This window comes from Hyposmocoma kahamanoa, unplaced genomic scaffold (assembly GCF_003589595.1).
Source record: "Hyposmocoma kahamanoa isolate Upper Pololo Valley unplaced genomic scaffold, ASM358959v1 63, whole genome shotgun sequence".
Lineage (NCBI taxonomy): Eukaryota > Metazoa > Arthropoda > Insecta > Lepidoptera > Cosmopterigidae > Hyposmocoma > Hyposmocoma kahamanoa.
In genome coordinates this window covers 4,381,584-4,451,441 of record NW_020653851.1, presented here as the reverse complement: position 1 = coordinate 4,451,441, position 69,858 = coordinate 4,381,584, and the positions used below count along the sequence as shown (strand labels likewise).

The 69,858-nt window shown below is 35.5% G+C and overlaps 2 protein-coding genes across 11 annotated transcripts in view; both read right to left on the bottom strand.

The window, feature by feature from the left end:
- Positions 1 to 13,706: 13,706 nt before the first annotated feature.
- Positions 13,707 to 44,436, bottom strand: LOC113229915 (dynein beta chain, ciliary). The gene is made up of 64 exons (XM_026463607.1): positions 44,124 to 44,436; positions 43,727 to 43,884; positions 43,426 to 43,648; positions 42,819 to 42,971; positions 42,149 to 42,360; positions 41,404 to 41,919; positions 41,225 to 41,335; positions 40,939 to 41,093; positions 40,499 to 40,688; positions 40,123 to 40,384; positions 39,890 to 40,038; positions 39,111 to 39,322; positions 38,465 to 39,035; positions 38,260 to 38,395; positions 37,995 to 38,176; positions 37,748 to 37,906; positions 37,495 to 37,668; positions 37,267 to 37,412; positions 37,064 to 37,190; positions 36,718 to 36,747; positions 35,915 to 36,160; positions 35,487 to 35,711; positions 35,024 to 35,250; positions 34,809 to 34,950; positions 34,289 to 34,701; positions 33,924 to 34,059; positions 33,528 to 33,662; positions 33,316 to 33,446; positions 32,902 to 33,235; positions 32,104 to 32,816; positions 31,711 to 32,012; positions 31,486 to 31,640; positions 31,265 to 31,401; positions 30,721 to 31,187; positions 30,513 to 30,628; positions 30,273 to 30,434; positions 29,937 to 30,136; positions 29,658 to 29,814; positions 29,171 to 29,359; positions 28,362 to 28,601; positions 27,276 to 27,466; positions 25,693 to 25,862; positions 24,450 to 24,712; positions 24,246 to 24,366; positions 23,918 to 24,093; positions 23,598 to 23,767; positions 21,820 to 21,958; positions 21,566 to 21,730; positions 21,286 to 21,479; positions 20,815 to 21,184; positions 20,496 to 20,636; positions 20,253 to 20,423; positions 19,522 to 19,758; positions 19,365 to 19,444; positions 19,014 to 19,290; positions 18,552 to 18,743; positions 18,142 to 18,313; positions 17,818 to 17,993; positions 17,490 to 17,732; positions 17,178 to 17,360; positions 16,829 to 17,002; positions 16,462 to 16,610; positions 15,735 to 15,867; positions 13,707 to 13,868 (listed from the first exon to the last, which is right to left on the bottom strand). Exons 1-64 carry the CDS (start codon positions 44,434 to 44,436, stop codon positions 13,707 to 13,709), a joined length of 13,455 nt encoding a protein of 4,484 aa, XP_026319392.1.
- Positions 44,437 to 53,085: 8,649 nt separating this feature from the next.
- Positions 53,086 to 69,858, bottom strand: part of LOC113230554 (kinesin-like protein KIF13B) — a 269,534-nt gene continuing 252,761 nt past the window's right edge. For 3 of the 10 annotated variants that reach the window (XM_026464553.1, XM_026464550.1, XM_026464555.1), the window contains 13 exons: positions 69,300 to 69,451; positions 66,013 to 66,054; positions 63,514 to 63,688; positions 62,537 to 62,551; positions 61,187 to 61,252; positions 60,582 to 60,715; positions 58,639 to 58,768; positions 57,566 to 58,000; positions 57,346 to 57,491; positions 56,563 to 56,722; positions 55,737 to 55,901; positions 54,709 to 54,861; positions 53,087 to 53,780 (listed from right to left, as the gene is read on the bottom strand). In XM_026464553.1, the coding sequence (XP_026320338.1) occupies positions 53,701 to 53,780; positions 54,709 to 54,861; positions 55,737 to 55,901; positions 56,563 to 56,722; positions 57,346 to 57,491; positions 57,566 to 58,000; positions 58,639 to 58,768; positions 60,582 to 60,715; positions 61,187 to 61,252; positions 62,537 to 62,551; positions 63,514 to 63,688; positions 66,013 to 66,054; positions 69,300 to 69,451 (1,853 nt within the window). In that variant the 3' untranslated portion in view covers positions 53,087 to 53,700. Of the gene's footprint in view, positions 53,781 to 54,708; positions 54,862 to 55,736; positions 55,902 to 56,562; positions 56,723 to 57,345; positions 57,492 to 57,565; positions 58,001 to 58,638; positions 58,769 to 60,581; positions 60,716 to 61,186; positions 61,253 to 62,536; positions 62,552 to 63,513; positions 63,689 to 66,012; positions 66,055 to 69,299; positions 69,452 to 69,858 lie in introns of all 10 variants that reach the window. The other 7 variants (XM_026464552.1, XM_026464558.1, XM_026464548.1 and 4 more) reach the window with 6 other exon arrangements.

The following is a 69,858-nucleotide window of genomic DNA, read 5'->3' as shown; positions in this document are numbered from 1 at the left end:
GTTATTTCTACACGGTGTAAACTTCTTTGCCACTTATACTCGTATAAATGATTAAATAACAGATATTTATAAGAAGCTTACAATCTAATCGCGTACAATGAATCTCCCAAACATCAGGTTACTCATCTCATAGCTAAGCTCTCTTCAATAAAGCCCACACGAGTTTGAACAATCGCACTGGGTCAAGGTTTTAGGAGGCTTTTCTACGTTCAGTTATTGTTTAGTTTTAAAGTAAAATACTCGTTATTTAATTAGATAGAATACAATCGAATAATTTATTTCCTATTAACAATGTAATTTTAGTAGAAGTAGAGCTCCTTGTAAAAGAGTTCGTCCAGGGAAGTACTGCCACCGTACCTTTTTCTGCCGTCAAGCAGTAATGTGAGTATTACTGGGTTCCAGTTTGGAAGAGCAAGGGTGTGGTGAAATTACAGGCACATGGGACTTGTCAACTTACGTCTCAGGGTGACAGGCGCAGTGGCAGTACCCCTCAGATCTTTGCGATTTAATACTCTGAGTGAAACTGCAACTGTAATGGATAGGCGTGTAGTTTACCATCAGGCGCACGACTTGTTCGTCCCGTCACATAATATTATAAAAAAAGTCACAATATAACATCAAGTAATAACATGATCGTCACTTCTTCTAATCGTATCGATGGCATACACTATACTATTATAGCCTATACCCGCGCACTAGTAGCAGCCGCCATGCTGAAGTGTGTTTGCCATCAGTGTAACGTAATCGGCCTAATTGCTAAGAGGCTCTTTTCGTTAGGAATATACACAATAATAAATATAATTAAACAAAATAATGCACATCAAAATATAAGTAATCCCTAACATAATTGTCGTAATACAACGACGTCAAATGAAATGTCTTCAATGTCTTCGAAAGAAGTTCACATCGTATACGTATTTCATTACCTAGTAAAAGAAGTTTCAGTCGAGTATAAAACATTTCGTTGTTTTTAACGTTTTTAAATTTGCGAGTTTCTTGTTGCGATTTAAGTTTTACCGCGTTTCGGAAAGCTTGACCTCAAATTTATTATAAATTTATGGTAATTTTTTTTATTTATGATAATTATTATAATACATATCATAACAAGACTTCAAACTCTGCTTTCATTTATATTTTTTTGGCAGCATAAGTACACTGGCATTATAGTAAGAAGTGGATATACATGCTTAACGCAATCGAAGATATTATAGTATTTTAGTAACAGAAGAGCTCCTTATAAAAGTTCGTTCAGGGAAAAACTGCTACCTAACCTAATTCTGCCGCCAAGCAGTAATGTGAGTATTATTGCATTTCGGTTCTGAAGGGTAAAGGTGCCAGTGAAATTACAGGCACTTGGAACTAATCAACTTATGTACCAGGGTGACTGACGCAGTGGCACATTAACTGTAATGAATAGGCGTGTCGTTTGCCACCCCGACCTTGCTATACCTCTCGTCACTAGGTATAATAAAAAAACACCGTTTTGGTGATAAAATGAAACTGTAATCCACATGATTCACATCATGTCCAGGATTTATATATCGCACTGTTCACATAATAGTGTATTAACGCTAAAAGCGTATTTTTTCAGAATCGATCACAAATTAATTACAAGTGGGTAATGAAAGTGAAAGATTCTTAAAATTTGTATTAAACTTTAAAAATATAGGTTAAACTTTATAACAGACATCTAAACAATGTCCTAGTTACCAAATATATTTAAAAATAAAAGGGAAAAAATAATTTAATCTTTTGAATAAGGACTGTTTTCTACAGAATTAGCTCAGAAAAAGTTTCTCTCATTTTGAGTTAAGTAGATCTTTGAATTGTTTCTCATAATATTCTAATGACGGTTGTAATGACGTGTAGAGTATCAAATTTTACGTTCAACAATAGTATAATCTCGAATTTCACATATATTGAGTTACAACACTATTGTAATATCTAGTAGTGCGATATATAGACAACAAATAGAGACCAAGATCTATTGTTTTGTGCAAAATAAACAGAAGGTGCACAGCATATTTCATTTATTCATTCTATGAATGAATGAAATATTCTTTATTGCACATATATTACAATTAAAATACAATCCAATAGCTTAAGTATAATAGTAGTAGTAAGTTAATGTGCAACAGGCGGCCTTATTGCTATATATCAATTTCTTCCAGGCATATCCGTAGATAGATATACATATATATAAACATATACGTAGATAGATATACATAAACATACTAATAATATTAATAGTAAATACATACATAACAATAAATACACAATAATATTAAATGCTTATATACTTTTAAAGGAAAAAGAAAAAATAAGTATAAATGCAGGAAATAAATGAAAGGATAGTAGAGGACAGACGAAAATTAAGAGTTGAGGAAGTGATCCTTGACAAGTTGTTTGAAGGAATCAAGAGAAGGGGATCGTCGAATCGATTCAGGGAGAGAATTCCACAATCTGATCGCAGAAGTGATAAAAGAGTTGGAATAAAAGTTAGAGGTATGAGAGGGCAAGTTTAGTATAAGAGTATCAGAGGAACGAAGGGGACGGCAGAGTGTAGAAGAGTGGAAAGTAAAGCCATCTTTAAAATAAGAAGGCGTAAAGGGATAGAATAGAATTGAGTAGAGAAATGAAATGATATGAAGATCTCTACGCCGATGGATGGGCAGTCATTTAAGTTGTGCGCGAAATTGGGAGACATGGTCAAATTTACGAAGTCCGAAGATGAACCTAACACACATATTTTGGAGCCGTTCCACTTTATTGAGCAGAGTGACTGACAAATCCGGGTAGCAAACATCTGCATAGTCAAGTATCGGGTGGAGAATACTCTGGGCCAGAGTAACTTTAGTTTCAGTCGGCAAAAAGTTTTTAAGCCTTCTCAGAGAGAAATGCCCACCAGGCACCTTCCTGCTAACCTCAGCAACATGCAGTTTCCAAGTCAGACAAATATCAAAAATTACCCCCAAATTCCTGACTGTATCCAAATAAGTAACACAGACACCATCGAAAACCACAGGGGTAAGGAGTCTGGATTTAAACGAGAATTGAACCAAATGCTACCAATAATAATCGATTGCGTTTTGGATGGGTTAACTTTAAGGCCAAAGGATTTCTACATTATTTACAATAAAAATAAAATAATAAATCTACTTTTCTCCTTGCACTAATTGACTAATTTTATTCCATACAGCGCTACACGCCCACCCGCGTTCTAACAAGGCCTAACAGCCTACTTACTTGCATGCTAATATTCAAACACCCACGAACTTTGGGAGCCTGTACCTTAACAGTGTAGAATAAACGCAGTAACCTTATAATACCAAAACAACTTTAATGGCATCCTATTATTCTTATCTGAACTGAGCTCCACTTTCTTGAAGTTAAGTTGGGTTTGAGAACAGCCGTATTTTTGCAACTAGTTAATATTTTTTTAAGCGGCTCGGAGATGTCAAACTTACAATACACTATTGTGTGTTGTGACTTTTTGATATTGGTTTCGTGTGTACCTATGGCAGATCGGTTAACTGACTGACGCGACTGGCAGATGGTGAGGTCATGGTCTTTTGTTGAGCTGATGTTACTTATTGTGTACGGCGATTTAAATGGTCTAATAAAGAAAAGCCTCAATCTAAACCCTTTGTTTTTCGTTTTACTGTTGAATGCTGTAACGTATTGCAGATTCTTTTGTTCCTCTTTAAATGATATTGGGCCTTAAAAGCATATATGTACTTAGCATCCATGAGACTGTATTTGCACCTGTTGTTAATAAGAACCTAAATCGTGGATTGAAACGTACAACTCGTAAAGTCCCGTTTTGCTTAAAAAGGCGTTTTTTCTTTTTTTTATTTCATTGGGAAAAACATCTACGACAAGGAAAAACTAGTAATTACTTAGCGTCATTATAAAACTGCATTTCGGAAGAAGTCTGTAGATACCATAATATTATAATCCCTTTGCAGGTAAAAAACAAAATCTTAATTATCTCTATTAGTCGATTTAGCTTACAAGTATACTTTAACTTTAAACCGACGCTATATTGTACAAAGAACAATGGCGAACTAAAGAATCGGACTGATATCTGCAACTGAGCGCAAAAAGAGATTTTCAATATCTACGTACCGATAGGTCCATTTTAATATGTTCACATAGTATGAAATGTAAATATTTACCTAAAAATTAATGTAATTCCTTCTCCAAATATGTCACGTGAGAAAGTGTCAAAAAAGTTCCCGATATCAAGGAGAGACGGCACATTTCACAAAAAAATAATTTATGTTCGAGCTACAGGCATGGTATGTGGTATTTAACAAATTTATTTTGTTACGGTTTAACTTCATGCCTTTTGACAAAAAACCTTTTAAAAATTATTTTCCTCCAAACTTTCGTCACGTCACAAACCCATGGAACTATTTAGCTTGTATTAATTCTGTTTAAGACTTCACCGAATATATTTTATTCGAAAACATTTTTAATTAATATATATCTTTAATTCCAGACTTCTCAGAAAAGTAAACCCAAAACCAATTTTTTTCAGTAATGCAAACAAATATTTTTACATATTTTTTATAAACAAAAGTATACAAAGGAAATGAAACTATTTTTCCGGGTTTAAGTCGCGTATATTTGTTTTTTCAAACAAACCAACCCAAGAACTCGATAAAAAGCCTACAAATTATGTCAACAAACCATATAAATTGATGGTTCGCCATGATTCTTTCTTCAAAATTGACTTACTGACGTTTATGTACTTTGTACAATGCAATTTAGTAACATAGAATTAATTTGTGCTTGTACTGTCGACGCACAAGGCATCTTTATTCTCATTAGAAATACAATGCGAATATACTACGAAAACAGGAATTCTACGTCGAACTCCATGTTTACTTAATGGATTTATAATGTTGCAAAATTAAATAAAATCAATCATGATTTTTTTTTTCTCTCTTATAAATCAATAGTGTTTTAGGAAATGAAACTATTTTTCCGGATTTAAATCGCGTATATTTGTTTTTTCAAACAAACCGACGTTTCGGGCCCTTTACAGGTCCCATGGTCACGGTTGACTGAGGTGGTAGTTTTCAACTAGTTATGTCTAATATTGATGCAAACCACCCTATTTTTTCACTATAGTTACAATAGTAATAAATTAATACCTTATTTTTAATTTTACAAACAAAACATTCCAATTTACGCTAAATTAAGTTTTACAAATTATTTTATTGAATGAATTTTTATTAACTTTGATTTATTATTATATAATAAAAGAAATTAGAACAAATTAAAACATAATAATTAGTACTGCAGTCTTATGTCTGTTTGGGATTTTTCATTAGAGGGTACTGGATCCCAAAGTGGTGGTACGGAGAAACCACCTTCCCTGTTTGACCGTGCAGCGAGAAACGCCCAAGGAGATGACCACAGATGCATAGGTCCGACGATATCAAAAGACTGCGGGAACAAAGTGGTTAGAAACTACTAAAGACTGGGAAAGATAGCATAAACCCTATACCTTAAAGGTTGCCACGGCTAAAGAAGAAGCACAAGAACATTCGTCAAAACCATATTTAGAACTTAAAGCAGAGATCTGCAAGAAGGAGATAGAGATATTCGTAAGGTCCGCTGCACAGTTCCGTAGCTCAGTTAGGAGAGCGTTAGCCCCGGTATTGACGAGGTCGCTCTGGTTAGAATTCAACCGAATCGAAATAATTTTTCTTTGTATTTGTTTTGACGGCCGCTATGGTCGAATGGCTTATACACTAGTTTTCATAGTGTCGTCATCTCCGAAGTCCCAGTCGGGTCAATGTAGAAACTAAGGGTCGTATTCTAGAACTCTACTTAATGCTCAAGTCAGGATTGCAATGGAAACACAAGCACTGGAAATACGACCCTAATAGCAGGTACTTGAGTTTGATTTCGCGTGCTTTAAACCATACTCAAATCCTGACTTGAGCATTGAGTAGAGTTCTAGAATACGACCCTAAGATTAGTATATTTCTCGGGTCTGAGTGTTTGTGGTACCGTCGTTGTTTTTTGTTCCGATTTGCATACCACAAGTACTTGAGTTACTTACTTTGGGATCAGAGCAACGTATGCGATATTGACTAATATTTATTTACATTTATTATTTATTTGTTCAATGTTTGTTTGACACAAACAACAAATTAGTGGAGCATTTTTCACAAAAATAATGATATTTAATAAAAAAATATTGTCACAATTACATACCTACACCAAAAGATCATTGACCTACTCAAAAATAACTCGTGTTCGTGTAAAGATCATTCAACCAATATTCGTGTTAATATTAGCAAATAGATACCTAATATATGATGACATTATTTCGTAGAATTTTTAATAAATTGTTCTATGTTGACATAAAATACGTACCGATCTTCTAAGCAAACGGAAGACATATTCATTATCATTTTCCATCAGGTAAGATTATGGACACACGTCAATCTATTGTAAATACAGAATAGGCATTTTATAAGACAAACGCGTTCCATCGTCGGTCACATGAGGACGCTTAATATCACATCATCACAAGTCGTGCGCCTGGTCGTAAGCGACACGCGTACCCATTACCGTCGTAGTGCTACTCAGCATCCCATTGCTCCCGTCACATTGAGAAATAAAGTTGGTAACTCCCATGTGTCTATAATAATAATAACGTACACACTCAACAGTACCCTAAGAGTGGTTTCAATAACACCCTAAGGGTGTGTACAGATCTGACAAATGCGCCGCAAATGCGCCTGTTTAACATAGTTATAGTTATAATAATAATAATAATAATAATAATAACGCACACACTCAACATAGCCCCCGCACTAGGGAAACCCTGTGTCGCGGGTGCCATGGACACACACATAGACAACCAGAAATTACACCCAAACTCACGAGAGAAATAAATGTAAGCCATACAAACATTTCTCCCGGCCCGGGAATCGAACCTGGGACCTCTGCGTGGCAGTCCGGCGTGGTAACCGTTCGGCCACGGAGGCAGTTTATATATGTTTGCGAAAGGCTCGCGAGCTGCACACGTGCATTACGTAGTGCGATCTGTCCGCGTGCCGTTCGCGCGCCACATAATTCGACTCATACGTCTAAGATCTATGTACAAGGCTACTTGTTCTCAGGACATTTCGTTCGTTCGTTCGTTCTTCTTCGCTGTGGATGTCACATCGACCGTTGTTCGATTTTATATTTCCGATACGAGATGAGATATATAAATTCTCAAAACACCTTTACATAGGCCTTAGTTTGAATAACGAAATAATTCTCGTAACGTACCTATTCTCTTTTCGCTATATAATCACATCGGACTGTGTTCTTCGGAGGAGTTTCGACTCCTGTTAATATGTATTTAATTGCAGGCATGCAGCACGCGTGCAGCGCACACGCAGCGCGTTTGTGGCGCATTCGCCAGATTTGTACGCACCCTTACCCGTCGAAACCGGAATGCATTCTACTTAGCGACAGTATCTATAAGTATAGTGGAATCACTTCCCTGGACGATCTATTTCACAATGACTCTACTGGTACTAAATACATAAAACAAAAGTTAAAGTCGAATAACCTTTATTTCATATGTAAGCAAATTACACTTGAATTTGTCGTATAGATTAACTCTCCTACTCATTCGTGAGGCAAATTCCTTTGAGAAGATTGAGCAAGAAACTTTAGGGTTTGCTCTTTACATATAGACATTTGTACACATTTATTATTTATCAAACATCATAGATCCAGACTATCTGCAAGAGCTAAACGGGTCACTACCATTTTATCATCCAAGTACGCAGTAGGTAGCTGTAATAACCTTTAGTGTAAAGATTTTGTTTGCTCTATAGTTTTAAACCTCGTAAAAGGCAAATTTTGTTTATATCAACCAGAATTACGGAAGCGTATATTGCCCTAAATGAAATTGTGACATTTTCTGAAGACGAATGGTGTTATAAAGATTTTTTTTAACAACTCCACTAGTTTGTTACGATTATGATTAGCGGTGAGATTTTCTAAAATCTCTCACTAGATGTCACTAACGGCGCCGAAAGCCAACACCAGTACAAAGAGCTATAACAAAAACACAAGAGAATTTCATCAACTAAATAACTTGACCTTTAGCTCAGTTGGTTAGAGCAGCGCTACGGTACAGCGCGGTCATAGGTTCAAGGTTCATCGGGTCGAAGAATTTTTTCTATGAGTTCAATCTTTTTCTTAGTAAACATAAATTACATATTCATAAATGTGATCTGACGCTAGTGCAAGAATGTTAATTTTTTTTAAACTTATCTATCAAAAATACTTTGTAAATTAACCGCTTGTTTCAGGCTTCAAAACTTTATGCCCACTAAAACTAAAATTACTTTGGCCCAGAGCATTCTCCATCCGTTACTAGCCTGCAGACGCAGATGTTTGCTACCCGGTTTTGTCGACTGACAAAACCGGGTGACTACCCTGCTCAATAAACTGGAACGGCTCCAAAATATGTGTGTGAGGTTCATTTTCGGACTTCGTAAATTGGACCATGTCTCCAAATTTCGTGCACTACTTAAATGGCTACCAGCGTAGAGATCTTCATATTCTTTCCCTTCTTTACTCAATTCTATTCTATCCCTTTACGCCTTCTTATCTCAAAGATCGCTTTACTTTACACTCTTCTACACTCTGCCGTCCCCTTCGCTCCTCTGATACTCTCTTACTAAACATGCCCATCCCATACCTCTTAATTTTATTCCAACTCTTTTACCGTTTCTGCGATCAGACTGTGAAATTCTCTCCATGAATCGATTGACGAACCTTCTCTTGATTCTTTCAAACGACATGTCAAGGATCACTTCCACAACTCCTAAGTTTCGTCTTTTTCTCCACTACCCTTTCATTTATTTCCTATACTTATTCTTTCATTTTTCTTTTTCCTTTTAAAGTATATAAGCATTTATTATTATTATTTATGTATTGTTCTGTATTTTGGATGGATATTTCTATCTACGTTTATGAGTTTATTAAGAATAATTATATAGTGTACTTATAATGATATTCTATCCTAAGGTTGCCTGGAACAAATTGCTACATAGCAATAAGGTCGCCTGTTGCACATTATCTTACTATCTTTATACCTAAGTTACTTTATTGTATTTTAACTGTAATTCTAATTGCAATAAAGAATATTTCATTCATTCATTCATACATAGCAACTTATAGCATTAAAAAATATATATTCAGAAGTTTGACCATCAATCTTATTGAAGTTTGATCATCAACAAAATTAGTTTTTTTGTCATCAGTCATCACTAATTAATATACAATATCCGTTAGTAAAACGATCTATTTGTCCTTTTAAAATGAATTAATTATGCATAATAATATTTTAATGAAAATGAAGGTTGTCAGTCTCAAAATTATGTTCGTGTTTTTAAATACCTTACTATGGAATCTCGAAATTTAATCAATTTGAACCTCAAATTTGACGTCCCGTATGAATTTGGGTATAGGTCTCTTCTAAGAAGCGGTCCCAGTCAGCCTAAAACTTGGTTTGTTTGAAAAAACAAACAAACGCGATTTAGATCTGAAAAAATAAATTCAGTCGACCGACGGTAGGCCATAGCCCGCCACGCCCAGGCGCAATGCGGTTTGAGGATTTCACGCGTTTTCCGAAGGTTGTGACCCTTCTTCAGCGTTCAGGTTTCATTACGATGTATTCCTTCACCAAACAGCTCATGGTAAATTTTAAATTAACTTTCTCACATAAATTCCGAGAAACTCATAGGTGCGTGTCCGTTCTCGAGCCTACGGCCTCTGCTTCGGAGGCGATAGGTCAAACCATTAGGTTACCACGGCTTCTTTCCTAAGTCTAATAATCGCAAAAACCTGAGATCTCGAAACATATTATATCCTCATAACTTCCGCAATCAATGAAATCAATTTTCTCATAAAATTCCCCTTCACTGTGAGAAAACTGAGACTTCAGAATCGGTAGTAGGTAATAATAATTTGATGACATTCAAAACACACCTTATATGACTCATACATCTCTAACGACGGGTGACCTTTATATATTTGATGAAGTCGATTCAATAATTAGTTAGGCCTGGATGGCCTTTTTTAAATTTTCTAAGTATCTATCATACTTCCAATTTTTATTATTCAAATATGTATGTGTTTAATAGGTGGATATCGTTCGGCTGAAGATTGTTGATGTTCTGTGATTTTATCATGTAATAGGACTCGTGCAGCGTGCCGGCGATATATCGCAAGTGCAGTCGCATCGACTCGCAACGACTTCTAACGACGAAATATAGTGCAGCATGCGGGCGACTAGCAACGTAACATTACCGGCGACCGACCGATAGCTTTGTAAAATTTCGAATATTTTTTTCGAATAATTATCGAACCTACAGTAAAAATGGATCTATATCCATACTATTATCAAAATTTTTTTAGTTGGAAAATTCCATTTTACGGTTCCGTGCCATAAGAAGAATAAGAAGGAGATTTAATATTCATCCAATTCATATTCTGCGGCGATTACGAACTGCATCAATTAACTTAACTGGGTTCATTATTATAATTTTAAATACTTAGATGATAATATAATAATAATAGGAACATTCATTGATCATCTAGTAGTAGTCGCAAGCGACTTGCGACAGCTGATCGCTGCAAGTCTCACGACAAATGGTCGCCGGTCGCGGGCACGCTGCACTAAGCCATTTAATTTTCCATGTTAAAACAAGTCGCAGCGAGTCGGTGCGACCGCAGTCGCGAAATATTACCGGTTCGCTGCACGAGCCCTTATCATTTCTTCTGGTTGTAAGTAGGTCTGTTCGCATAGAAACCTTTTAGAACCACCGCTCAATTCAGAGAAACAGTGTCCTTTTATGTCCATAAGACAATGGTACTGTATCTCTAGTTTAGTTATTATATACCTTTTAATGATTAGGCGTTTGAATGTCCGTCTTTTCGTAGTAATAGAGCTCCTTGTGAAAAAGTTCGTCCAGGAAAATACTGCCACCTTACCATTTCTGCCACCAAGCAATAACTTGAGTCTTAATGCTTTCCAGTTTTGAATGGTAAGGATGATGGTGAAATTACAGGCACATGGGGCTTGTCAACTTATGTCTCAATGTGACGGGCGCAGTGACTATCCCCTACTGTCAGATCTTTATGATTTAAAGCTCTGAGTGGCACTGCGAATACTGTGGGTAGGCGTGTCGCTTACCACAGGGCGTACGAATTGTATTTATTTCTTTTTAAATTTTACAATGAAAATTCCAGTTTACACTACACATGTTTTACAAATTACTTTTATTAAATTAAACTTTTACTATTAATATATAATAAAAAATTAGAATAGATTAAAACATGTTTCACTTCCTATAACTAACGCTAATGTGTAATAGACAAGCGCCATGTGATAAAAAACTCATCGATGCCTCTATCCCGTTTCTCGACCTTTACCTATTAACCTTTCTAAAACCGTATTGTACCATCATTGACAATGCTATAACGTTTTGAAGAGATTAAATTATGAAAGCTGCTTTCTATGTCTCTACGCAACGATGCAAGGTGTCAATTTCACTTGTGATTGTGAATGATTAACATAGTTGTTGTTAAGATGACACATCGCAGTTTAGATAAAATGTAACGTCAAAATAAACTTTCATTCGACACATGACGACCCCGGTGGCCTTAGTGTATACATACTGGAGTTTCTTGCTCATTTTTCTCAAGGGAATCTGCCTTACGAATGAGCGGTAGAGATTATCAATATGACGTCTTCATACGAAATAAAGATGATTTTTGAATTTGAAGTTGAACTTTGTGGGCGCTGGATGCGAAGGTCCAGGGTTCGATTCCCGGGAGGACAAATTTGGGATTTTAACTTTTCTAAATTGATTCTGGTCTTGGTGTTCTTGGAAGTGCCCCAGAGCGAATTCCATTGTTCAGGTACTTATAGTACAGGGAATTCCCTAGTTTGAGACCAGGCAATCAGTGCGATTGTCTGGCACATTTGTGAAAGTGAAGGATTCTGAATATCAGATAAGTAAATAAAACTAAGAGTTAACAATCATAAGCTCAATTTATGCGAATTTTTGTAATCATAATATATAATATATAATCATAATATATGCAAACAAGATACGAGAGATAATTCTAGTTTGTACGTTCACAATTAATATAAAATTCATTATGCTATGTACAATTTTGCTGCAAAAATTCGCCTCCATTCCCTTCCACGGCATCATAAATCGAGCCTTAGGCGAGACTATATTTTATTAAAAAAAAATAGGTGCGCATTTGACCTCCATTTCGTCTTTTTTACAAATAAAAAATAAGTCCTCTATCTCACCTGATGGAAAGCGACAATGTGGTTGACGACGGACCATGTACACCTACATAATGTCTATTCACTCCCAAATATTAATTATACTCGTACCACATGTAATTAGAACACGTTTTAACTTAAATTGAAAAAATTTATGTGGGATTTAATTTCGTTAATTGAGTTACTTACGTACATTATTTATGCAAGGTACCTACATTATTTGTCCATATAAAGATCATTTAATTGGAGGATAAAAACCGATACAGCGGAAGTTTTTTTTTCAAACTAAATTACTTAATAATATTTTATTCAATTTGGCCAAGTTGTCCCGATTTTTTCTTTCGATACAATTAAGTTATCCATGTAAGAAACTGAGGGTCGTATTCCAGAACTCTACTCAGTGCTGAAGTCAGGACTCGAGTACAATTTCAAGCATTGGAAATACGACCCTAATGTGGATGATTTATATTGCTTTAAATCATACTAAAGTCCTGACTTGAGCATTGAGTAGAGTTCTGGAATACGACCCGGAATATTTTGCATTTTGTTTGTCGCAGCATTGAAAAAAATTGTCAATTTTATTCATTTTATATGAAAAAATATTTTATTAAATTTGACCAACTTCTGCTGCTCTATTTGTTTTTTCCAATACAATGAAATGATCTTCATATGAAACTAAGTCAATGAATACTAAAAAAATAATCATTTTATTAATTTTTATGGATGAATCACGCTTAACCTAAATTGTTTTCACATAAAAAGACTTAATGGGTTCTAAGACAGGTTTCCTGTAACACCTATGGTTACGGATTTCCACATACCGTTCCAATTTAAAAAAACACACTGCATATTATGTATATTTACGATTTTTTTTCTTTCACCAAGGTATACTGTATTTGAAACATTGAAAGTTTTCGTGTAACTGTTTTTGACCACTGAAATGTCCTATAAAGATTAAGGCAATCAAACCCAAATTAAAAGATGAATTTATTATATTGAATGGTAACGAATTCACATTAAATTAAATAAATAATTTTAGCAATTTATAAGTCTAGTTTCTGCTAACAATTACAATAATAACAATTACCAACATAAGACATTTGTAACTAAACAAATGCTATAAATATTACAAAAAACACAACCAAAACTGAACATCAGATGGAGTAGAAATTAAATTAAGTTGTTTGCAATAATCATCAAATATATTATTACATAATTAAAACTACCACTCTAGAAACCAATACAGATTAAGACTAAACAATACAAAATACATAATTATAACAAGGTATCCTAAGAAACAATAACAAAGACAAACAATAATATAGCATAACTATTTATACGTACTTACATCAAAACTAAAACAAAATATCTAGACTTGCAGAAGCAAAGCGACGCCTGCTAAAGTCCACTTGGAAGGCTTATCCTTGGTCTTCAAATTGAAAGTCCACACGTAAGTAGGACCTCTGGTTCTCGTTTTGTACACTGGACACTCGTACATGTTGCGGAGATCTTGCTTATCTTGAGTTATTGCCTGAAGAATGTCGAAAAGTTGTAGAAATATACAATCAATCAATAAGTAGCAGTAGAGGTCCTTGTGAAAGAGTAAATTCAGGGAAGTTCTGCCGACAAGTAGTAAGTGAGTACTGCATTCCAAATATGAAGGGTAAAGGTGGCTTCCAACGGCCCGCGACACGTTTTGACGACTTTTTTGCTTTTGAAAACGCGCCGTGGAAAGAGGGCCGCCCGAGCGAGCTAAAAAAGTTGCTGTTGATAGGATAGGATAGGAGTACAAGTACATAGGATTTTCCAATTAATGTCTTAAGGTGACAGGCGCAGTGGCAATGCCATTCAGATTGTTGTGATTTAAAGCTCTGAGTGGCACTGCAATATATGAACAGGCGTGTCGTTTATCACCAGACGCACGACTTGTGTCCTGTCACTTGGTATCATAAACAAAATCTTTGTAATATAGACAGTGGTGAAAATAATGCTGGTGAAACAACAAGCACATATTCCCCCGTAATATGGCTACGCATGATAGTCGCGACACGCGCGATAAAATTGAAATAAGCGCGCGCTATTGGCTATCTAAATTAGATCTGATTGAGACAGCCAATAGCGCGCGCTTATTCTAATTTTATCGCGCGCATCGCGACTAACATACGTAGCCATACTACGGGGGCTGGACTTGTCAACTTAGCGATTAAAACCTCTTGAGTGGCACTGTAACTATTATGGGTAGGTAGGTTGTCGTTTACCACCAGGCGCACGACTTATTAGTCCTGTTACTAAACTTATTATCATAAAAAAATATAATTTTATAAAACAATGTAGGATTTTAGGGTATGCTAGAAGAGGTCGGTTCGAATCCGGCCGGATCGAAGGAATTATTTCTAAGAGTTCGATCTTTGTATTAATAATTATTAATCATCAAATCAACAAACTAGTGGAGTAATTTCACAAAAAATAAAAAGTATCGTGGTGGTGAAATATCTTGACATTCAATAAAACACTTAATTATAGTGAATAGCGACATCTTTAGCCAAGGCTGGTAACTGTAAAGGTGCCTAACTGGGTGACGAAATACTTTCATAGATTTCTGATAGATGGCACTACAGCTAAAAAGTCGTTAAAACAGAAAAAGATAGAAAGATCCGACAAGAAGCACGTAGAAAGATTAGTGAGTTCCGCTGGTTCATTCCGTGGCTTAGTTGGCATGACGTCTGGCACGGTTTGCTAGAGGAGTCGGTTCAAATCCGGCCGGATCAAAGGGTTGTTTTCTAAGGTTTCGATCTTTCTATTAATAATTATAACAAAACATTGGAATAATTTCACAAAAAATAATTGATTATCATGACAGTGGAACATCCTGACTTTCAATAAAACAATTAATGTAGGATTTTTATGATGAAGAAATGTTTCAAATAAATATTATAGCGGTGGTAGCCCGGTGGAAAATGATTCCCTGTAATGTACTTATAACTTTCATTTTTAAGTCATACACACATTTATAAATGTTTTGCAGCAATACCTCTCGTTAAATGTGAAAGAAATTTTCATGATGAAACCTTTTTTTATGATACCAAGTCAGAAATAGTTAAGGTGGCAGTATTTCCCTCGACGAACTCTTTCACAAGGAGCTCTACAGCTACAAAAACCTGCATGTCGACGAAGGTTCACAACCCTTCAAAAACGTGTGTAGTCCCAACCTGCATTTGGCCAGAGTGGCAGAGTATTGCCTATCCCGCTTCTTAAAGGAGATCCGTGCCCAGCAGTGGGACGTATTATGTGGGTTGATCTTAATATGTCTACATAAAAGTATTCCACTGATCATGGAAATTGAATTTTTTTAATCGGAATATGAATATGAAATAAATTCAAAGAGATTTATCCTCACCCTGACATAAATAACAGGCATAGGCGGGAAAAGCTCTTTCAACCTGGAGTCCATAATAATCCCAGCCTGGACATCCCATCTCGCCCCTTCCATTAACAACCCATGCACATATGCGCCATCACGAGGAGACGACCTGGAATCAGCTATCCTGTAGGACATATTGAAGACATCGTGTTTACATGCAGTGCAGAGAAGCCAAGTGCTCTTTATGAAAAAATCTAAGATTATTTAGGTTATGTATAGTGGAAACGTCCACATGCACAAAGCTAGAAAATGTAGTCCAGATGAAAATACTTACAGAGAGATCTTTAATGTTGTGGAACCTAAAACCTTAATAATAAGGTATATTATAAAAATAAGAAGATGTATAAAAAAACATAATGTGTACGAGACGCAATGACATCACACAATGGTTTGCATCATTGGCCGTATGAAGAGCTATGTACAGAGCATTTTTATTGTCATGTATGTGAAAGTGACACATGCTCACAAACGAAATGCAGTCAGATTCAGCTCGCTGTCGTATTCACATTTTCTGTCTGAGAATCAAGGCATTGTTATACAATGTTGTTAGATTTTTCAGTTAGTTTGCATGCTGAGCTTGGCATTAGTAAATCATTTTAAGGTATTTAGTTATATTCACACATAACATCTTTAAAACACATGCTGGTTTCACATATGCAATACAAATACATAAATTGACAGTCTCCTCCTTTCTAATACATACGTGAATTCCTCTTTCATTTTTTTCGTCACGTCACACTGAAGACACATCTTGTCAAGTGGCAATTCATATCGGCGAGCTGTGCTTTGCATAATTGCAGTCAATAGGCTTTGAGGATTGAAAAATCCTGCTAGCCATACCGATGCTGGTAGCTGAAATCAGACATTTTTAATGGGACATCTTGAAAATGTATACCATAATGGAAATATCTACCCAAAAGATCCTACTTCTTCATCAACAACATCTTGAAGTTATCGCTTCCCATAGCCATGAGTAAATCTTCCCCGGGACCGTCATGTGTATGACTGAATAGTCTCAAATAGAAGTGAAGCTAAACCATCTTCTGAAGACATAAAATCAAGACACTTACAACAAAATCAGTAGCCCATGTCTCCAACTCCCGAAGACGTAGTAGTAAATCAACAAACCAGGCTGACAAACCCAGCAATGATGGATATGCCCTACTACTCCAGATCTGTGGAACTTGGTCTAAGAACAAAGCGTTCTCCAACTCTTCCATATCCGATGTGATTGTTAGTTCACCCTAGAAATCAACAAATACTTGACACTGAATAAAATTACAAGTGAAGCTTGTATAATATTAATAAATGTTATAATTCTGAATATACACATAAATATGCTTCACAGTCCTCATTCCCCACATTACTATATTTTAGTCTAATTTATGTAGACTAAAAACTTCAAAAAATGGTTCATACCTTGAGCCCTAAATCAAGTTCTCTCAGTGATCTTTTCATCTCTCCCGTCAAATAGTTCATTCTTTCACATTCTTGAAAAGCCACAATAACGTATGGCGTCCTTTCCTCAACTTTACCCATTATCTCTACCATATTGAACTCTTCTGGTAACTTTTCCACTATTTCGTCAAGCATTTGTTTCACCTACAAGAAACATTTATATTATTTTGTATAGTATAGTCGGTATCTAATAAGACAAGTGTTGTTCGTTACTTTAAAATGCAACTGCCTCAAAACGCGACAACTCTATGCGTATCAAGTACGTTAGCTTACCTTATCCTCCCGTGTTACAGTAGCAGCACCTGAAGACTGAGCATCTCTCGGCTGCATCTCAAAAATGGTTCTGAAAAGATTCTCAGAAGTTGTCGTCAAGAAACCGATCTCAGCGTTTGGGTGCAGCCCGTAAAGGTACGGAGATTCTGCAGGCATAGCGTCTTCTATGTATTGATGATAACCAGCGTAGTCTGTGTTTGGAGGAGCAGAGAACCCTGGAGCAAGCTGAAGTTCACCGTCAACCTATCGAAATAAAAATTGTTATCTCTAACACCGGTGGAATTAAATATTTCGGATAGATGCCAAAGAAATTATCGAATATATTTACAAGATCAGGTTGCATCAATTCTTCCAAATAAGCATTACAAAGTCTCCGGTCCCAGTCATCAGTGATATGTCCTCCATACATGATCTCTCCAAAGAGATAACGTAGATCCTCCCAAGGAACTCTAGAATTTGCTTCAAGGTAGTTGTACAGAACAAAAACGCTAATTGTTAAATCGCCTGCAACAGACAACACACAAATTCCATCAAACTTTTAATAATAATAATGTTGACTCCTTAAAAGAAATATTAGAGGTTTGGCCGAATGACAACGAATGAATCCCATTATACAAATTAAAACAGTACCTTCAAAGTAATTGATACTAACCAACATTGAAAGGATAAATCTTGTTCCACCCTTGAGGTCCAAATTTTCTTCTTTCAGCTACCACAGCGTGGAAGTAACACAAAGCAAATAATATGGCCTTGAACTCAGCTTCTTTTCCACACATCTCTAAAGTTTCTTGATTGAAATTGTCGAGTGCTTTGTGTATATTTGCCTACACGTTAATAAATTATGTTTTACTAAAACATCAACAAAACCTCTATGCATCTAAAATTATGCACGTCAATTAATTTTTAAACCTTAACATAAATATGTTAACTCAAGATAAACATATTCTACGTATCGTCTGTATAATTCTATAGTACCTCTAGACCATAATTTTGTCGTAAAACGTTTATAAAATTTTAATTTGAAGTAAATATTTTGAAAGTTTTAAAATACTTTTTGTCTACCTGCATCCCAGTAGGTGGCTCATTAGTAATCTTGATACTAGATTCTAAAATACCCTGAGGAATAATATGGGCAGCAGCCGTTGCAGCCGGTTCAGCTGACATGAAGAATCGAAAATCTTCATGGCAGCCAAGAGCAAAACTTTCCATTTTCTTTTCTAGGCTAGGAAGCCATTTTTTTACTAAGTGGATGTTCTGCAAAACAGAATTATATAAGGTGGTAAAATATCGAGTTCTTAGGTTTTCGCGATTGTTACACATAGGAAATAAAACTATTTTTCCGGATTTTTTTAAACAAATCAACGTTTCGGGCCCTTTAGAGGTCCCATGGTCACCGTTGACTGACACAGTCAACCGTGAAAAATAGTTACATTTCCTAAGTTGGTAAAACTTTAGTTTTTCTCTCCAACTACAATTCAAAGTATACCTACATATAAAACATCACTACTTGAGGTGACTACTTACCTGTAATACTACCCAATGTCCCTTCTGCAAAGATTCGTCCATAGCCTGTTCAGCAACCACCTCCTGACCTTGACCTAGCGACACGTTATGGAAGTTTCCATTATCCGCCGTGAAACCCATGATCTTTCCTAGAGCCTCAACGTCTTTCAATGGATTTACACCGGGAGACAAAATGAAGAATATTGGAGTTGTGGGACTGGTCTCTTCGAAGGATTTACTGAATTCTACGGTCCGGTTTTCTACGTATTTCACGCCCATTTTCTCTTCAATGTATGCTCTGTAATAAAGATTTAAATAAGTAGGAGGTATTTTATCTTCCTGTTCATATACAGATTTTGAAATGTAACTTACGCGACAGCATACGTCATTCTGTCTGGTCTCAATGCTCTTAACATGCAAAGTCTTTGAAGAGCTGTTTTGTTTTTCCACTCCTAGAACAGGAAACGGAAATTAAATTATTTCCATACTTGTCACACAACATATTCAAACAGTGACTTAATATACATACTTGTGGAAACTTTTCTCTCTCTGGACAATCCATTTCCACTATTTTTTTCCACCTCTTTTGAGAAGTTTCAATGTCTCTGTCCAAATTCCTGAATTCCTCTTTGCCAGCCAATGAACAAATGCCACCCCAACTTTGGTTTGAAAGAAAGTCCACAGGACTTGTGACGTGAGGTTTGATGGGAAAACGAAGGAAGAAATCAAGTTCAGCAGAGGTAATTTCTTCACTCATGAGAAGTACCTGAAATGTATTACCGAAACATTTTTACTACAATTTGGTGGTAAATGACGACATTACATAGTTAGACAGACACCCTGCACCGATGATGTCAGCGAAACTACAGAAGACTAAAGAACCGATAATCAATATAGTTCAATAAGTGTCATAACATTTTTACAACTGTCGCACGATAAAAATACATTTATGAATCATAATTACATATGCCATGATGTAACAGCTTCCTCATACAGAAACAAACTAATAAGAATAAAATTCCAATAGACGAAATATAAGCATCATACGAATTGTCGTTTACACTTTGACCTTTGACTACGAAAGTTATTTCGTAATATTGACCTGTGTAAATTCATAATTTAAGTAAACATGAATAGATTGAAAATTCCAGCACAAGTAAAACATATAATGGACGTAGTCGAAGTATTATGTATACATATAATAAATCGTTTTTATAATTCAAAATCAAAGGTCAGTCAAACACAGCAATAACATCGTACCTGAAATGTCATCTGAGACGCAAAAATAAGTTTGTCACATTCAAACAATCCTCTCGACGTGTATTGAAAAACGGAGTAGGTAATACAGTCAATCAAATTTTTAATTCTTTGGCTAACTTCTTCCGCTGGCTCCGCTTTAGAAATTGCTTTTTGAAATACCACACTAAAAGCCTGAAGGTAGAAATCACCAATTTAAGTATTTTAATGAAATAGATGTGATAAGGATAAGATATAAAACCGTACCTTAAGTGAGAACTGGTAAATTGGATTAATAGTATTCAACTCATTTAAAATAAAATACAAAAGAGACGCTCTCGCTGCAGCAGGACGATAAAATTCTCGTGCTTGGTCTATTTGAAGAGATGTTACTTTGGCTTCTGTTACCTGAAATCGTTGTAATAAGAACTGTTATACACTACGTCTACCTCTTTAGTCTATATTACAATGTGAATTGTTTTTGATTATGAAATGAAAGTCAGGCGACTATAAGGAAATTTACATTCAAGAAACGCTCTTTTTGAGACTGTATATTGATATCAAGTATCACCGTAAACGTTCTCACCTTCTTTTCAATGTCGGCTGCAGTTTTCTTCGTAGTTTCCAAATTCTCAACTAAAGCTGTATCACCAAGGATATTCTCCCCAGCTGAAGATAATCTATGGAGTAGATCATCTTCAAGACCCTTTAATTGGATTTTAAACTGATTCTGCTGTCTTGTCAAATCGGCTTTTAATTCTTCAAGATCTGGTCTTTCAGCTTTTACTACTTCAGCTAATAATTGATCCTCTAGCCCATCTCTTGTTACTGTGAAGTTGATTAGGGTAGTTTGCGCTTGCATTTCTGGTTTATAGTGAGGATTGGCTAATTTTGTATGTAGGATCAGTCTAAAATTTGGACTGTATTCAATTTCTTTATCGCCTATCTTGATTGCTCTGAAATTAATTATGACAACAAATCACTATTGGTATGAGTGACAATATGAGTGACAGTACACCTGGAAGACTATTTCGAAGGTATTTTACAATTTACTTACCTCCCTTTTTTAATCAAATTACGCCCAAGTAAAGGATCTAACACAGGGTCAACAGTTTCGTCAATATTTTCCAGTAAAACTGTTTCTCCTTTAATAATTGCCCTTTCTATTGTGTCCAAATATCCTTTTTGACCAAGACGAATAACCCGAAGTATCTCTCCATACTTCTGTTTTATCCATTTGACACCTTGCAACTAATGCGGAAATAACGATTTTAGTTTACGAATTTTGCTCGACATCATAAATAACTACAAAATAACTGGTTCTTTTGCAACTATACCTGCGGATCGATCATAAGTGGCCACCGATCTGAATTGGATAATATTGTAGCATTTTCAGTACTCATACGATCTGAGGGTAGTCCTTCATTTTGCCACATTGCAATTTGCGTGTCATCTGTTAACATCGTTAAAGGATCTAGTTCTTCAGTTATCGGTACTGGAGGCTGGAAAACAAAAACTAATTGTACAGGTAACTGTTGCATAGGATTATTATGCTATTAATGACTAAATTTCTATAAGATTAAAATCTTACCTCCAAAGTCTTCATAAACACCAGCCAATTTTTATGAAGCAAATCCAGTCGATACTGTTTAGTAAAGCAACCAACGTAAGATATGAACGCACAAACAAGAAGTATGTCTCCCGGTAAGGTTGTATTCTGTTGCATTAAACTGCAAACAATGAACGATCCATTCAAATGTAAGCTTAGCAATGAGGTAACGCAAATAAACATGTATTTCAACTAATATTAAGAATAATAATACACGCGATATAGATTCATCAATAACCAAGTCCCAAACTATAGAATTCCCTGTTCACGCAGACCACAACCAATTTAGAAAGGTTCATTTCTTAAATTGTTCCTATCAGGAATCTAAACTCCAATAACCGAAGACGACTAATGAAGTTAATATTTCTGTATACATTTAATGCTATGCTCGCTTCTCTGTCAATAAGCCAAAACCACGATTCTCTGTTTGCCATCATGAAGTCCTACTGGTAACCTATCACAAACTCGAATTTCTTTTTTCCGTATTTCATTACTCCGAAAACGGTTCGACTTTTTTTCATTAGTGCGTTGACAATTTTGGTATAAATTTGTAACACAGAAATGTCTTACAGCAGAAGTATCGTTTGTCCGAAAACTTATTATTAGAATAATTATTCCACATACGTATTCTTTGGGCAGAAATTTGTTTGGTCTAATCATTTGTTATACTGTCTGTTTTCCGTATAATTTAGATTGCTGAAAATTCGTTTCGACAAAATTATAATTCTTAGATAAAATTGTACCGTCATACAATTTTACCGTACTGCTCCAAAATTCTAGATTGTACTTTGCTGGTGCACAGCAAGCCCAGTTACGTAATTTTCGTCATACCATTGTGCTATGTTTTTGCTATCATCTCAAATGTAATTTAAAAACAATGGTCTTGAGTATTCAATAAATAACTTATATCTGAATCGAGGAGAGTAGCCGAACCGAATTTGTTTGCATTTCCTAGCTAGGTCGACCACCTCATGTGGGTTTAGGTTAGGTTAGTGTATGAAATCTATGAAAAAATGTATGAAAAAGCCGCACGAGCCGAGCGAGCGAAGCGAGCGTGCCGCGGTAGCGGCCGGCGAGTGCCACATCCGAATTTGTTTGCATTAAATAGGCGGTACGACCCCTTCCTGTAGGTTTAGGTTAGGTTAGTCTATGAAAAAGCCGCACGAGCCGAGAAGGCGAAGCGAGTGTATCGTGGCAGTAGCCAGCGAGTGTCAGAGTCTAATTTGTTTGCATTACCTAGACGGTACGATTCCTCCCGTAGGTTTAGGTTAGGTTAGTATATGAAAAAGCAGCACGGTCCGAACGAGTGAAGCGAGCGACTACAACTCGATCAAATTAACTTGCATCTCGTTTACCATATTTTCTAAATATGCGAGGTGCTTTAATTTGACGAGTTCTTATTTTGCGACACGTTCTAATACTTTTAATATCTGTACTAAGAAATAATATAACAAAATTGTATCATGGATATCGTTTTTTTACTAAATAAAAATTTTCAATTAGATACGTTGGTCAACGGGAAAATAATAACTTGTCCATCAAAATAGTGTCCATCAAAATAATAACTTGTCCATTAAATGGTGTAATGAAAAAAAACTGTCACTGTGTTTTCGGAGAAATGAAACAAAGTCTGTTTAATGAAAATTTAAAGGTGTTCGGACAAACAAAATTCTGTAAATCATGTTTCTAGCTTGCGATAGGTAACCAGTCCTACTCTAGGTGGATTTAAAAAAGAGACCTGACTATTATAAGCAACGTACTTGGACACAGCTTCTGCCCATCTAACGTTTTCACTAGCGAGGCCATTCACAAGTCTATTAGCGAGTTGAATAGTTCTATTAGTTGCATCGGCCTCTTGTTGACATTTCATTTTCTCTGATGTTGCTTTCTCAAAGTCTGCTGTTAAATTTGCTAGTTTATCTTCTAGAGCCTGAAAAGATTATATTTTAATTTGAAAAGAAAATAGTAAAAAATATTCAAATTGTACTTCATGAATTGACACTTTCTCTAGGTCTGGTAATGTGTAATTCTGGTTTCGTTCCAATTTAAGTAATTGCTGTAGTTCTGAAATATAACTTACTGCAACTTGTGACTTGATGGATTTTAATTTCTCGGAAGCAGCGGCTAGCTCAGCATTAGCAGCAGCTAAGGCCTTTCTTTTAGGCTCAACATCACAAAATACTTCATAGAATTTTATTATATTTATTACCCATGCGCATAAACCTGCAGCGGCAGCAGATTTTGACCTTACAAACTCTGAAAATGCGGCACAAATATAAATACATGATTTAAACATTTTTTACATTAAAAAGGATTTCAACTTGAGCATGTACATCTCCAATCTTTTGCTCGGGATCCGTTTCCTAAAAGTAAATTTAACATCTTCGGTCCATATGCACACCACTTACCAGGCTCAAACTCTGGGTCCTTGAGATATGGTTGAATAGCTTTTATAACATCGGGATGGATGTTTTCCTTATCATAATTAATCAGTGATTCTAAGAACATGTCCACTTTTGCCATCACCACCTGTTAAAATGGAATCCAGGAAAGAACGTGTGAATGAGTGCTTTGCTCAAATTTATTTCGTACATACAAAACACTAAACTTACTTTCGCTGCCTTCCAACTTCTGTCCTTTGGTATCTTTCCACCAGGAGCTAATAACACCATTACAGCTGCAGTAACATTTGTCACGACCCCAGGAGGCGATCCAAAAGATTTCAGTTCTGTAAGATTAGCCTTGTTCAATGTGTTTAAAGCTTCCTGAGCAGCAACGAGAGCTGGTTCTGCCTTAATCAGATCTTCTTCACACTCTTTTTGCTTTTTGGATACTTCTTCTGCTATTACAGCAACCTTTTCTTCTTCTTCATCAGCTGTTGAAATATGTATAAGTTGGTAAGATAAGAGTTAGTAGCAGTAGAGCTCTTTGTGAAAGAGTTGGGAAGTACTACCACGTTATCTATTTTTGCCACCCAGTAAGGTGAACATTACTGCGTTTCGGTTTCGGGTGCTAGTGAAATTACAGGCCCATGAGACGTTTCAACTTATGTCTTAGGGTTCTTTCATGATACTAAGTGACAGGACTAACAAGTCGTGCGCCTGATATTAAGCGACACGCCTGTCCATAGCAGTTGCAGCACAATTCAGAACTTTAAATCGCAACGAAGCATATTGCCACTACGCCTGTCACCCTGACAAGTCCCATATGCCAGTAATTTCACCAGCAACCTTACCCTTCAAAACCGAAACACAGGGTGACTGGCGCAGTAGCATTGCTCCTCAGATCTTTGCGATTTAAAGCTCTCAGTGGCACTGTAACTACTAAGGACAGGCGTATCGCTTACAGGCGTATAAATTGTACGTCCCATTACTTATATTACTTCATATCATAAAAAAATGTATTACAATACGAAACAAAACGAGATAAAATTATTATCTCGAATCATCTATTAATTGTCAACTGTATGTAAGTACGATTTAATTCTTCTTCTTCTTCCTGTTCTTATCACACGCTAAATGGGGTCGGCACAACATATATTTTTCTGCCACTCTCCCCTATCAGCTATCATTTCCATATTCACACCTTTCTTATCCATCATTCACATACTCCATCCATCTTTTCTTTGGCCTTCCGATAGTACGTACGATTTAATTATCAGCCGGTTTTAATAAATACTGAAGTTCTCGTTTCAATGCGTCTTTATTATTTCAATATCAGGTTAAGAATCCTTTTATAGTTTGGAAGATAAGGTGATAATGTATAAGTACTTGCTCTTGTATCAATAAATATTTCATATGACCAACTTTAACATTGTAACAATAATTTCTTAATGTATCATCTATTCACACTTACCAAGCGCTTTTTCGCTCTGAACTTTGACAGTCTCCACACCCACCATTTCAATAAGCTTATCTGCTGCTTCATTCTTTTGCTGTAGTTCTATTTCTTGGACGGCCAACGTTTTTTTCAGATCATCGACTTGACACGCTGTGCTACGGAGCTTTTCTAACCCATTTTCTAACCTAAAATAAACAGAATGTAAAGAGGTAACATTATACCTAAATAACTTATGAACAATTTAACCAGTCATATCTAAATAACTATATTTTTATATTATTAAGTATTGCAAGCTACAAAAATGCAAATAAAAAATATGCCGCAGCAAGGTACCCAAGACCAGATAGCGTTCCCCCTTTGTATAGCTATGCTTATACGTTGGGCAAGGTAGCTGCCAGCACTTGGATTTCTCAGGCAGTCTATTTTTTTTAATACAGTTTTGTAAAGAACTCTATTTCATTGAATTCAAATGCAAATATAAAAAACTAAGCAGTGTAATTAAACGAATACGAATAAAAGTATTAAGACATTCATTAGTATAATTGAATGCAAATTCTTGCCAAGGTAAAAAGCAACTTGATTTGCCTAATAATTTATTTATAATTATCGCATGACAATCATACAAATTTGGAAATTTAAATATGTAAATAAACGTATGAGTCAATCAACTTCTTTAACTACTGTACACGGCCTCCGTGGTCGAGTGGCTTGGACACCGCTGTTCATGATGTCACCATCTGAGAGGTCTCAGGTTCGATCCCCGGCCGGGTCAGCGTAGAAAAATATTTTTTCTATATTGTCTCAGGTCTGGGTGTTTATGGTAGCATCGTTGTTTCCGATTTCCAAAACACAAGTGCTTTAGCTACTTACTTTGGGATCAGAGCAACGTATGTGTTGTTGTCTAATATTTATTTCATACTTAAATAAAAAGAGTATCTACAACAATACGTTTTGCAGACTTGCGTGTGCCTAAGACATATAAGCAAATTCAAATTAGAATTATCAAATGCATTTTTTTTACATTCACCACAGTTTTAGTAAAAAAGTTGATAGGTCCTTAATCACACTCAGAAAAAACACTCAGAAAAAATTCCTTCGATCCGGTCGGATTCGAATCGACGTCTTCTTGCATACCGTGCCAGACGCTATACCAACTAAGCCACGGAACGAACCAACGGACCTCACGAATTTTTCTATGTGCTTGCGTCGTGTCTTTGTACTTGGTCTTTCAACGACTTTTTAGTCGTAGCGCCATCTATGAGAAATCTATTCCAGATTTATCACCCAGTTAGTACCTTTACAGCTACCAGTCCTGGCGAGAGATGTCGCTATTCACTGTATTAATTAAATTTTTATTGAATTGATATTCAATTATTTTTTGTGAAATTACTCCACTAGTTTGTTATAATTATTAATACAAAGATCGAACACTCAGAAAAAACACTCAGAAAAAATTCCTTCGATCCGGTCGGATTCAAACCGACGTCTTCTTGCATAGCTTCTTGCATAACATTGCTAGGTCCTTGTTTATTTTTTCTACAAATACTTAAAAAATTTCGTTGTACCTACTGTCAAATTACTAGCGCAATATCACTTACCGTACTATCTTAGCTTGAAGCTCCTTGGTTTTTGCATTGACCAGTTTTGCGTACAAACTGATTTGCTCCAAGTAGCTTTTAGGCGTCGTGTAGTTGTATCGTCTTTCATTCGACAAATAGGCCTTTGATATCGTGTTCACTGAAGTATGGACGTAGGCCATGAACCTTGATATAGAATCTTTTAAAGCTACCTGAAATGTAATTTATCGGACGGTTTATGTATTGAATAGCTCGGTGGAATGTGGATTCCCTACCAAAGAGCAGCTGTCTTTCTTTATACTTTTTATTTTTCACAAGCCGAAACTCGAAGTTTGGGGTTCGTCATGAACAGTAAATTGTATTCTTCATTCTACTTTCAAATTTCGAAATTAGATTGAGGAATAACCGAAACATTCAGTTCGGATATTTGTCAATTTGAATGGATGCTAAAAAGCTTCGTTCGCGTACACGATAATTTTATTTAATAATAACACTATTTTTACGATAAATCGGGGTAAATATTTACTGAATGACGTAGAAATTCACAAGACTACCAGAAACTCAACAAGAAACATTATGAATATCCGAATGAGGAGTATATAGTTCAATGTCAAAATAATGGATATAGTAAACGTTCTCGTTTTGAAAGAAAAGAAAGAAACATTTATTTATTTTATTACAATAATAATTTAAATATAACAATAATGTAACACAATTAATAAAAAAATAAAAAAATAAAAAAGGACACAATAATAGCCGAAAAGTGTAGTTCACTCAGCTTATACAAGGCAGAGCCTCAATTGAGCTTAAAAAGAGGTCGCTAACAAAATCGCTTTGCATACTTAACGCTTCAAACGAAAATTACAATAGCACTAAACTGTGCAATGTGCTCTTAAATAAAACAATGCAACTTTACAAAAAAAATCCTCAAAATTATGTCTAAGTAAAAATAATAAAATGGTACAACAATTTCACGTGAGATGGAAGCTATAGCCGTTTATATGTCGCATAAACATTTATTTTTTTCCAAAAATCAGATAAAGAAATATTGCTGCGGACAGCAAATATAATTTATATAAAAGACATAATTTAAGGAGCACTGCTTACCGGTAAAACCTGTAACTCCTCCAAAAACCTCATAGCCACAGATACCAACGCCTCCTGCGGCCACTCATGGAACCAATTTATTGATGTACAGTTGATAAGGGCTGGGAACTTCCTCGATCTGACTCTCAGTGTGGAGCCCACAGGAGAGAAACATAATACAACTTTCAGTTGTTTTCTGACACGGTCAATGAAAAATTTCCAGCAAACTTCTCGAGTATCCGGTAGACCGGCGCCTTTTACCTATAAATGTAAAAGCGTAGCAGATTAACTCAACTCCATAAATAAATAATGATCAAGAAATGTTGGACAGAGGTTTTACTATGATAAACAACCAACAAAAGCTGCACTTTTTTATTTATAACATATATATCTTTTACTAAGTTAAAAATACATAAAACGGTGTCGCATAAATCTATTAAAGATTTTTCTGCACACCGCTGCATATCATGTTGCCAATAATAAACACAAAAATGGGGTAGGTAAGAAGAGATTTCACTCCCACCTACCCGACTATTCTCTCGCATTCATCGCTAGCATGATTCATTTTTTGTGGAAGTGTGTGTGATGAAACCATTCTTTGTGTCGTCAATGTTATACGGTATGTTTCATTTTCAAAATAGTAAATTAGTCTGTTTACAAGTTAGTTAGTTAGCTGGTGCAAAAAAGTTAGGATTAGAATACTTATTCTCAAACGTTAGTCTTTATAGTAATGTAATAAAATTAGTATACAATAATAAAATTACAATTTTTTTTTTTAATTTTTCGTTTACTGAACCAAATTGGAATAAACTAGAATAAACTTCCCATACCTCATTCCTAACTCCACCAATAATATTCTCAATCTCATCATCAGGGAATAGATCAGCCACTTCACCGGAAGACAAGAAATCGTTGATCAATACAAGAAACTGTTCATTAGCGACCTGTGCATCGGTCATCAGGAACATTATGCCAACGTTTTTCAGACCTGTTTTAATATAGAGACCCGAAAGTTCTTTCTGAAAATAAATATTACAATTACATTAATGAAAAGTTTATACTGGAGCGAAATAGTTGAATAAAAGTGATATAATGCTAGTACATTAATACTAGATTATTTTTATTGATTTGAAACAACAATAGTGTACAAGAGCATTAAGTTGTAATCTTTTAATTTGTATACATATGTATACCTACGACAGGAGTGACGTTTTAACGCCGTATTTCGGGCAAATGATTAAAATAACTCAGAATAAGAAAAAAGTAACGGCATCTAAATTTAAATTAGCAAGCGGCTTCCAGAAACTCAATTCGTACCTTCAAATCAGTAACACCATAGCCTTTCTTTAATTGGATTTGCAAGACTTCTAAGCTGGCAATGAAAGCTGCTAATCGAGATAATGACTGTTTGCCTGACCCTCCGACCCCAACTAGTAAAGCACTACCTCTCGGACTTTCTAAAATGCGACTTATCCTGAAATAAATTCAAGTTTATAAATTCCTCAAAAATAATAAGCAAACCAAAGTTGAAAAGTAAATTTAACGTAAACAATGAAACTGTTTTTTTTAAATAGAACCAAGTAATTTCCGAAGTACCTGCAAATGTGCATCATAGCATCTTCAAACAGCACTAGATTCATAGCAGCGATGAGATCGTTGTAACTGGCCATGGCTTCTGTCAATAACTTGTTAAGCTGCTCCCAAGTCTCTATTGGCATATATTTGGGCTCGCCAATACCGCCAGCGAAGTGGCAGTATATGTTAGGACGTTCGAACACTATACCTTCATCAATATCCTTCAAGGACATAATATGAATTTAAAAAGTTAAATTACAAATTATTTATTAAACAATCCTATGTTCAACAAATGTTTACCAAACTTGGAATATTTTGTAGTCAATACAAATTATTTATCTTTATCTTTATACATACCTCAAAGTTCTTCTTGCAAAGATCAACTTGCATTTTCAGAAAAGCATCAATATCTTTATCTTCAGTCAGCTTATCGCCGTAAACGCGATGAGTTTCATGAAGCCACAACCTAATTAGATCCGACGGATTTACTAAACATTCATTTGTACTGAAAAGTAGACCCTGAAAGTACAAATCATTAGCCTCTGATTTGAGTAGTAAGTATTTATTTCATAAACAATTTGACAGATACAAATATACCTGGAACATATTCGATAAATCTCTCAAATTGAAAATATAATGGAATTTAATGGCAGTTGGCAAGAAAACTTGAGATACTTTATTATGTAGAGCTATTGATGCCGCCACTACGCATGCTGAAATAAACGAATATATATTAGTAACACAAAAAAAACATTACTGAAGAGAGCAACAATGAATTAGAAGTAGTCATTGCAAAAGTACTTACATGACAATTTAGCAATCTGTGGATTAATCCTTAACTCGGGATTCGCTAAATGCTGACTCAGGATTGAATAATATATACTATTAAGTGCGTCATTGTTCGGAAAACTAATAGCAAACACACAGAAATGCCTCTGCAACCTGGGGTTGATAGTAAAACTACCCGAAGTTGGGTTCATACAAGAAACGTATTGAGTATTGTGAATGTCCTTGAGAGTTAACTTGGTACGATCATACCAATGATTGTAATCCAAATGTTGTCTTATTATTGTATGGGGCTGCACAGTCCCATAACCATCCACCTCAGGCATGTTCATATCATCTATGAAATATATGAGTGTTTTATTGCCAGGTGGGCCATAATTTCTACCAGCCTTCTTTTCTAGAGGTTTTTCAAGAATTTTTTGTAACATCTCTGAGCTTGTATAGAAATTGAATGGTATAGCTTGTACAGCGTAGTTTTCTGGAAGGCTAAAAAGTAACATTAACATTACAATTGATAATAGCAGACACTACATCACATGAAGTAAATACATCTGGCGGCCTACCTCTGCAGCTTCTCATTGACAAGGACAGTTTTGCCACATCCAGCACTTCCGACTAACATTACTGGATGTTTATTTTTCATCAGCAAGTCCAAAAAATATCTGATTCTTATAGTCTCTGCTGTAGGCACTAGAACTGCCTAGAATATATGACCACAATATTAAGTTCTTGATACGATTTTGTACACAAAAATATGTCTTTCCAATAATATAGAATCCTTTACCTGCAAAGGTATGTCTGAGTCTAATTCGAATTTTGGTATCTTTTCTGTCCAAGGAGTAAATTGTTTTGTTTCAGTATCAATATAAAAATCAAAGACAGTACCACCAGGTGGAAACTTAATATGCTTGAACTCATTCACCCACCATTTTGTAAATTCTGAAAATTAGTAAGTATTATAAGGATGTTTATAGAGCACGATAAACAATAAGAATGTTGAAAAACGTACCAACTCTATAATCAATAGCACTGTCTTGAAACATGGCAGAACCAAAAGCCCAAACGCAAGCAAAAACGAAATAAATATCATGCCACTCTTTGGGACATTCCGCTGGCGTATTCTCTGGCACAAACAAACAATTTAATAAATGGCATAACATTTGTATATGAGCCATTTCAGCTATTGGTGTGATCTTTTTGAATCTATTTCTGACGGTTTCTAGGCACGATGGTATGTATTTATCGAAAAGCATTACAAGATTGGATTTTTCAGCTGGAATTTTTCTTGTTTCTACCCAACTAGTAACATATCTGGAATAACAAAAAATACAACGGTAAGGCGAAATTCTTAAACGACTTGGCAACGTAGGAGCATCATAAGTATCAAAGTAAAATAACTTACGGATTCCATCCTAAATCTTGTGGATTTATATACAAAATACCAGCTCTAGATACCGTCGCTGGTGTAGCGGTCCTTAAATTAGAAATCTCAAACATAAGTCTCATAGTAGGTGTTAAAGCAATTCTTTCATTGCTGGCTAAAGTCAAAATTTTATTATCATCCATCACTGTATTCAAAGACTCAATCCACATTGGGTCTATGTCTCCATCAAGGATTATCCATTTCGGATTTTCTCCGGAAAGATTAGCTTGATCTCTCATTATTACTGAAAATAGTCCATCCTTCCATTCCCTCGTAGCAGGGTTTATTATACCAAACAATTCATCATTAGTTACAGCTTTGGGATTCAAATCGTTAAAAATAGGCTTCTTTTTAAGGTTTTGATAGGTTTTAAACAGAGACTTCCATACTTGCGTCTTGCCTGTGCCAGCGTTGCCAACAATGAAAACTGAATGACGAACTTCTAATAGCTCTTCAAGTTGAACCACTTTTAATATAAAATTATCTTCAGGTTGAAGTGATAAATCCATAGCCGCTTGTTTGACAGTCCTTTCAAATTCCAAATCCCGCTTTCTAGGTACTTCTAGAGCAGGAAACAAGTCTCCGATCAAACCCATAAATACAGGCATATCGTCGGTCACTATCTTTGGTATATTAAAATCGCGCAAAGTCCTCATTAAAACTTCTTCTTCAGGTCTGCCCGGATCTCCTCTCTGAAGTATCATAAACGTCCTTACTAAATTATCTTATTTTGGATTTACATTAGCGTGAATATGTTATCTATAATTCTATACATACCTTTAACGAACCAGCCACAACAAGTACAGATTTTATAGCTCTCAGACCCCAGTCGTAATGATCTTGTTTAGACAACAACTCTTTACACAAAGTATACAATGTAATAAACTTCCTTGCTAGAATTTTGGCTTCTTGGAATCCTTCAGCAACCAACATTATTTCACAAATCAATTCAAAGTCAGGAACTACCATTGCACACGGTCTAAAGAGGGCTTTAAGATTTTCAGGCAGTTCTGTTCTGCCGGCATAACCTGGATTCATGGTGATGAATATTCCAACCGTCGGAACGAGTACTATCATCTCACCCATAAAATTGAACATTTCTTTTTTGTCTCTGCGAATGCAAAACATAAAGTTAAGCTTCCAAACGTATTATTTAGTTTTTTGTTAAACACATTCTATAAAATACTTTACCTTATTGCATCTTGTACCGATTTTACTTGGACAGCAACTACAGAAAGTACTTCAACAGATATTCTATTAAATTCATCAAAGCATCCCCAAGCTCCAGTTTGAGCCAATCCTTTGTATATGTTACCACAAGACTGTAATAGACGGCATCATTGACATAAACTTTATATTCTCATATTTTATTTCACTATGTATTAAAAAATAATATATCCAACCTGATAATCCATTTGCTCTGAACAATTGAACACGTAAACCATTATACCTAGAGCTCTGCCTAAGTCTTTTGTTGTTTCTGTTTTGCCTGTACCAGCAGGACCTGCTGGACCTCCACCCATGATTAAATGCAATGACTGGAAGCAAAAATAAGTAACAAAGAGTATGAAATATGTTCATGATTTATGGAACCTTTTAATTTGTGACTTAAAACTTATCATGTTACTTCCCACATGTTTTATTACACCCATAAAACGCCCTTTTTTAGTAGTAAGACAAACAATACTATAAAATTTTTGATGCGTATTATCTGCTGTGTATACATCGCAAAAATTAGTTGTTTAATGTACTAAAGCTAATTCTCCAAACAGCTCTTCGAGGAAAGGAACATTCAATACCTGTGTTAATGTGATATAACATCTATCCGTCAATGGTGTAATAACAAGACGAGGAGTGTTGCCAAGATATTCGTAGCTGTAGAGAAATTGAGCGTCGCAAATGTTAGCGAAACAATGATGTTCTTTGTCACCCCATCTAAAAACAATCATTCTGTTTCAAACTACGAAATTTAAATAACACGTACCATTTTTAGGCATAAAATATTGCAAGTAGCTTGTACAAAATGTTATAGACCAAAATTAAGGATGCAAATGAGAGATAGCGAAGATACAACTAATACAGTTTTGGCTAAGTAAAGTGTAAATGAAGATGAAAATAACCTGTGAACTACAAGTGCAGATGATCTACTATGAGATCTCAAAACCTGTGTCTTAGCTGAGACTGCCATTGAAACGCTGATCCCGCCTCCACCTTTTGTTGTATCATCTTACTAACGACATCTCTTGAATGCACGTCTATTGTACAAATTGTCATAATTTTCTGGCGGTCCTGTTTACTTAACTCTCCTATCAATAATGTAATTAATGTACTAAGTTGAGCTAACTGCTTCTTATAGTAATCCTTCAAAGCATTATCATATCCTTCTTCTAATCTGGCAAAGGCCATATTAACTTCAGTTGTCCACCAAATTTGGGTTCCGCAAAGTGAGACTTGTGCCATGAAGTCGAAGAGCCATTGCTCTCGTGGTTTTTCCTCATAGGAGACCATAGCTTCTCCAAAATAGTGGCGGATTGATAATCTCATCATATCTTGCAATCTATTCAACCATATTTCCACCTGTGAGCATAATTTTAAGAATAGTTTGACTTATTTAGTGCATCAATTACATCAATTGACATATACATGAAATCTACTTTCTTAAAAAACTATTATTTATTACTTACTGGACCAGTACAATCACAGGTTCCATGAAATGGTACATATTCGCCATCTTTAGCTATCATACCCGACGAGACCTTTTCACCTGGTTTATCACTTTCAATAAATTTTAACTTGGCTATTGAATCAAAGAGCTTTGTCAAATGCCTGTAACGATTTACAAAGATAAAGTATTTTTAACTACATTTTCCCAATAGTTAAGTTTAGGTGTACTACATACCTAATTACCAATTCAGCTTGATTTCCATTAGATAAAATATCTAACAAATCAGCGGAAGAAACAAAATAAAACCTAGGAAATGCTAATCTTTTAGTTTCCAAATACTCAGCTAATGCTTTTTCACAAAGCACTAAATCTTTCTGAAGCATATCCAGTTTTTCTACCAAGCCTTCTTTGTTTGTTCCTTGCACTACATTGGGAGTTTTCGACATCTCTTTAGAAATACTCTAGAAAAATATAAAAAGAGAATATTGTTACTTAAAATGCAGTTTATTATATTACAATGACATGGTTTACGTGTATGGATAGTGTAATCAAACTAATGACTCGTTGTCCAAAGTTGATGAAGTTTTAGAAAAGCGTTCAGTACACCCAGATTTCAAACTCTGACAAATGATTGAAAAACAAAATTTTGTCGTCATGATTATCGAGAAATATTATAATAATAAAGACAACAACTTACTTTAAACTCTTCATCTATTCTATCAAATCTAGCAGAATCATCAGGCAATTGTTTTCGAATATCTTCAGAACTCATGAAAATACTCTCAAGATGCGTCCATGTCCGCTGTACCTCAAACCAAACAGAGATCACTTGATCTGCTATAGACAACTTCTGCTGCCAGCCTGATACTTCTTCCAGAAAATAGGCGATGAATTTTGATGTTATTAAGTTTTGTAGTTGTACCTAGTTAAAATAAATCAACAAAGTTTTTAGTTAACTTAATTTTATTATGTCAGTCAACGACGCACGAGTATGGGGCTACGCATTCAAATAGAACGAATAGATGAAATATTCACGATCTAATCTAAAGATGTAAAGAAAAGATTACTTGAACGTCATTGACAATATGATTTATAACATCACTTTATTCCTACTTTTCGCCTCACCTGGTTCTCTTCTAAAGTTTCAATAAGCTCCTCACTAGCTCTCAGCAGTATACAACCAGTTCTTGAATGTATCTCTTGTTCAAACTCCATTCGACTCCAGGTAGTGTTTAAATCTCTTAAAGTTTTCTCCATTGACATTTCTTTTACTGCTTTATCTACAATATTTTTCACTTCTTCCTCACATTCGTGCAAATTCAGAGCCAAAAGATCTGCTAGCGTTGTGTTTTCATCCATTACTATCCTCACCTAGTAACAGTAAAGGAACGCAATAATGTTTTTGTCAAATCAAATAGTTAAGAATCACTATATTTCTTTTTCTATTTCATCTATTATATCTACTGGTATATGTACTAAATTTAATGTACACCTAATATACACTCAATATACATAATATATCTGCTGTACAGATACAGTAACGGCTGGTCTCGATTTAAAGATTTATGAAATATCTAAGTGCAACATTTAGCCGTGTTGAACTTTATGTAACATTTATCGATGATACTTACAAGTGATATCCCAATGTTACTCAACTGTTTACCTATGTTAATAAATAATAATAATATATAAGTAACGATAACTATGCAAGTGTAATTTTTATTATTAAGTACGCCCTTGAAGCAAAGATTTTCTATAGTAAAAGATAGATAAAGAAAAGAAGAAACAAAAATATAATAACAGAAAACATAGTTAATATAGTTTCTATTACATTATTATACAAGCAGTTTGTACGCTCAAAAAATAAAATAAATAAATAAAAAATTATACCATGCATGCATGCAAACCCCATGTCACCTTTTACTTACAGTGAGCTCAGGTGGCAATGCTGCTAAGCTCTGTGGACCATAAACATTATTTACATTCACAAACGTATATATTTACATAAACACAAACATACACCACACGACATAGATTGTATTATACATTCCCCAGCCAATCAAAGTGACCGATTGAAGGTTCACAACAGTGAAAGCATTGTACATGCTATTGATGCAGAACATGCAAAAATTATTACAGAATTTCAAACCCATAACAACAATCCATAGACTCTCAATGTGCGAACCATATAAAAAACGAATGATAATATTTACATTTGAATTTATATACAATTTCGAAGTTGTACACAAATTGGGTTTAAACCAAATATGTCACCTTTGTACTGCGCATTAGTTGGTCCCAGTGCCGTTCTCTAATAGCCGGATTTTGAAGTTCACCTACAGCCCTTAGGGATGTTAGCATATTTTTTACTGTTGCCTCCAAATTTATATAAGTATCCCAACTAAAATAACAAGATGAAACAATTCAATTCAGTAGAAATTTTCTTATCAAAAACTCAAAGCATAAAAATAGCTTGCCTTCTCATCTCTTTATCAAGTAATCTGATTTCTTTAGCAAATTTCTTGCACTCGATGTCCATGTTTTCAACATCAATCTTTCGCCACGGCGTCGTCTTCCAATCTTCTATACTTGTTTTTACAATGAACGCGTAATCCCAAAGTTGCTAAAACATTAAAATAATAAATGGAAATTTTGCCTTTAAATAGTTATCCTTAAAGTATCATCAGCTATTTCATTGCCTTTACCTTTAACATCCTTAATTCTTTTCTACATTGCTTTAATAACTTAAATTCCGGTACGTTGACTTCAAACAATGACCCTGACTCTTGAATGTTCTTCATTTCTTCTTCAAGTTGAAGGATTTCGTAATCCACTCTTGACATCAAAGCGTAAGGATCTTCACAATCGTATCTAAAGAACTACAACAAAGAAAATAAAAATTACAATGGATGACATAAAATGTAAATTAGATGCTAATAAATTACAAATTGTACTTACATCATATCTCTTGAAAACTTCTCTATAATAACTGACGTGTGATTCAAAAGTGGCTATTTTCTTTCTAATGCCAGATACTTCAGCTGCCTGCAGTGGTGCCACTTGCTGCTTTACAGTTAGTGCTAATTTTTTCGTCGCTTGCCATTGTTCTGGCAATTCCTTAACAAAATTTAATAATTTAAAATTTAGATTCAAGAAGCTTCTAATAGTGATATAGTATTTTATTATTAATTAATTCGTCACTCACTTGTAAAAGAACATTAACTTCTTCAGGAATATCCATGTCATAAAATTTCAATAACTCTATGGTTTCAGTAAGAGGCTGGAACATGTCATCCGTGGTTGCTGTACGATCCTTCACATTCATAAGATATCCCATTACTGCAACTAGGGCATCATAATCACCTTCTGGTACAGGTTGGAGTAGACCTACGAGTATATTATTAGTAATTTTATTACTTACATTCAAATGATTTATGAATAAAACTATTTCCATTGCTATTCTACCGTACCTTCGTCAGCCTCGCGAATGAAATTACCCAAATCGGTAAGGCTCGATGTTACGTTGTTAACTAAATGTTCTTTGTACATATTACCCCACTTTCTTACTGTGTTCAATAAAGCTTGTCGAAACGGCCTTACATCAACCTTAAAACAGACTAATATATTGACGTTTGTCATAGATTAAAACTGTAATTCTATTTTCCTAATAAATACCTGGAACCAACAGTTAAAGATTTTATACGAATCAATTTCTTCTATGTCCATAAAAAGATTTTCAAAATGATCAATTTGTTCTCGAAAGGCATCCATTTTTGGTGGACAAGGTTTGGGCGCCGTTGCACTAATTTCCTTGTCTTCAGATCCAATCCTATCCACTTCTTCTGGTGTTAAAATTCTGCCATACGTAAGGAAGACTTCCATGACTGCATCTCTTTCCTCCAACCAAAGGTAAGAATAGTTCTCAAATGTCTTGCAGAATTCATTAGCATCTTCTATTACTTTCTCTATACCGCTTAGAATTTCTTCTTTCATTTCAACTATATCCACATGATTTTTAATATACTCTTCATAAGACTTGTCTTTTTTAGGATCAATTCTATCTATCAAGGCAGACATTTTTAAGATATCGTCAATGAGACCTTTTATAAGAGCTGTGAAACCTTTCTCGTTGTTGGGATCGAGTGTTGGTGCAAACACCATATCTGGATCTAATAATTCTAATTGAGCCTCGAATAAAGGAGCTAATTTATTTTTCGGATTCATATGCTCAGTTATGTAGCCCAAACTGCATAAATAAAATAAGATATAATATTTGTTAAATTTTAAGCACTTGTCCAGCTAAGGAAAGTTATGCACTTACCTAACAGCTATAGTTTTGAACAATGCATCTTCGATCAAAGTATCAATAAACGCAACGTAATTTAGCCAAATTTCACTATCTTGATTGTCTTGCATGTTAAACAATTTCATGTTTTCATTTAATAATTCCTTGATACGGTTTGCTGTTGCTTCTATATCACTGTATCTCTTACTGGTCTTTTCTTGCCGCTCTTCGAGATTAAGTAAGGTATCCTAAGGGACAATAATCACAAAGGGATAATATTTTAATAATAATAATATTTCAGGTGTAACCAAATGTGTATCCATGGGTACAAGTTTGGATATATTTTCTAAGCTAATCAGATCGCCAGAGAAACTAGTTTAACAATAAACAGTCAACTGTATTTTTGCAGTTTAAAGTAAATAAAATTTTATAAGCTGCACATCAAGTACCTACTAGGAAGAGGAACCATGTCGTTTAGGTCGAAGAACAATGAGAAATTACGGGTAGTAGTACAGCCTGAGCATAACTCATAATAGAAAATAAATGCGCACAGTTATGTGCCATAATTTTAGACGACAGTCTTTTCGAAGTTGAAGAGTTTATCGGTTGGCAATAAATAAGCCAGTGACAAAAGGCAGCTTCAACAAATGTGCGCTTTTTTGAAGAAGATAGAAAATGTAAAGAATTTTGGCAAGTGCTCAAATAACCTCAACCTATTTATTTAAATATATACACAAATACGAGATCCAACTATCTCTTCAACGATATTTAATAACAACATTCATTTGATCAATGTTGATTCGCAACAAACATACCTTCTTGCCTTCTTTTCTTTCAAAAAGTGGGAGTGATGACCACACTTTCAATACCGACTTGATTTCTCTTAAATTTTCTTGAATTTTGGACATGCGCTGATACAAGTTACCAACTAAAGTATGTAATTCTTGCAGACAATTCCATAAATCTAAAATGTTATCATTAGGCATGTAATCATTATTTAAATGAAAATTGAACAATTGAATAGTGGTTCTCACAAATTAAGATTTACCTGGCGAATTCCAGTTTAATTTGTTTCTAGCCATCTCAATTCTTTGATCGATGGCTTTGATTTCATCTTCAACTAGATCAAACTCTTCTTTCTGACTGTTTTTCCTAATCTGATTGTACCAATCTATAGTAATGCTTAAATTTATTCTGTACTGCCTGTAGGTTTCGTGCTTCTCGAAGAGTTCCAAGGTTTCTTTTGGTAGTGCGCTCATAAAATCTGGGTTTGTTCGTAAATGGTGGACTTCTTTTATGATTTCTTGAAGCTAAACCAAACATACAAATATTACTCACGAAAGAAATATCTCAGCACTAAACACACCATATTACATCTAGTTTCGTCAAGTTGTTCAAAAAGAAGAAAACCTTTTGTAACTCACCATTGGGTCAAAGTTAAGAACAAGATCCTGCCCCTGCCGAGTAAGAATAGTCTTATTGCTTTTCTTTTCGATAATGACCGCAATATTGACTGTCCAGTCGTTGAAATACTTCTTCTTAAACTCTGTGATGTTCTCAATAAGTCTCTCGTATCTGTCGAAAATTTTCTTCGCCTCATCCGTACCCTTTATCCTAAGTGCAAGAAAAAGATCATCTATAGTCTAAACTACTAAGTGCTTGATTAAAAACTTCAAGAGTATCTTCGGTGGAAATGTCACTATCTACTTAGTATGTCGTTACTACATCTACTGTATGGAAGACTACGTTAACGTGAGAAGGGGAAGTAGAAAGTCCTCACAGTTTTGACTTGAAATTTTTAGGTCTAAGGTAGGTAGCAAGTCAGTAATCAGCTTTCGCAATTTGCCCCACCCAGCTGACTTACGGGTGCGGCAAATTGCGAAAGCTGACTACAGGCTTGGTGATCCTGCTAGCCAGCGTGGTCATATAGAGAAGGCCGCCAGCCACTGGAGGTAGATAAGCATCTATTTCCATATGGCCGTATTTCTCTAAACGGTGTGATTGCTCGTTGAAAAGTTCCTGAAAAAAAGTTATTGCAGTAGACATAAAATAAAATTTGGCACTTTATTAAATTGTGCAATGTTGACTGAACCATTCTAGATATCAATTCTTATTAAAAAACAACAATTTAATGAATAGAATTCTCTTACTTCGCAAGCTTCAATTTCATGTGTTAACATGACTATAATTTCTACGTATTTTGCGGTAAATTCATTTCTAATGAGTGGTCTCTCTAAGACGGAGCCGACGATATCGATTAGCTGAAAGAAAATTAATATTTAATTTCTCGGTAAGAACGTAAATATTTTCCAGGTCTAAATTCTAATACCTTAAAGATGGATTCCAAAGTAGAACAATTATCGAACGATTCTACTAGAACAGTCGACAACTTCAAATCCAAATCAACAATATTATCTTGGAAGTCTTTAAAATCTACATTGAATTTATCATCATCCGGGTCAAGGACATCATACGATTTCGATGCAAAACCGTGGAAATATCCTTCAAATTCAGCTGATATTTCCCTTATCTGTCCGCTTAAAACTTTGCCTTTCATTCCACCAATTTCTATCTTCTCTAATTTCTGGAACTCCAGCACAGTTTTGAAAAACCATTGTATCGTATCTAGCCTGTCTAGAAATTTATTCATTCTTTCAAAAACTACATTAGGATGAAAGGTCCATGGTATTACAGTTCTATCGCCGAAATATTTGCCAATGTTTTCTTTAAAATATTCGAAAGTAGATCGGAATTTTTTTAGAATGTCTATTGTCTGTTGAATTCGCTGTGTTGCCTCATCTATGTCGCTGTGGAAAAGTGTGCTTGGGTCTAAGCACTTTTTTGCCTACAACGGACACATATTATGATTATAATACCAATAATTTTGATCCCGATAAAGCCTCTTGATAAACATAAGTAAACTTCAGCGCATCGCAAGAAGCTTTGTACAAAAAAAAGACAAAAGATAAAGAACAGATTATGCGGCTACGTAATATAAAAAAAAAACACTAAAATCTGTAAGATCTTGTGACCAGTTTATCTTTATAAGCAATTTATGTGAGATCAAAACCAACCTGATAGATAAGCAAGTTACAAATCTGTTTCATCAAAACAATGAGTTTGGAAGAACTGCAGTAGTATTTAGAATCTCTCCATATCATAGAAATGACATGAAACAAGGGTCTAAATAACGGTTGGCATTCTGTAAAGTCCGTGTCTTCGAGAGCTTGAAAATGTTTCTCTAAGGTTCTGAGGTAGAGATCTATTTCTTGAGTTTCTGCAAGAGCTGAAAATAATTACAGTTTCATTAAATTTTATTCTTAATTCACATAGTCCAGAAAATGTATAGATCAAACAAGTGTAATTATTAATACAAAGACCGAACACTTACAAAAATTCCTTCGATCCGGTTGGTTTAAAACCAGCGCCTTCAGCATACCGTACCTGATGCACTCCCAACTGAGCTATGGAACGAATTAGCAGAACACAAGAGTTTCAGTTAAGCGAGCGTCAGGCACAGTATGCTGAAGGCGCTGGCTCAATTATCCAACCGAACCGAAGGAATTTTTTGAAAGGAAGGTAGTAAAATATCGTGATATTCAATAGACTTAAAGTTACAAAGGAGTGTAATTATGAATATTATAATGGAGAAGTCAGATTGATTACAGATGGTAACAAACATGGTATTTAAAATGAAACGACGACGTTGTATTTCAAAAAGTCAGCCTACGTATTTTTACTTACCAGAAACAATATTCTTAAACAATCGGCTAAAGCAAGGATAGTAAGCTGAAGTAGTTTTCTCCAAAATAAGAGCCATGCATCGAACTCTATCGGTCCGCAATTGATCGTAAATATAATTTAAATTACTTAGACGTGACTTCCAAAATTGTAATTCTGGAAATAAGTAACCACACATTTAATACTGTTCCCTGTAATTATGTTGAATTATATGAATAAAATTATGGCTTTATAAGTACGGTAGGTAAGAAAAAGATATAGTGATATTTCGGGCTACAAAACACTCTATGAAATTAAAGTTATATATATATACAAAATTTCTATTGGAAATCCAAGCAACTCTATCGTCGCTATTTCATAAAATAAATAGAAAACCCAAAAGTGTTTTCTTTATTATAAATTTAAATTTTATTTTCGAATGAACGTTGTCAGGGACTTGGACAATTTTGTACCCCAAAATTCGACCACTTTTTTGTCACAAACGTGTACCTATAACATAGCGCAGAAAATATATACCACACAAAATAATTTTTAAAATGAAGCTATTTCATAAGTATCAGCAAAAAGTTACAATAATAGCTATAGAAATACGAAATAAAAGTATTCTAACCAACAGTCGGCAATGGATTGTGTCCGTTCTCAAACGCAAGCGCAGAGTCTTCCATCATGACGTCATTAATCTGCTGAGCCCATTTGATGACTACTCCTTCAATAGCGCTCTTCAAGTACAGATCCACCTCCTCACCTCGTAAAAGACCTTTTTCTGCCTCATGAACTAATTCTACTCCCACAGGCATTGGAAGTACTGTTTGACCATTTACTTTGCCTTTTACCTGATAATTAGTATTTGTAGTTAAAATTAAGATTCCATAAACGTGAGTAAATTTAAGTTATTATGCTTTCATATCCACCTCATAAACCGTACTCTTCAAACTGTGTATCTGCTTCAGTATATCCTGTGAGACCACCAACGGCCACCCTTCGTGATTGAGAGGATTTGACAGCAGCGGCACGAATACTTCGTCCACAAGAGCTGCTAGCTCGTCTATCAGTCGAGGTGCTAGGTCGCCTGAATGTGAACAAGGTAGAGTTCAATAGCTGGATACATATGAATAGGAACCTATATCCAACGAGACAAATAGCGTCGACGTCAACTCCGATAGCATTTTCAAAATCCTACATTGTACGAAATTATTTAAATCTATTAGTTTTAAACGCTTTAATTTTTTAAAGTTTTCAAAACCTGTCCGACAACAGATACAACAAAGCGTTTCGTTTTAAAAAATACGTAGAGATGAATTTACTTACCAAAAACCACCATCTCCGCACATTGTTCCTTAGGAATGACATCAGCTTTTTTCTTTACAAAATAAACAGCTTTATTCTTCAAGTAACATGGGAATGAAATAACCGGGACCAATTGTGCCGTATGGGTCAAGACCACGACAAGTAACAAAGGCAAAGGCTTGTTAACAAAGTCGTTTAAAGTCGCCCTGTGTTCTTCGATGCCTAGGACTCGTGTCCATTTTTCTGGCTTCAGTTTTAAGGACTTGACAGCATAAGATCCTATGAAATCGAAGCGGGGATCTTGGTTGGATGAAGAGGTTTCGCCTTTCGACATTTTCGGTGTCTATTTTATTGCGTTTAACTTTTTTCAACTTTCTTCTTTACTTTTGTTTTAATTGTGTTATGTATCTATTACTTTTCATACCAAATAAAAATAAAAATTGACATTTTCAATAAAATTTTAAATATTCCGAATCAATGTAGCTAAAATGGAGTCCTGAGAAATACTTCGATGTGCGTCCGTCCATCTGTCGTCAGATTTTTAAGTAGGATTGAACAAATCTATCCACGAGTGCCTAAAGTAAGAAATATATATTTTTTTGACTATAAAGTCTTGCAAACAGTTCGACGGTTGGTTCTTTATTGGCCGCAAAGGCAGAGCCTGGCAAATGGCAAGTCACGCAAGTCAGTCCATTATGGGACTGTCTTCTTTGTAACGAGCCTTTACGAAAACAGAGTAGGGTCGGAATATTATCTAGGGTAATTATTTACTTAATTGGTTTATATATTAATTTTAATGATAATATGTACTGTTATAAATACAATTGTTACCTGTTACTGTTACCACGTTCCTCGACAATTCATTAATATAAACCTTAGAATAATAACGCATAGAATGATAGTTTCATATCAAACGAACTGTCACAAGTGAGGCAAAAATCAAATTCATGTAGGCTAGTTTTAGTAGTAGGTTAATTTTCGGTTTTAGTGAATATTTATGTAAAAATACAAGTTGAAACGCGTTACTTCCTTATGGAATGTGATGTTAGTATCTATTTGTTAGTATATATGTTTGTCTGACGCATTTTTACACTCATTTACCGCACATTTCGTCATTTTTAGCTAAAATTCTTGATCTGTTCGCGGTGCAAGTTGACTTTGAGCACTGAAGGCCCGCCCGCTCGTGTAGGCCCTTTGGGAGCGCTTCAATTTGCCTCACTTAGCGTGTGCGGAGTAGGTTTCTATGCGTTATTATTCTAAGACATAAACAATGATTACAGGTTTCTTTACGTATTTTTCCGACGTTTCGGAACGATTACAAGCATGGTCACGGTTTGACTGGCCAGCGACAGATGACAAACAGACATAATATTATATATCTACTCTTGTAATGCCACAATAATAGAGATGAAGGTATAGTCATCGACAGTGAAAGGGGGTACTCTGGCTACCACGAAAGTCATAAAATCAATATTAAATTCATTAACGTACATACCTACCTTAAATTTTAGTAGCAGTACATAGCTCTGCTGCCGTTAGTTAAAAGGGAGCGATTGACATTTAAAAAATAAGTGTTATGAAGTTGTATATACCGCCGTGATCAGTAAAAAAAAGACTGTTGTCACTAATTGTATTTTTTCATAGGTGAATAAGATATGAAATTACCGCAAGAGAAAAGTAGATTTTTTTTTTAATTTCATTTCTTTAAACATTTTTTCTCGGTTTTGAGTTTCAACTAACGGCGGCGGAGCTCCTTGTTAAACAGATCGTCCAGAGAAGTACTGTTATGTTACCTAATTACTGCGTTTCGGTTTTGAGAGGTAAGGGTGCTGGTGATATTACAGCCACATGGGACTTATCAACTTATGTGTCAAGGTGACGGATGCAGTGGCAGTGACCCTCAATCTTTGGTATATCAAGCTCTGAATGGTACTGCAACTGCTATGGACAGACGTGTCGCTTAACACCAGGCGCACGACTTGTTCACCCCATCATTTGGCATTATAAAAAAAACCAAAGAACTCCATTAAAGTAAATCATTCTCTTACCATAATGCCTGGTGTGAGTAAGTAACCATAATAACAAAATCGCATCCGGTACTCGCGTTCTTTGTAGTACTTCTATCGATAGAAGTACTTAATGATCCAAGTGCCATTTTTTTTTTACCTTTCTTTCATCATGATTATTCTTTATACGCCCCCACTGCTAGGCACGGTCTCCTCTGACGGGAAACCTATCACAAAGTCGAAAATTTTTTTGTCCGAAATAACGTTTGTTGGAATTTTCATTACACCGAAAACCGAATTATAATGAAACAGTTGTTCTTTCAGGATATTATGTTGAATGTTTATCGCAAAGACACGATTAGGTTCGGTTAGGTTAGTGCAACAGCGTACCCGTACCCCCACCTACAGCGGAGAGGAGGAACACTCCGGGGGTTCAGCCCAGTCCCACATAACCCCGGCTCTGCCCCCGCGGGGCCGGGGTATCTGTAAGCAGATTCCCCCGGATTAACAAAAAAAAAAAAAAAAAAAGGTTAGGTTAACTTATATTTAAAAGTAAAACATTTTCATCTCAAAATTATTTTCGAGGTTATGAAATTTCGACCAAACGTTATTTCTGGAAAATGTCATTTCGGACTACGGATAGGTAACCTCTCTAACAAGGTTTTAATTAAAAGACATTTACAAAATTCATTCATTCAATTTACAACATTTTTACGAGCAAATTTAATGTACTTTCGAAGGAGCGGTGATTGTCCAATGAGCGAATGGTTGCCTCTCATTTGAAAAGCCGATGGTTCCAATGCATGTGGCGGCATGTACCTATCTATATACAGTAATAATCTAAGTTACATACATTTGGATGTGTTTAGTAACAATGTTTCTCGCTAACTTTGAAGGAAAACATCGTGAAACCCCAACCCACAATGGATGGCTTCCAATCCATAACAAGAAAGCGCCAAACTAGATAAGCTAAACTCCTCCGTATTCGAGCAATTACCATGCTGGTCTGCCACGCAGAGGTCCCGTTTCCATTCCCGGGCTGGGAGTAATATTTGTATGATACACGATACAAGGTCTAACCTAACCTAACCATAGGAGCGGACAGAGTAAATGATCCGTTTAATCAAAGTTTTAAGCACTGCATGTGGTAACATCTAATTGGGCTGCCAAATAAATATAATTTCTAGTAGCAGTAGAGCTCCTTGTGAAAGAATTCGTCCAGTGAAGTACTGCCACCTTACCTATTTTTGCCGCCAAAACAGTAATGTCAGCATTACTGCATTCCAGTTTTGAAGGGTGCTGATGAAATTATAGGCACACGGGACTTGTCAACTTATGTTTCAGGGTGACGGGCGCAGTACCCCTCAGAGCTTTGCGATTTAAAGCTGCAACCGTTATGGACAGGCGTGTAACTTACCACGAGGCGCACGACTTGTTCGTTCCGTCAATATACTTAGTAAAATTAAAAAAAGCAATCTACCTACTTACTAACATAGTTTATAAGTTTGTTACGGATTCAATTCCGAAATAAATGCTTATTAATAATTATTATTGGGCCAGGACAACTTACTGTAGCCCAGACCTTTTCCTTGGAGGCGACTCGTGATTAACTATGTGACGTGTAATAGGTTGACGATGGATGATATATTGGAAAATCCCAACGCGGCTTCACCATTACCCTACGCGTTGTAAAGTTTTCTGCCTGTCTTGCAGACGCTACTACCATCTAGCAGCATACGGCTAGCGGTAAGACGGTAAACGCGTGCCAGCCAGGAAGGTCTCCGCCCCGCAGGGTACCACCACCCGTCGCGTCGCGTCGTCGCCGAGATGACACTCGCGACGTCGCGAATAAGGTCACCTGTATTTCGCTGTGTGGTTTAATTCATAAGCTAGACAAAAAGGACTCCAACAACCACCTTTAACTTATGTATTAAAAGAAACGTTTATTTTTCTGGGGACAGGCTTCTGCGCAGAACCATGGTAAGTACCACCGTACAACCTTGCACCTACCGTAAAACAGCACTACTGTGCCCAATTTATATTGGATGGAATGGAAGCGAGTTGTTTGCAACGATATTGTACATAGAGTAATGAACTTATGGTCAACTGTGTAACGTACAAACAGTACAAACTAGATACGAGCTAAAAATCACGCAGCGCCTCTTCCGCGGAATTCTCGCGCATGCTCGAGAACGCTCGTGCATTCGCAAAAATTCCGCAGCTGCAGTCGGCGACGCCTGGCGAATCCGGGAAGTGACGCGAAGGCAGGTGCAGTGTGACGTCAAATATCGACGAAATACTACAGCCACAAGGCGCACGCAAGCGAGATCGATTCCAACGACCCAGCGCGCCTTCTCGGGCAGCGACGCGAAATTACTGTTTCCGTTCCGTTGCAATCTAAATTGAGCCTACGGATACTATCTTAATATAATAATAATAATGTGCAAAACAGGGACACGAATTACCTTGTTTCAAACTAAGGAAGTCCCTATACTATAAGCATAGGTTACTTAATAGTTACGACGTAACAGATACTTCTAACTCTCATACAAAAAAAAACCCCTGCGCTATAATAACCTACAAATGTGACTAATGACGGCGCCCAATACGAGGAAAAATGAACCTAACCACGCGCTCAGTATGCAGTCGTGCGGAACCGAATGCTGGGATTGTATAAGAATTGCAATGTAAATGAAAGACTTGTCTGAACGCTTGCGCAATCGAGGATACACTTAGCGGTAGGCACTAATCGGGTAACCTCGAGCGAGTGACGGAGTCCTGCTATAAGTACCAGAGCAACGGAATTCACTCTAGGACACTACCCAAAACAGACCCATTTAGAAAAGTTCACCTCCCATATTGGTCCTACCGGGAACCGAACCCGAAACTTCCACGTCCAACGCGACGATAACTATTTTTCATCAGATAGATCCACTGATTGTTTGCCGGGTTATTAAAAAATGCATACATACCATTACGCCGGAGTCCAAATGAAGTCGTTAGAAACCATGAAACTTCACTCGCATCAGTTTGTTAATACAAGCCCGTTTAGGCACTATTTACATTACCGCGGAACGAATTGGAAGCAAATTTCTGTAATCTGAGTATAACAGTTTGTCCATTGTGTAACTTACAAACTACACACGAGCCAAAGAACAGGGAGTCTATTCCATTCCTCCCGTCTGACGTCCGTCCAAAACAATTACTGTCAAATAAGTAATACCTACTCAACCAAATCAAAAGATGCATGATGCGAAAGAAGCTTCGTACTTGACGTGTAGTCGAGAAATACTTATTTGACAAAGTCGAAATCAGAGTAGACCCCCAGGTCAAGAGAATTCTCACGCAGTCTCGGGAATTCCCGCAGCTATCGATCTAGTGTGTACGTTACACAATTGGCATAAAGTTAATTATACTATGTACAAGTTCGTTATATATATTCGCTTCCATACCCTTCCGCAGCAATATAAATTGAGCCTTATTCTTACTAATTTTAACGTGGTCTTTTTTTAAGGACATTCGCAATTTCATCCGAAATCCTAAATCGTTTATAAAGCTGCTGCGCTGTTGTATTAACGCCCGCCCGACCTTGGGACATGACAACCGTGTGGGATCCTATAAGTGATTCTACATACATATATAAACCAACACAATGATTATACTCATGGTGTCAAATGTCGCTGCAACAGGTGTCAGGGGGCTTTTTCCACCAGGGAGGCGAAACGAGACTAGGAGTGAAATTTATTTCTAAAAATTCCTTTCTCTTCTAATGCGTCTTCAATGGAAATATTTGTTGGTGTAATATTTATTAACTGTATAGTTGCCTACATAGTGTGAAAACACTATTCACAAGATGAGTCGCGCGTGCTTTATGTGTAAACGCCCGCCGCGCGCCTTGCACAGCGCAATCACTTGCTCGGTGTTTAAAAAATGACATCAAATAGTAGATGTGTTTATTCTTGTGAGAGAAGTACAGGATGGTTCCGCATTGCATTTCTATTTCACAAAACCATAATCGAGATATCAATCCGCGATTCTGTTATTAAAATATCAATACATGTACGCATTTAAAAAATGTTATTTACTAAAGTGTAGCCATTTATGCGTCGAATAGGCGGGAGGTGTTCTATTTGTCATATTATACTATAAATATTAATATCAATCGCGAGACCGCGATAGCTATTAAAGGCTATTTTTGGTCGAAAAAGCACGGTTAGATTTCAATTTCAGTCTCGTCTCACTAGTGAAAAAGCCCCTTTACGTGTCTGAAACTCCATTAATGGTCATATCGAATAGGTTGTCTCTGAAAATCGCTATCTCTTCTAAGTTAATACCGAATATTTTCAAATACCTTTGGTTTACGTAACTTGGAGCCCTGAGTAAATATAAATACTTTATTGGTTTACCGATGTACATCTACAGCAAAAGTTTTTACAACAAATCTAGGTACTTTTAGTTGCTTATTCTTCATTGTACAACTTCTATTGATATAAAAGAATGCTAATAGTCTTCTGAACTAATTCGTCATGCAATCTAGTAAATATACTAAGGTTCTAGAGTTAATAAAAATTGAATAAAACGAAATAAAATACTTTATAATACATTTATTGACAATGACAGCGATGGTTGACTCAAATTTGCTACTTGGCAAAAATATTTCCACTAGATGTGAACTATTTTTGTATTAATTAATTAAATATTAAAAATTTCTATAATTAATTATGCATAATGTGTACATAATGAAGATGCAACCATCTATGCTACCAAGTAGCTGCCTATTCGCTTATCACATAAAAATATTAGAAATACAATTGATTTGTGATCTATTTATTTAATTTACACAATTTAAGAACTCGCAAAATAAAGTATATTCTGCACTAAAATGATCAAGCTACGGTGTCGTCAAAATAATTGTTTAATAATAATACATTTCCACGATAAAAGCTCGTTTGTTGAATTGACTGCAATAAATACAAAATCTGCTAAATGAAATAAAAATATAAAACAAATAATTTCATTTACCTAAAATCTATTGTTTAAAACAAAAGCACAGCACATGGTCAGCTTATTCACTACAAAACTAAATTATGACCTACAACGCTGATTCAAGGTCACTATTTCCCTAAACCTAGGAGCCCTAGTGCATACACCGCCACGCCGAATTGAACCTTGCTCCTCGCTATGAACATCCTTGCATCCTATGCCCGTGTCCTATAAACCTACTGGACAGAAGCACATCAAGAGTTACAAAGACACAATCCTACAATATTTTTCAAAATACTCTTTTTTTAGATTTTTTACGTCGACTACACATTGAGCTTTCGTAGTTAGGGCCAATTTAATATTGCTTTATAACATTACATTTATTTAAAGGTAAAAATTGAAAAATGCAAAATTAACACTTGACTATAAAAATCTAACTAATTATAATCACTGAGAAATATTTACCTACTGAATGTCTGCTAGTAAAGATAAATGTATAGAAAAAATGGAATGTATTAAGTACAACAGTCTAATAAGCATTCGTTATATGTATTTGTGTCTAAATAGTGTTAAATGTGACAATATGATGTCAGTCAACGCTTAAGAATTAGAAAATTGGCGTTTAAATTCTCGATTGCGAATTTAGAAACAGCTGAATATTGTTTTGATAATTTATAACATGTATCTTATGAATTAAATGTAAATATACAACAATGTAATGGAGGCAAGCGGCGGACTACATGACTGCTGAGTGAACTTACTCTATTAAATAACGAGGCATTTTAATCTAATTATGTACTCATTGTAGTGTACTTATGAACAATTATTCTTAAAGGATGGAATATACACTAGGTGAGCTAGACTATGTCACTCCGCGAGTGATGTATGGACATTTTCTATGAAGATTACACGCGCTACAACGCTATTAACTGATATTTTACCCGAATTAGGCAATATTCAAAATAACTACCACACTCACCTATCGTTAAAGACAAACAACGATGCGTTCACTAACATTTACAGATAAGAGTTCTCATCGATTATTGTTCGAATGTGGATGGAGATAATAAATTGAGGACAATTATTTGCCAATTTTAATTTATTCATCGTGCATTAATTAACACGATCACTTTACAAATACATTTTTTGAATATGGACTACACAACCTAAGTAAAAGATGTCGGATGACAGTTGAACCTACTGCTGGAGACATGTAGGGACAAAAATGAGTTAGTCGGTATTAAACGCAGTAGATTCTTTTATTCCATACACGTATTAAAGTCAATTGAAGGTTTTTAAACCGTCACAATGGCAAGAGTACTAAGTACTTAGTCTTGGTTAGGACGAAGATGTGGTAACTGGACGATTTCGTAAAATTCTACTCGAATATTTTGTTTGTTTTTTTTTAATAAAAAGGGTACAACTAGACGATAGAATTAAAGAAGTTACGATGTTAAAATAATGTGAGGCAAGTTAACAATCACATAAAATACGACAACAGTGTATTTTTAACGCAAAATGCGCGTGAGCAATCTAGTGTTGATTTGAAAAATATAGCAATATAGTTGACGTTTTGGGCTGCATTATATCTTAAGAAAAAGTATCTAAGAATATTTCCAATAGATAATATTAAGCATAATGTTAGGTAGATAAATAAGATAAATAATGTCTAAGGCGACAAACTATACACTACAAATTGTATATAAAATAATCTGTTGAACCTTATTACCGATCACAAAAATTCCATTATTTCTAAAATTATTAAACTAATAATTATATAATATTAATAACACACACAAAATTCACATATTTACATCGAACTCAATAAAATTAAATCACATGTTTGAAAATATACTTATTTACATTATAAATTTTCGTCAATGAAATTAAAATCGAAATTTCCTAGTCAAACAACGCTTTAAAAATAGGAAACATTCTAGACTATTCTACGACATATATTGAACATGTCAATAAATGCGAGAATGTCCCGTTTCCTTTTAACAAAATGCGCGATAACAAATGAAGTAAAACGTTATTGCTTTACCGTCGTGGTAATGATAATGAACGGTAATGATACATAAATGAAATAACATCTACGATACATACAAAGCACCATCAGCGTTACAAGAGTGCAACAAAAACTTGAAATTATAACGTCAAACCAACAACAAGTCAAATTGTTTTAAAGATGTTATTTTTTCATCATATCGAAACTTGCGATACTAAACATATGCATCAGCGCACGATCCAATCATAACTCAGATACATTAAAAGGTGTTGAATTATAAAAACAATAGTCTTTCTGCGGACCTTGGAAGATCATATCGTTAAGTTTCGATATAGTTTCTTTTGTCTCTTACCGAAAGTAATTTTTATGCACTCTCAATTCGGCTTTTTTTTCTCCAGTCATAAGTGTGTTTGTAAATGTTGACTGTTTTGTTGGTTTGACGTTTTTGATAAAAGTATTCAAGGATTGTGGACGTTTATATTAAATTCGGTCCGATACACAGCTGGCTATATACGCATCTGCGGGAACAGTTAATCCTGTTGACGGGTCATGTACAGTAAAGGGAGTTACGTACGCGTTGCGGTTTTGAAACGTTAAAGATTTATTTGCTCCTAGTTTTTCCGACTGCATTTATGCTTTCACCGCGACTCCTTGATCTGTGTAAGTTGTGTAGGCCTTCACCTAGAAATAGTGATTAGAATTTATTAATCAATTCGGTCAACGAAAAATTTGTTATTACAATACAATTCATTTTAAAAAACACTTTAAATAACATATGTCAATCCGCTACGTAGGCTTCGTCAGGAAGATACAAATATAAATCTGCAAAAGGCTTCGTCATATAAAAATTAATAATGCAATTTGCCAGACTTAGCCATTTCCATCAAACTATTACAATGAAAAAGGACCGCTCTGAATCTTAGCTGGTTCAAACGTCCCCATAACACTGGCAACATTACCGCGATGAATGGCCAACGGAATTTGATGAATAATAAATAAGACCCAGAGCGTGGATCACAGCCTCTATCTCTTAGCCGACGACCCAACTTCCTGATGAATTCTTGTTCTCCGCACCCCAAGTCCCCGCAGTCTCCACTGCAATTGGTACAAAATTGTACTTCGGTTCCAAGGCACTTTACTTGGCATATTTAAATTTTGCCGCATACTCTGCAGCCGACCCGGCAGATCTGGTGGTGTGACTCAGGTGGAACGGTGCAAACCTTCTGACACAAGTAGCGTCCCACAAAAGGCACCGAGCCATCTGCCATGGAACCAGTGTAATGCCGTCGTTAATTGCATGATGTACTTGAAAATCGCCCCGCGCACCTCTGACAGCTAAGGCCGTATTGACAGTTTTCCTCAGCCATGACCCCACAAAAGCAGTGGTTAGAATTATAAGTAGAAGTTGGAAATCTCTCGGGCTTTTTCTCTAGTAGAGACCTATCCTTAATTATTCTGAAACTATGAATAGCGACTTCAAAAATCGAAAACGACAAACACTATTTTAGTTTGCCAAGTTTACAAAAACATTGAATAGTGTGTAAACACACGCTACCAACTAACAGTTTACGTCGATGGCCGCTATTTTCGTAAGAAACTACATATGTACCCTTGCTAGTAGCTCGCTTGAGCTCGTTTTCACGGAAGGCCCTTGCGCTGCGCCCGCGCCGATCCTGTATTAACTTGTCAGGTCGCACGAAGATCCCGTGTCGTGGCCTGCACTCAAAGTACCGCTTGCCACCTACCGACCCGTCGTTTTTGCCTGTAACAGTAATCATATCACTAGACTGTTGTCGTATCCATAAGAATAATCTCAGTACAGAGTACTAAAAAAACCGACCTCAAAAGTACGTGGAATTACGTCTATTTGCTAAATTTTCTTGAAATATCCCCTAGTTCACCACTATACAGGACTTGACAATGGAGATAATAATAATCGGTTCTCATTACTCAAAGTATATTGAGAGTAAAACGCCTTGAATTGGAGAAATACCAAAATCAACCATTAAAATAATTGCTCCTAAATTAAAGTTAGGCGCTATTTATAAAAAAGAATCTTCATGCGTGAACACCCACCCTTAAAGGTGGATGATTTTCTTCAAAATGAAATGGGACCACTATGGAAGTAACCCCTTTCCAACAAAAAAAGAATCATGAAAATCGGGTCACAAATACCGGAGTTATCGCGTAACATACATACAAAAAAAAAGAAAAAAAAAAGAACATACAGTCGAATTGAGAACCTCCTTTTTTGAAGTCGGAAATACGAGACGAGTACTTTGGCTTCAGGATTCGCCACTGGCATTTGACAACGACGACTTCAGTGAGCGAGAACGAAATTGAGGTAAGCAAGGAGGTAGGCACTCTAAACGTGATACATGGTACTTATTTATTGTTAATTACGATATTTACTATTGATAACGAAAAATTCCTCCTTGCGGCCATTTTCGGAACTAACGATGCGGTTACTTGTTAAACAGCACACTGACTAATCATATTGTGTGTGTTTATACATAAAAATCCAGAATAGGTGAAAATTAAAGTATTAAATTTGAACAATGTTTGTTTGGTACAACTGATTGGAACAGACTAGAGTATATCCTCCCGTTGTCAATATTATGACAAAGATTCACTTACCAGTAGGCGCGTCAAGTTCTACTCCGACCCAGGGTCCCCCTGCGAAGTGTGTAGGTCCAATGTAGGCAACAACGCCAGTACTGTTCGTTAACCGTTGTTGTACACTCTCGCCTACCGTCATCCAGTCGGGAACGACAATCACGCGCGCGTTGTCGCCTGAATCATCTAGGAAGAGGATGAAGCAATGAGTCACACATCACTATAATACAAGGACTACAAACTACTTGTCGTGGTGTCATAGGGACGTGACACGAAATAAACACACCACACATGCACACTTGTACACCTTTGGTAGTATTAAATTTACTATAAATGTGCTATTTTCCCATTTTGGATTTACATAATTTAGAAAGGTTGTAAATATGTATTACAAACTACTTATGGTGTCAGACTGCCATGACACGAAATAAAATAAAAAACATTTGCACTTTTCATTTCATTGCAAATCGCCATTATTGCGGAAGATTGCAATATAAGAATAAAGAAAGAACATACAGAATAAACACAATGACATGTAATAAAGTACGATACTTTACCATGGGTTAAATGTAAATATCACACTAACTAATAGTCTATGCCAAACGTTAACTTATAGCCGTGTGCGTATTTCTGTTACACAGTATTATAGCCTGTGTATTGTCAACCACCGCAAGGCCACGACTCCCAGCTAGCAATCCAGGAGCTAAATAAAATCGTAGAAAACAAAACACAGCAACGTTAACAGGCATACATATGTACTCATACATACATTGGTTTATTGATATAAAGAACTCCATGCTCAAAAATGTACAAGGTACACCTATCATTGAAATTGTCCTGTTCTTACCGTCAACGATCCGCTCGGTAGAAGAACCAGGCGAGTTGTGCAGCGCGCGAGTGCTAGTGTTGTGCCCAGAGTCGAGATTGGCGCGCGACCGGCCAGAGGGAAATGACGCCCGCGCAGCTGCTCGGGCTGACGCACCACCGCCAGCTCGTCTTCGGACCACCTTATAAAAGGAAATATTTTCGTTTAAATCTTACCTTCGTCATCTTGATGCCATAGTCAATATTATGAATTCGCGGCATGCATGTCGTATTGACCAATCAGGTGATGTTTATTGCAACATCGAAGGCATTATACAACGAATTCTAATGCAGAGAAACTTTCCGTTCCCGCTGCTGGATAAGGTATAAGTACGTACTTTAGGTAGCGACGCGTCTCGGGTCTATAATAATAATAATAATAATAACGCACACACTCAACATGGCCCCGCACTAGGGAAACCCTGTATCGCGGGTGCCACGAACACACACATAGACAACCACAAATTACACCCAACCTCACGAGAGAAATAAATGTAGGCCATACAAATATTTCTCCCAGCCCGGGAATCGAACCTGGGACCTCTGCGTGGCAGTCTGGCATGGTAACCGTTCGGCACGGAAGCAGATATAGCTGACACTTTTAAATTATTCCCAACGGATCACGTGATCAGACACCGCTTCGAAACATTCACGATAAACAGTTGAGTGTGATAACGTTATCAAATGAAAATAAAATATGAATAAAAATATTTTCCTATCTGATTAAGTAATCCGTTGGGGAAAAACCTCTGTAAAAAATACTCACTTTGCCAGCAGGCAATTGCGTTTTGACAACCGTGTGGTCGGGTCCGGGAGAGGCCGAGTCACTCTCGCCGATCGATGACGCATCGCGGCTTCTCTCTGCGTCGTGACTGGATTGTTCTGAGCTTACTGATTCTACATCTGCATCGGCTGTAATATAAAATTAGCCATTTAGTAAACCTGCTCGATAATAGCAAATAACATCATGGATTATAAAAACTTACGGAAGGAATTATCATGCCCTTCTCCATTAATTTGAACAACTTCAATGGTTTTATTCTGACTAGAGAGGACAGTACTTTCAACCGGGATTGCTCCAAGAGGATCTAATATCTGTTCTTTTACTGCCTCTGTTGCCATTTCACAGTCTCTTAAGAATGGATTTATCCTTTTCGACCCGGGTGTTAAAACTGGTGTCTTTGTTTTATCAAACGATGTTTCTTCCAGCTCATTCTTTGATTCGTTAATCTCATTTTTTAATTCAGTTATATCATTCTTGAGTTCGGTGATCTCATTCCGGAGTCCCACTAAATTCTTAGACCGGCTGAGGTGCGTGTAGTCCATTGTCTTGTCAAAGTCCGGTGTGTCGTCAACTGACATGCTTCTGATTGATAATGTGTCATCATTTGTCAGATTGGTTGATGATACTGCTTGAGAACCTGAAAGAAATCACAGTGTATATTACAACTCTTGATTGGACTGCACGAGTACACTGGTATTATTTGTTCACTACAAATGATAGCACAAAATTTATGAAAACTTGCACGTCGCAAGGCGAATCTCAGTTCGTGGGGTTACATCTATTTGTCAAGTTTTATTGAAACCGGTTACCGGAAAGTACGCAAAGCCGGATTCATCCCCTAGTTTGCCGCCCTTACAGGTGGAATATTTAAATGGGACCACTACTACAGGGCCAAGAGCACATCAAGCTTGACACTTTGTACTTTCGACCGTTCTTATCGTAAGCGGCATAGAGTTGGATTTAAGTCTTAAGTGTCAAGCTTGACGTGCTTTAGGCCCTGTACCCTCTTTCCAACCAAAAAAGAATCACCAAAATCGGTACACACATGCCGTATCATTATCGCGTAATATACATACAAAAAATACAGGGGAATTGAGAACTCCTCCTTTTTTGTAGCCGGTTAATAATGCCTTCTTGTAATGCCTTTGTAACCAGTGTATTGAAACGAATTAAACAAATTTGAGTTCACGTAAATAATGAATACAATACATGTGTTGGGTTCCGAATGTTACATTTTAGTGTAAACCAATTAGGGCCAGAAGTTGCATTACGTACCATAGCCACTCGAAGATATGGAAGGCGAGTTCTTGTTCGGAACGCGTTCACACGCAAGCTCGTGCAAAGAGTCCAGCGTCTTCGAGGCCGGGATGAAGCCTCGAGACGTCACACGTGTTCGGGTACGCTGCTTAAAAAAGCAAAAAAAATGTATTTCATAACACACATATTGATAAAATTAATATATATTGATAAAATGTTTTTTTCAAAAATCTGGTCGATTATTTTATTTCATATTTTAGGTCTTATTTGAAAATAAAAAAAATTGTCGAATATAATTTTTTTTTTCATTAATTTGCTTTAATTTCCTAATACAATGTTTTTCAAGAGTGGTTCCAGGTTGATATTGTGTACTTGTAAATTTCGTAAGCAATATTACATTCTAAAATTATCAACTGTTTCAGCTTTGTTACAATATCTAAATAAAAAAAGATTTTTGTTTGATCACAGGTTTTTTTTTCAATAAGGTTGCGTTAGTTAGTAAAGTTGCGTGATTGAAGTTGATGTAAATATTATTATTAACACGTTACATATTGTATTATAAAGATGTTAAGGTAATTGCTACTAAACATCTAATTCACATTTATTTTATTTTATTTTCTCACTTTTTGAAGCTTAATTTACTGGTGAGCGTATATAGTACGTAAATCAATAATTGTAGCAATAGCAGACGCGATTTGAAACTTAAAAGTATTCGTAAGTTTATTAAATGCCAGGATGTTTCACCAATATGGTTTTGGTTTGTCATAGTTATAAATACAAAGATCGAACATTTAGAAAAATACCTTCGATCCGACTGGATTCGAACCAACGTCTTCTAGCAAACCGTGCCAGACGCTATGCCAACTAAGCCACGGAACGAACCAGCGGACCTTACGAACTTTTTTCTACTTTGTTGCAGAACTTTGTTATGGTTTTTTAAGGAAAGGTATCCTCCAAACATCTCTCTTAAATTGTCTTAAATCGATTTTCGGTTCACTTTTCACTATACTTTAGTGATAGGCGTTATTTAGCGTAGATTTAAAACTATCTATTTGGCTTCACAACCATCACTCGTTTTCTAACCCATCAAAACTATCTATTTTTCACAACGCCCCGTTAAGATTGTCACTGCGTTTTTGACAAGGATCGCTTGTTTTGTAGTGATTTTAAAGTGTTGTTATCTCGCAACGCTCTATATAATCACGCAATAGATGTTCTCGTTGTGGTTGGCGACGTAGAGGGAACGCAACCGTACGAGCGAGTAAGATATAGGATAGGACGCGCGTCCCGTTTGCACAAGTACGAGGTTGGATGATGTGTTTCGTTGTTGCATAATGTGACTTTTCAGTTATGAATGAAAGTCGTTATTAGAATGAATAACTTTTGGAAAATATAAATTTTTGAACTTTTGACCTTGACACGTGTAAATGCAGGATCCCATTTCTTTTGCGATTGTTATTTTTATATTTAAAACTAATTCATTACTATCTAGTTTGCTTGTAATCGCGCGTGGTGATAGGCATACTAATTATTTGTTTACTGATCATAGCGGATTGTTTTATTTTAAATGAGACTTCATAGTGTTTAATTGTAAATAAATAAACCTGTAATTTTGTGTATAATATTTATAAAACTTTTGGGTTGTAGCGTGATGTTATATAGACAAGATTTGGGCTATCAAATGCAAAAATATTTTTTCAAATTCAACAAGAGTTCCAGATATCAGCGTTTTTAAACAAAAAAAGACAACGAAACAAACCACAGCTTTCTTATTTTAGTTATGTTATGATATCAGTTGTAACCCTGCGCTTGTCACGTTATAAAACGCTTCGTCACTTGCGCCGTAATCGAAGTAAATAGTTGTCAAAAACAGACAGTTTTCTCAACGTTATCTAAAAACGCAAAACGGTTTCGTTAGGTTATTTGAAAAAGCCATAACGACACATGACTACTATACTTACATGTGACTGCGGCGTCGTCATCTCATCAGCAGCAGTAGACTCAGGCTCCGAATGTGAATCATCATCGTTACGCCGTCCCGGCTCCTCGTGGAGCGTCGTCATGCGAAGACCGAGCTTGCCACTCGCTGGCGATGCTAGAAAGGGAGAGCATTTTAAGCGTTGTGTTCTTATTGAATGAATATATCAACACAAGACCATGTTTAACTCTTTAGAAAAATACAAGACTTAAAAACAAGTAAACGACTCATGTATTTTAAAGTTACGTAAGGAATAATTACAAGTACGTTTATCTGTTTTATAGCAGATAACTAAAAAGATATTTAGGCAGTAACAACTAAAAAAACCATAAAAGTAAACGCACTCTAGTTCAGAAGATTGAACTAGAGACTTACAAATCACTAGGTGTAAACAAAATTTGAAAATGAACTGAAACTATTATTACCTATTAATAAAAATAAACTCCATGCGAACAAACTAGCGTCAATGTAAAATTAGCATTTTAATTCAAAATGTAACTCATAAAAAAAACTCCAATTAACCAAAAATAAAAATGTAATAAACGAAAATTCAAGCCACACTAATTTGTATATCATGTGTGGACGTACACTTGCTCGGAGTTTGCAGTCGTAGCGAGTTGAGATTCAGATTCAAGTTAAGGAACGTCGGCCGCGCTGCAATGAGAATCGTTCGATTATGTCAATATTTACAAACATATAAAATCTATGACAATAAAGTCCACTTCTTGAGTTTTATCGACCTGACAGTTACATATTTGATAAAATATTAAAACTATATTATCTAAGTTATTATTATTCTTCTTCTTCACAAATATGCTGGAATTCATAAATCTGACATATAAAAACCATGAATAATTAAAAAACCTAACAGAAACAAACGGTTTTGAATTATATAATTTTTGCTATTAAAAAAATTGACAACAGTTTTGTTTCTCAAGTTTTAGAAACCATGGTCACCCTTCAGTTTGAACCCCACTATATCTGGAATACTGAAGTTGCAATTAACACTTTTTATGTAATAATACACTTATATAATTATCAATATTTTTTTATTAGTCAAAAACTACTAAATATTTCTAATATGTACACTTGGAATTATAGCTCAAGAACAGGACTCGAGGCCCTTGAAAACAAGAATACAAGTACCAAATCCTACGCATACAATATACATTCGTATCACAAAATCTGCAACCTAATTTACATCAACTAATATCAAATTACGTTTATGACACAAAAACCTACAAACGTTTAAATCTATACCATGCGTTCAACCCAATTCTCTATCGACAATATCTTCCTTGCAATACCGATGCTACGTTACACATGCACTGTACCTAACACGCACACACACACAAAATGAACCTATTTTAATTATCTATTACTACATGTATTCTACAATTACTTGTTATTAAAGTTTTAGCCTAGAAACATCGCATCCATCATGACAATATTCAAAAATCTAGTAGATATTTTGGCTGCTTGTTTTTCTTTTTCAATGCTCGTCAAGCAATGTCGTTTCATAACCAGAACCTATATCAAGCTCTTCGTTTTTTAATCCCATATTAGACAGACTGAAGAGGAAGGGAGAAGGAAAATAAAACACTCATGCTTGGGCATGCAAATGAAAGAGACACGCAAACAAACATATAGAGAACACAACGACAGAGGCCTGTTGCTGGAAGCTTGCAGATAGCGGTCTATTAGCCAATACATAGGGTCTAATTTAGAATATTTAGCTTCTCTTTTTTAATCAGCTAATGCCAATTGGGAAGTCTTATATTCTGAATTTTAACAGCCAATCAAATAACGGGTAACATTCAAAAATAAAATTTTGTGTAACAATGATCACGTCACATCTATTTCTTTTTTGTTTCGCATTCAACATTCGTCTAAATTTTGTCATACAGTAGTCATCCATAGTGATTTCTCACTGTTTACCTGATAAAAATGAGCCTGGTTGCGGGGAGTCAAGATAGAGAAAATAATGTTAGTTTAAGCTGGGGTAAAATTTTAAGGCCCTAACACACATATTCTTAAAAACTACATTTTAATACAAAAAAAGAGTGTGATTCACAGTAAATATTTACCATGCATGTCTAATCTCAATGTATACACATTTTGAAAAATTTTGCTCTATATATGTATTTATAGAATCTCTGAAGAGTAAGGAAGAAAGAATATCATGGTAATTGAAATAATGAGGTACAAAAGAGAGATTGCGATAGCGTTGCCACCAAGCCAGTTGAAAATAATGTAAAATAGTGAAGAAATGAAGTGGTGATGTTGTTTTGAAAGTTAATAGAGTGGGTGGATTTCGTTATGGTACGGATTCCCTCAACTTGGTCATATTCTAAATTGTCTTTTAGTTCATTTTTACTGTCCAAAATTCTAAACTAAATTGTATAAATCCGTGCAATAGTGTCTTTACAATATGCTATAGTAATTTTAATCCTTACTCTACGCAATGCACTACGTTTATTTTAAAATTGTTACAAGGTTATGAAGCTTGTATTTTGAAGTTGTACTTGCATTATGACATGACGCTAAGTGCATACTAATCTGCTATAGAATCTTTCCCGCATGACACGAAATTGTACGAGTTACAGAAATTGAAAAGAAAATGTTTTGGAAGTAGATTTTGGTATGTTTTAGAAGTTCATGTCTTGTTTTATGCTGTAAAAAACTTATTAAAATCATGTTACTAGGAAAATGTCAATTCTTAAAATGAATACTAAACAGAAACTGCAATCGCGTCTGCAGATTATAAACTACCCAAATAGATAATGAAGATTCATTCAAACTCGGCACAATCTATTGCGATTAACAATCTCTATTAAGTAGTCAAAAACAAAACTATCCTGCAATAAAGAATATTTGCACTTTATTAAAATATAACATCTTAAATTCATTCTTACCTAATCCAAATGGCTTGGTCGGTGTAGGCATGTCGGGATCGTTATGCGCGGGCGCAGCGTACGAGTGTCGATGCACCGAGCGGCGGGGCGTCTCGTCTACCAAGTCCGCCACGCTGCCTGAGCGCACGGCTGCTAACCCCGCGAGAGACTCGAACGATGAGTCCAGACGCATTAGCTGTAAGTTAATGAAGATTATCGGACATAGTTAATCAATATGGGAACAGTCGACTCAAGCTGATACTTTTGTAATGTTTTACATTAGAATACGGAAGAATGAAATTTTTATATATCTTCAATATTCAATATTCTTTATTTACATTCCATAATGGAGTACAAGATGTTATATACTAAAAGAATCACATCATGAACCCTCTAAAATAGAAGGAAAAGTGAGAGTAGGCTGTTTTCAACGATACCTTAAGATTAAAAGTTTTCGATCAGAAATTCATTAATATAATATTATATTAAGATTTAAAAACAATCATCTGTTTAGTTAACAGACTTCAAAAAACGGTGGAGGTTCTCAATTTTTTTTGTATGTATATTACTTACGCGATAACTCCGCCATTTGTGAACGGATTTTGATGATTCTTTCTCATTTTGGATAGAGGGAATTTCAGTATTGGTCCCATTTAAATTTGAAAAAAATATTCTACTTCCAAGGGTGGCAAACTAGGTGATCAATCTGGTTTCTGGCACTTGCCGGTAACCGATTTCAATAAAACTTGGCAAACAGATGTAATTCCAAGAACTTTTGAGGTCAGGTTTTTAGTACACTGTACTGAGATTATTTTATAATATATCCGGCAATTCATGAATAGGCAATGTGTTAATGCAATTTATATAAATAAAAAAATAATAATACTCAGAATTTTTTTGAAATTACCTCTTTATACGTGTCATTAGAAAACAAAGTCACGTGTAATTTAATACCTATTAAAAATATTATACATATTCGCGAAAATATCAACTTGAGTCTGCATATATGTGATCGATAGTGTTAGGTAATAACAAAAGTGGCGAAGGGTGAACGTTTACAGAAGGTAAACCGACACGGACGGTACATAACAAATTCTACAAATCAATACCTACCATTCCTACTAACTTAAAAAAGAAATTTCTTAGATAAACCTTCGACAATATGTCATATACACTCTTCGCCACTAGTGGGTAACCATATAAATTCTGGTGCAACCAACTCCAGTTTTGTGTGTGATATCCATCACTTGTACCGCTAAAATTTAAACAGTACACTACTAATAAAAATAAAAAAAAATTAACAGCAAAAATCGAAGTCCAATGAAAGCTTACATAAGAACTTAAACTACACCGAAATAAGGCTAAAACTATACAACCATCACAGGCTGAAAATAGAACTAAAAATATACAAAGGGTTTTTCTCGATCACTAGTCACCAATTATTGTTGAATTTTGTTCAGGCTGTACTGTCAAATGATTTGAATAATCTATTTACTTTAATGACGTTCACCAGCTTTAAATGGCTGGCCGCTTGACGGATGCCGACTGACAAAGTGCAGAAAGGGTGTGTACTCGTTTGCTGTTTAACCGAATATATCTACTTGACTTTGTCTTGTCTACTTGTACAAGAATAAATCCACTAATATCACCATTACGTTTTCTTTGAAAAGTTTTTGATAATTTGATGTATCGAGTTCTTAGGTTTTCGCGATTGTTACACATAGGAAATGAAGCTTGGACCTTTTCAAGGCGAGAGTGAAAAGGCGTTACTTAGGTGTGCATGCTACATCGTCGACCTCATCATCGCTTTCCATCAGGTGAGATGGAGGTCAAATGCGCACTTATTCTTGATAAAAAAATTTTTTTTTTTACTTTTTAAATCGCGTATATTTGTTTTTTTTTTTCAAAAAAAACGACATTTCGGGTACCCTTTACAGGTCCCATGGTCACAGTTGACTAACATATCCAAATTAAATAAGTACTTAAATAAGTTGGGCCGTCTGCAAATAGATGACCTTGTGACGATGCTGACCTCTTTCATCATCATCCCACCCTTTTTATCATACTCTTTACTGGTTCCTGGCCACTTACTTTTAAATTTTGAATCGTTCTCGAATTTATTTTCCTTCCAATATTCCTAAGTTCGTCACGTTATTACTCCCAGTAAAAATCTCCGGTGCTTATAACCTCACACTTTAATATACAAACAATATCTAATAAATAGTTATTTGCTTATCACGTATTTTCTACTTGCACTAAAGGTCTGTGTCATCCCACCCACCAATCCAATGATCATGTGTGACAATTTCAATATGGCCGATAGATTCTACGCGGAGCAAAGATATTCTGTTCGAAAAAAACAGGTTTTAACAGAACGTATAACAGAATTTCAATTTATTCACCTGACAGCTACATCCAGAACATATCAATATGTACAAATAAGCTATAACCAAATACAATAAAGTAATGCGACAAAATTGAGAAGGTGACGTGACAGTCAGGCCATGCGTTGAGACTCACGTTGGTTCCGTTCTTGGCGGCGATCTCGAGGGCCTGGGAGAGCTGCAGGTGCCAGCGACAATACACACGTTAGCAAGCGTACGACACGGCTATTGCGACATTTAGGAGATTTGCTATTCAGTGCATCTTTAGCAGTATCACATATGACGCGACAGCACACGCAACTTTTAAGATCAGATTATAAATTAACTTCTAACATCAATTGGTAAGAGTAAACAATGAGCAAAATTCATTTCACTCCTTTTTGATAGTAGGCCCCATCGACTCAACAATGCTGCCCCCAGAATTATGTAATTAAGAAGATATCACACATGACATCAAACACAGTATTATCTGAAGAATTGCGCGATATCGCAAAAAATGCGCTATAATGTATGTCATTCGTATAGGATTTAATTTCCAAGTGGCAGGACAACACTGTCACCTTAAAATCAAATCGTATACGAATGACATAATATTATTTAACACAGTTTTTTGAGATAGAATATAAGTCGATTTTTGAGATAATAATATGTTTGTTGCATGTGCGATATATTTAATTACGCTCATACATCAATAAGATTAAAAACTATATAATAGTATGTAAACTATTATATAGTTTTTACTATACAGGGTGGAAACTTGTAATGCCACTTGGAGGGAAAGTACTCTAAATACTGGAGGTAGAAATTTTTACTTAAAAGAAATATTCTTTTATTTTTTAAAAGAAATAAAACTGCATTCATAGATTTTCGAAAATTTATAGCAACACGTGGGAATCAAACAACCATATTTCTCATAATTCTGCACCAAACGTTGAAAGAGAATCTTACTTGATTGTTAGTTTCATGAACACGAACAGGATATACTCGAGACCAATAATGGTTATTGCGGCGGTTGTACATGCCGTTATTACTGAAGTTGGTTTCGCCATATCATACAATGTTACTCAAAAAATTCGGGTTACGGCCAACTTCTCTTAGCATGTTTTGACAACATTGAAGTCGTCTTTCACAATCCCCAGGATGCAAGTTGTGCACCAACCGGCCGTCACGATAACATTTATACTTATACTTTTTAAGCACTTGGAGTACGCGAGTGTGGTTCGTTCCAATATATTCTGCAGCATCTCTGCTTGAAGCCTTTGGAAATGCTTCGAAGTATGTTAAAACATTAAGATCGAATTCGGAATAGTTCTGTTGAGGAGTTTGCCGTCGCTTTTCGTAGCTACCCGTATTTTTTAAATTATTTACCATTCTTTTCAGAACGAATCGAGTTGGTGCTTGTCGATCCCGATATCTCTCTTCATACCACCGCAGAGCTAAATTCACATTTTTGTTATTTAAAAAATAAGCTTGAATTAAATCAAATTGTTCTTAATATGCCATTTTTACGATAAGACAAATATGAAATTTATTTATTTATAGGAAAACTGTCAGTACTTAGAAAGGATATGTAAACACCTTAGAATAATAACGCATAGAATGATAGTTTTATATCAAACGAACTGTCACAAGTGAGGCAAAAATCAAATTCATGTAGGTTAGTTTTAGTAGTAGGTTAATTTTCGGTTTTAGTGAATATTTATATAAAAATACAATTTGAAACGCGTTACTTCCTTGTGGAATGTGATGTTAGTATCTATTTTATGTTCGTCTGACGTATTTTTATACTCATTTACCGCACATTTCGTCATTTTTAGCTAAAATTCTTGATCTGTTCGCGGTGCAAGTTGACCTTGAGCACTGAAGGCCCGCCCGCTCGTGTAGGCCCTTTTGGCGCGCTTCAATTTGCCTCACTTAGCGTGTGCGGACTAGGTTTCTATGCGTTATTATTCTAAGGTAAAAACAATCAAATGGAAATAACAAAAGACAATCCATTTTCAAATGAAACATTCCATATTTAAATTACCTCATGCCACTGACCAAAGAGTCTGCATTACAAACATGTGCAAATTGCAATGTTCTTATATAAATAGTACTTCGTCATTTTAATGGATAAATGACGTCAACGATAATTAACAAGTAATCTGATGGACCTTTGAGTAAAAGTGCTTTAACTTGACCCCTTGAATTTATAACTCCAGATTTCATGGCTTGTAAGAGAGATTTCATCCTCATAATTGACCCTATCGATTGATTTAATAAAAGTACAGGGTGCATTTTTTTAAAGATTTTAGCGGGTTCGATTCCCGCGAGTGACTAGCAATTTTCGAAAATCTTTGAATGCAGTATTATTTCTTTTTAAAAAAAAAGGAATGTTTCCTTTAAGTAAAAATTTCTATCTCCAGTATTTAACGTACTTCCCTTCCAAGTGGCATTACAAATTTCCACACTGTATATGTGTATAAACACAACTGTATAAACTTCAAATTCTATTTAACAGTACATATTATTGATTATTTTAACACTGAATAGCAAATAAAAAATGTTATTTAATAAAATTTTAGTGGCGTATTTTGTATTTTTACAATATGATTACTGATTAGTGTAGCTACGTATATTAATTAAAGTGTTAGTGACGACATTGACCAGCGTTACATTAAGCATTTAATAAGTGTTAGCTATTGTTATTTATTTGTTAGCTCAAGCTAGCTTAAGACACAGAGTAACAGACTAAATCTTAAGACTTAGTGTTCGTGAATAATATCGAAAACATTTTTAAATCTTCCATTTTATATTACAAATAACAGTTCTATATTAATTTGCCGAATGAAAAATACGTGTTTCCTATTTTGATATGATCTCTATATGTTTGTGTTTTGTGCTTCTATATTTTTATGTGTATTGTGTATTTCTACTGCTATGTTTGCAAATCTAATAATCTTTTGATATTATTCAGTGTTTGTGTGTAATTTATAAAGTAATTAAAGAAAGCGTTCGGTTCAGTTTAATCGGTCTTAAAAGCATCTTCACGTAACGCATAATTTTGACAAAGAGTTGTTGTGATATAACAAATAGCTCAATTTGGTCAAAATCACGAGTTACGTCCATTAAGTACGGGACAATATTGTTATAAGTGTCTTTCTAAATGCAGACCTAATTCAGATTTTTAGGACATGAAAAATTGAAATGGTTACGTAAATTTTAATTTACGTAATTGTTAGTTAGTTATTGAAAATGTATGGTAACATTTTCAATTCTTAAACAATTGAAAGAAAGAATCGATCCATTCGATATTTAAAATGTTTGAAGTTGCATTACATGCAAACTATTAGCTGGTGTAATAATTGAAACGAAACGAACGCTCCCTAAATAATTCAAATCTCCAAATGAAGAAAACAAAACGATCCCAACGAGAAAACTCACCTGACTGAAGTTAGGCACAGAGGCGGTCTTGCGCATATGAGCTGTGATTGGTTGACCGTGCGCCTGCTCCAGCTCTTTGACTGCAACGCTTTGCCGTAACCGATCGAGAGTCAGTATGCTTTCGACTGCGCTTACGCCACGGGTGTATTTCTCTGCAATTGGAAAAACATATACAAATATTTAATTGCCTATCATTTTGGTACAAGGCAAAAACAATTGTTGCACTTCCATACACCAGTCGTTGTTTTTTACCACGATATCATCCTAAATTTTCTAACTTTTCTTTTTCTGTACAAGAGCACCAATGTCTCCCTTTACATCAGATTTGTTTGTCTGTTTGTTGCAATCGCTAACTCGCCTTTCACATACAATCCCCTATTCCACATATTACATAGCCAAAATTATTATTTCATGCAATTATAGAATGTGGTTAATCCACCTAGTATAATAACATTTATTTCACTTATACTATTTAGTCCTTAAATCACGAAAAATCAGATGTCCCTGACATCTCGGTTGAGTAAGCACGAACATCTAGTATGGAACTTTCTTCTCGTTT

What these genes read in the sequence shown, in the direction of transcription:
- LOC113229915 (XM_026463607.1), bottom strand. Translation starts at nt 44,436, where the DNA reads ATGTCGAAAGGCGAAACCTCTTCATCCAACCAAGATCCCCGCTTCGAT. An exon ending in AGAGAGAAAAGTTTCCACAA is followed by an intron (nt 19,445 to 19,521) that starts GTATGTATATTA and finishes TTCCTGTTCTAG; the next exon opens with GAGTGGAAAAACAAAACAGC. An exon ending in AGCCACCTACTGGGATGCAG is followed by an intron (nt 18,314 to 18,551) that starts GTAGACAAAAAG and finishes ATTAACGTGTAG; the next exon opens with GCAAATATACACAAAGCACT.